This window comes from Salmo trutta, chromosome 14, assembly GCF_901001165.1.
Source record: "Salmo trutta chromosome 14, fSalTru1.1, whole genome shotgun sequence".
In the NCBI taxonomy this organism is placed as follows: domain Eukaryota; kingdom Metazoa; phylum Chordata; class Actinopteri; order Salmoniformes; family Salmonidae; genus Salmo; species Salmo trutta.
In genome coordinates this window covers 39761720-39832415 of record NC_042970.1, presented here as the reverse complement: position 1 = coordinate 39832415, position 70696 = coordinate 39761720, and the positions used below count along the sequence as shown (strand labels likewise).

General features: G+C 40.7%; 3 protein-coding genes and 1 long non-coding RNA gene across 8 annotated transcripts in view; 1 reads left to right on the top strand and 3 right to left on the bottom strand.

Moving 5' to 3' along the window:
* The window catches only part of p4htmb (prolyl 4-hydroxylase, transmembrane b), a 12587-nt gene extending 256 nt beyond the window's left edge, over positions 1 to 12331 (bottom strand). The window contains exons 1-11 of one of the 2 annotated variants that reach the window (XM_029775795.1): positions 12316 to 12331; positions 11865 to 11925; positions 11157 to 11572; positions 9028 to 9109; positions 8475 to 8665; positions 3963 to 4059; positions 3642 to 3804; positions 2693 to 2878; positions 2309 to 2399; positions 1664 to 1787; positions 1 to 797 (exon numbers count right to left, since the gene is read on the bottom strand). The exon at positions 1 to 797 is cut by the window's left edge and continues 256 nt beyond it. In XM_029775795.1, the coding sequence (XP_029631655.1) occupies positions 553 to 797; positions 1664 to 1787; positions 2309 to 2399; positions 2693 to 2878; positions 3642 to 3804; positions 3963 to 4059; positions 8475 to 8665; positions 9028 to 9109; positions 11157 to 11572; positions 11865 to 11877 (1608 nt within the window). In that variant the 5' untranslated portion in view covers positions 11878 to 11925; positions 12316 to 12331 and the 3' untranslated portion in view covers positions 1 to 552. Of the gene's footprint in view, positions 798 to 1663; positions 1788 to 2308; positions 2400 to 2692; positions 2879 to 3641; positions 3805 to 3962; positions 4060 to 8474; positions 8666 to 9027; positions 9110 to 11156; positions 11573 to 11864; positions 11926 to 12040; positions 12274 to 12315 lie in introns of those variants that run through there. The other variant, XM_029775796.1, reaches the window with a different exon arrangement.
* Positions 12332 to 16587: 4256 nt separating this feature from the next.
* LOC115208051 (myosin heavy chain, fast skeletal muscle-like) lies at positions 16588 to 31857 on the bottom strand. 3 transcript variants are annotated; one of them, XM_029775793.1, is made up of 39 exons: positions 31848 to 31857; positions 31567 to 31620; positions 30144 to 30356; positions 29894 to 30037; positions 29648 to 29804; positions 29518 to 29545; positions 29275 to 29395; positions 27374 to 27466; positions 27226 to 27289; positions 27034 to 27132; positions 25396 to 25499; positions 25033 to 25171; positions 24584 to 24852; positions 24327 to 24497; positions 23932 to 24244; positions 23726 to 23796; positions 23437 to 23524; positions 23218 to 23335; positions 22970 to 23093; positions 22457 to 22593; positions 22090 to 22345; positions 21731 to 21973; positions 21470 to 21646; positions 21204 to 21349; positions 21022 to 21112; positions 20527 to 20916; positions 20325 to 20451; positions 20117 to 20235; positions 19813 to 20009; positions 19540 to 19723; positions 19282 to 19447; positions 18761 to 18885; positions 18332 to 18640; positions 17920 to 18249; positions 17644 to 17814; positions 17422 to 17526; positions 17245 to 17340; positions 16889 to 17023; positions 16588 to 16770 (listed from the first exon to the last, which is right to left on the bottom strand). In XM_029775793.1, exons 3-39 carry the CDS (start codon positions 30342 to 30344, stop codon positions 16750 to 16752), a joined length of 5829 nt encoding a protein of 1942 aa, XP_029631653.1. In that variant the 5' UTR covers positions 30345 to 30356; positions 31567 to 31620; positions 31848 to 31857; the 3' UTR covers positions 16588 to 16749. The 3 variants fall into 3 exon arrangements, with proteins under 3 accessions (XP_029631653.1, XP_029631652.1, XP_029631654.1); XM_029775792.1 differs by lacking the exon at positions 31848 to 31857 and having other exon boundaries at positions 31567 to 31701; XM_029775794.1 differs by lacking the exons at positions 31567 to 31620; positions 31848 to 31857 and having other exon boundaries at positions 30144 to 30543.
* Positions 31858 to 43595: 11738 nt separating this feature from the next.
* LOC115208052 (uncharacterized) lies at positions 43596 to 47553 on the bottom strand. The gene is made up of 3 exons (XR_003881090.1): positions 47403 to 47553; positions 46653 to 46732; positions 43596 to 43948 (listed from the first exon to the last, which is right to left on the bottom strand). It is a non-coding gene; the product is annotated as an uncharacterized LOC115208052 (long non-coding RNA).
* A 2161-nt stretch (positions 47554 to 49714) lies between these two features.
* Positions 49715 to 63856, top strand: LOC115208050 (myosin heavy chain, fast skeletal muscle-like). 2 transcript variants are annotated; one of them, XM_029775790.1, is made up of 41 exons: positions 49715 to 49767; positions 50156 to 50214; positions 50535 to 50747; positions 50941 to 51084; positions 51174 to 51330; positions 51422 to 51449; positions 51622 to 51742; positions 51853 to 51945; positions 52033 to 52096; positions 52184 to 52282; positions 52408 to 52511; positions 52801 to 52939; positions 53137 to 53255; positions 53364 to 53513; positions 53689 to 53859; positions 53945 to 54257; positions 54631 to 54701; positions 55012 to 55099; positions 55221 to 55338; positions 55471 to 55594; positions 55712 to 55848; positions 55940 to 56195; positions 56295 to 56537; positions 56631 to 56807; positions 56912 to 57057; positions 57147 to 57237; positions 57350 to 57739; positions 57843 to 57969; positions 58056 to 58174; positions 58282 to 58478; positions 58561 to 58744; positions 58831 to 58996; positions 59106 to 59230; positions 59336 to 59644; positions 59734 to 59937; positions 60032 to 60157; positions 60363 to 60533; positions 60628 to 60732; positions 60833 to 60928; positions 61736 to 61870; positions 63736 to 63856. In XM_029775790.1, exons 3-41 carry the CDS (start codon positions 50544 to 50546, stop codon positions 63754 to 63756), a joined length of 5832 nt encoding a protein of 1943 aa, XP_029631650.1. In that variant the 5' UTR covers positions 49715 to 49767; positions 50156 to 50214; positions 50535 to 50543; the 3' UTR covers positions 63757 to 63856. The 2 variants fall into 2 exon arrangements, with proteins under 2 accessions (XP_029631650.1, XP_029631651.1); XM_029775791.1 differs by lacking the exon at positions 49715 to 49767 and adding an exon at positions 49984 to 50004.
* The last annotated feature ends 6840 nt before the right edge of the window (positions 63857 to 70696 follow it).

Here is a 70696-nt window from a genome sequence, read left to right as displayed (position 1 = left end):
CTGCTCATACGAAGGTACGCACATGCAAGTAGTAGCATGGTCGACCCCCACCCCTCCGCAATGTGTGTATCAGAGCGTCAGTCTCACAAAAAAATCTAACACTAATATTTTGTGACACACAGAAGGTAAAATTGTGCATAAGTATATAATGTAAACAAAGTTTGGAAGTATGCATAAATTCAGCTGAGGAAACACAACTAATAGTGAACAAACAAGGACATCTGAACAACAACATTAGACCCCTTCTCAGTTGCATAAATCCAAAGTGACCACAGTCCCTGAATATCAAATATCTCTCTATGTACTGGCCGCAGAGGTGTCGTCATGGGAGGTTGTGCACAGCATGGCAGAGTCAAGTTAGGTTAGGTTGGGGAGGTGGGTAGTGGGGTATCTTTGTGGTAGCTTTAGGCTGAAGAAGAGGGGTAGGGGAGGTCTAGGCCCACTAACTACATTGTCTGGACCACCCATAACTCTTCTGAGATTGGAACTAGTGTAATTAGTGGACCTAAGGGGGGGTCATTGTTTTTCGGTTTCTAGGCTACAGCAGTACAGCTACAGTTCCTGATGGGAGTCAGCAGTTTGCAGTTGTTCAGGGCTGGGCTGAGACTGAGGCTGCTCCCCCTCTTCCTCGTCCTCTTCCTCGTCCTCTTCCCCCTGCTGTGACACCAGCTGCTGGTAGCGAGCCTGGCGCTGGTAGTCTGGGTCGATGTTGATCCAGTTATTGGCCACCCACTTAGTGCCACGGGTGACCACACAGCCGCCGTGCAGAGAGTACTCATCCTGCTCCCCCACCCAGCCTGTGTGTAACAGAGAGCAGTAAGTACAGTATGTGTATTCAACAGCAGCTCTGATAACAGCAGAACTGATAACTACCATGTGGACTAGTAGGTGGAATCTCTTTCAATGTGTTTCTACAACAGTGGGCCTAACCTTCATCAAAACTAAACAGACTTCAGTTTTTAAATAAGGACCTGAACAGCAGTGAATGAATGAAATGGGGTCAATTGCTATGTGTGCACAATAAGTTGAGTAGCCTGTCTGAGGGGCAGTAATTAAGCTGTATTAGTGTGTTTATATACTGAACTAAAATATGAATGCAACATGCAACAATTTCAATGATTTTACTGAGTTACAGTCAAAAGGAAATCAGTCAATTTAAATAAATTCATTAAGCCTTAATCTATGGATTTCACATGACTGGGCAGGGGCGCATTCAGAGTGAGTTTTCCCCACAAAATAGCTTTATTACAAACAGAAATACTCCTCAGTTTTATAAGCTATCCGGGTGCCTGGTGTCAGACAATCCCGCAGGTAAAGAAGCTGGATGTGGGGAAAACTGCAGATTTTAGAGATGCCTTTTATTGTCCCCAGCACAAGGTGCACCTGTGTAATGATCATGCTGTTTAATCAGCTTCCTGTTATGCCACACCTGTCAGGTGTATGGATTATCTTGGCAAATGAGAAATGTTCACTAACAGAGATGTAAACAAATTTGTGAACAAAATCTGAGAGAAATAAGCTTTTTGTGCGTATGGAACATTTTTAGGATATTTTATTTCAGCTCAAGAAACATAGGACCAACACTTTACATGTTGCGTTTATATTTTTGTTCAGTATAGAAGGGCCGTGCTATGTGTGAGGGAGTACTGTGTACAGTCTGTACCTTGTCCGTCAGAAAGGTAGTTGTACCAGAACACGGCTGTCCCTTTAGTAGGCTTTACCCTCAGGTTGCTCCTATCACAGTTCTTCCTCGTGTCCATTAGATCCACATTGTTCTGGATCAGAGACTGAAAACACAATCACTCATTAATACCGTTGAGAAAAACATATCGGTACACATACCTATACACCGACAAACAAGCAAATGTTTAATATAGATACATCTCTACAATTACATATCGATTTTGTTAACGATATATCGTATTGTTTTGACAATATCGCAATATTATTTTTGCGCTAGTTGGCTATTCCTGAACTAAAACTCCAGGATTTTTCCTTCATAGCTTGTCCTCCATCTTCTTTTTTAAATAGGGAGCCAAATTATTTTCAGCACTTTTATTTCCATGACTGATCAAAACGTGTTTTCTCATGCTCTCTCATCCCTCTGCAGCAGACATATGGTTAACAATATGTTTGGAACGTTCAATCGCAATAAAATCAAAGTATCGGATCGCAATCCAAATAGAATTGCAATACATATCGTATCGGCATGTAAGTATCGTGATAATATCGTATTGTGAGGTCCCTGGCAATTCCCAGCCCTAATATAAACACACAAAAACACACACACACAGAGACCATAACGCACCACTTCCTCATAGGTCCTGTTGTCTGCCACAGGGAACGCGGTCTCCCCGCCCCCCTCAACAGAGTTCAGGTAGAAGAGAACAGTGATGTACCTGGGTGTGCAACACACACATTTAATACGGACACATACTGGAACACACATCCGCACCATGGAAATGTAAGCCTTAGTCACAAACTACCTGATATATTGATATGTGCTAAGTTACACAAAGCCATCCACCACAGTCTATCACATCCACCTAAAGTACACAGACGTTACACTACATTATCTCCCAATCTAACCGTCTTAATCTGAAGGGTGTCTATCCAGACTCTCCCCTATACAGCATTGTCAAAACAAGGCCAAGGACAAGGCGCTGGCTGACTCAACACAGCTCTCTCTCACCTGCAGGAGGTCTCGAAGGGTGTGGAGGTGTTGGCAGCGAGGCGCGTGTGCGTGCAGGCGGTCTCAGGGTAGACAGGGCCGCTGTCGTGGTGGGCGTGGTAGTGGCCCCCCTGCTCATAACGTACCACCTGGAGGGGCTCACTCAGGTCCACCAACGCAGAGGGCAGCCGGGTCAGACGGGCCACCCTATGGAGGACAAAGGGGGGGGGAGAAAGAGGGACAAAAATCCTTAACATCAGATTCTGATAACCTTGGCTATGGTGTTTGACTCCAACCGTTTATTAATGTGTTTGAACATACTTGGCTTTGTCCACATTTGGAGAAAGGATTCCTCTATGCCACTGTTTTTATCAGATAAAACAACACCTCATGGCACAACGCTTCTCCCCTATTTGAGCTAAATATTTTGTGTGTATGTATTGAGAGTGGGGCCAGTGGAGAGAGAGAGGCCAGTGGAGAGCGAAAGAGAGAGAGAGGGGCCAGTGGAGTGTGAGAGACCAGTGGAGAAAGAGAGAGGCCAGTGGAGAGAGAGGCTAGTGGAGAGAGAGAGAGGGGGGGCCAGGAGAGAGAGCGAGGGGCCAGGAGAGAGAGAGAGGGGCCAGGAGAGAGAGAGGGAGAGAGAGAGAGAGAGAGAGTGAGGCCAGGAGAGAGAGAGAGAGAGAGAGAGAGAGAGAGAGAGAGAGAGAGAGGGGCCAGGAGAGAGAGACAGAGAGAGAGAGAGAGAGAGAGAGAGAGGGGCCAGGAGAGAGAGACAGAGAGAGGGGCCAGGAGAGAGAGAGAGAGGGGCCAGGAGAGAGAGACAGAGAGAGGGGGCCAGGAGAGAGAGAGAGAGAGAGAGAGAGAGAGAGAGAGAGAGAGAGAGAGAGAGAGAGAGTGAGAGAGGGGCCAGGAGAGAGAGAGGGGCCAGTGAAGAGGCCAGGGAAACAGTTGACAATGATGTTCTCCTCACCTCTTCTTGAGGTCTCGGAGAACCTGGTGTGCCCCCTGTCCCTGGTACAGCCAGGTGTGTCTGCTGTTCCTGACCAGCTGGCTGCTCTTCACCCCGCGCTGCTGCAAGAAACGCTGGAACGCATCACTGCCCAGACGCCTGAACTCCTCCAGGCTCAGCAAGCCTAACACAGACACAAAGATGTCACTTACAGGCACAACGTGGGTCACATACAAACACAGATATCCAATATGAGCAGCCTGAAAAGATTAGCTCTGTATGCATAGAGACAGAGGGGCCTAACTATCAAAGAGGCCCATGCCGAGAATGACAGTCTCTTACCGTTACCGTCAGGGTCAGCCTTCAGTCCAGCATAGATCTCTTTCAGATTCTCTGGTGTCAGCCAGATCCCATCCCTCACTCGTGAATGTGTCAATATCTGTAGAAGGCCCAGGAACATGCATAAATCACACATAAAGAAGATAATACAATACATGTTTATCGATCCATTATAAAGGAACAAAATAAATTGATACATTTGCTGCCCCAGTACCAACAACACTCTATGATTAATGATATGTGTTCACTCCACTCAGTGGCCTTGTGGTTAGAGTGTCCGCCCTGAGAGCGGAAGGTTCTGGTGTTCGTTCCCTGGCTGAGTCACACCAAAGACTGTTAAAAAATGGGTCTCGATGAGTCTCTGCTTAGCACTCAGCATTAACAGGAGAACCACTGGGCCTCGAGGGACCCCCCTTCAAGCTAATGAGGAGTCATTCTGACTCTAACAGTATAATTAATAAATGTCATATACGCTATTGCAAAAATAAGGTAACATTATGATACTTTTTTTATAACACAATAGCATTTTCATTAGTTTATGTTACTTACTTTTAATGTAAAAACAAAAACATTTGAGTGTTCAATTTTATTTGTGGAGTGCCTTTGTTACAACAATAAAAGAGAAAGCATGTGTTGGAACACAGTAACAGCTTCTTTCAAGAAAGACAAAATAAAAATACCTCAACCACCAAGAAGCGCGATCAGCAAGAGGCGCGGTCAAATGATGAAAACATCAGTAGCCTAAACAGCATTATAAGTGCCAAGTGTGCGTGATAAATTGTGAAAATCAGCACAACAGCAAAAATGGCATTATAATGAATAGAAGTGTGGCTATGACAGCAGTAAAAAAAGAATAAATGATTGTCAGCTCTTGCTCACATGTTGTGCATCTTCTCGCAATGGCATCAGTTGGATTTAATTAACTGTTATCGCTTTTCCTAACAGTCAACACAAATCTTCGGCACTTTCACTTGCTTGACACACTTAGCACAAACACGTCGCTTGCAGGCAAAACAAGTGTCTTGGATTCTGGTCTTAGTGCATCTGGCCACCTGGCACTGTCTCCTCCCCGGGAGTTGTGCAGACAATTGTTAATCAACAGCGATGTCGTCTCCTGGTTTGTAACATGTAATGCGGTTCTGTACAAACTAGTTCCGAAACGTTGGATACCATGGCGAATGTCTGTTTCCCAGGTGTCGCGTTCTTGTTTTTTTGTCATAAAAAAAAACGGAGGTAACGCTGAACCGATCCCGTGACATGGTTTCTCCAAAGAAAGTACTAGTCTTCTTGCCATGGTAAATTACGCTTGCTCTCACTGTGTACTCCAAGTAGGCCAGTCTAGACTGATCCATCTGCTTGGATTTGGAGGACTGATACATGGCACACAACATTTTGAGATTATAATTGGAATTAGAGGTCGACCGATTAATCGGCATGACCAATTAATTAAGGCCGATTTCAAGTTTTCATAACTATCGGTAATCTGCCTTTTTTGGATGCCAATTATGGCCGATTACATTGCAATCCACGAGGAGACTGCGTGGCAGGCTGACCACCTGTTACGCGAGTGCAGCGTCAAAAGGACCTTGTGGCTGCAAGGAGCCAAGGTAAGTTGCTAGCTAGCATTAAACTTATCTTATAAAAAACAATCAATCTTCACATAATCACTAGTTAACTACACATGGCTGATGATATTACTAGGTTAACTAGCTTGTCCTGCGCTGCATATAATCAATGCGGTGCCTGTTAATTTATCATCGAATCACAGCCTACTTCAGCCTACCCAAACGGGTGATGATTTAACAAAAGCGCATTCGTGAAAAAAAGCACATTCGTTGCACAAATGTACCTAACCATAAACATCAATGCCTTTCTTAAAATCAATACACAGAAGTATATTTTTTTAAACCTGCATATTTAGTTAACATAAATGCATGTTAGCAGGCAATATTAATTAGGGAAATTGTGTCACTTCTCTTGCGTTCAGTGCAAGCAGAGTCAGGGTATATGCAACATTTTGGGCCACCTGGCTCGTTGCGAACTGTGTTTCTTCCTAACAAAGACCATAATTCACTTGCCAGGATTTGACATAATTATGACATAACATTGAAGGTTGTGCAATGTAACAGCAATATTTAGGCTTAGGGTTGCCACGGAATGGTTCCGTATTTCACTGAAAGAATAAACGTTTTGTTTTCGAAATGATCATTTCTGGATTTGACCATATTGATGACCAAAGGCTCGTATTTCTGTGTGTTTATTATAATTAAGTCTATGATTTGATATTTGATAGAGCAGTCTGACTGAGCAGTGGTAGGCAGCAGCAGGCTCGTAAGCATTTTTTCAAACAGCACTTTACTGCGTTTGCGAGCAACTCTTAGCAATGCTTGAATGCTGTTTATGACTTCAAGCCTATCAACTCCCGAGATTAGGCTGGCAATACTAAAGTGCCTATAAGAACATCCAATAGTCAAAGGTATATGAAATACAAATGGTATAGAGAGAAATAGTCGAAGCGTTATAATTCCTATAATAACTACAACCTAAAACTTCTTACATTTACATTTTAGTCATTTAGCAGACGCTCTTATCCAGAGCAACTTACAGTAGTGAATGCATACATTTAATTTCAAACATTATTTTTCTGTACTGGCCTCCCGTGGGAATCGAACCCACAACCCTGGCATTGCAAACACCATGCTCTACCAACTGAGCTACAGGGAACAACTGGGAATATTGAACCACCAGCTTTCATATGTTCTCATGTTCTGAGCAAGGAACTTATACATTAGCTTAATTACTTTCTTTTCCAACACTGTGTTTTTGCATTATTTAAACCAAATTGAACATGTTTCATTATTTATTTGAGACTAAATAGATTTTATTTATGTATTATATTAAGTTAAAATAAAAGGGTTCATTCAGTATTGTTGTAATTGTCATTATTACAAATATATATATATATATATATATATATATATATAAAAATCGGCCGATTAATCGGGTTGGTCCTCCAATAATCGGTATCGGCAGTGAAAAATCATAATCGGTCGATCTCTAATTGGAATATACCAATACAATAGAATGGCCCGCCCTGTTCTTCATTCACAATTGGTGATTACCGTAATTTCCGGACTATTAAGCGCACCTGAATATAAGCCGCACCCACTGAATTTAAAAAAATATATTATTTTGAACATAAATAAGCCGCACATGTCTATAAGCCGCAGGTGCCTACCGGTAAATTGAAACAAATTAACTTTACACAGGCTTTAACGAAACACGGCTTGTAACAAAAATAAATAGGCTTTAACGAAACACGGCTTGTAACAAAAATAAATAGGCTTTAACGAAACACGGCTAGTAACAAAAATAAATAGGCTTTAACGAAACACGGCTTGTAACAAAAAATAAAAAATTAGCAGTAAGCTTTAGTTGTCTTTTTGCACTGAGTCAATTCCTCACGCTGCTGTTTCCAACGTCTTATCATCGACTCATTAAGACCAAGCTCCAGTGCAGCAGCTCTATTTCCTTTTCCAACAGCCAGATCAATCGCCTTCAACTTGAAAGCTGCATCATATGCATTTCTCCGTGTCTTTGCCATGATGAGGGTGACAAAATGACTACCGTAATCAGAATGATGGGAAGTTTGAGAGCGCTCGATTTAATCTAAACAGCAAACAAAAAAGTTGTTTGACCTTAACCCGTTCGGCAATTTCATTGGTCTAATGAAAGCTTCATGCCGCCAAAAAACTGAGCACGTCACAGAATGTGTTTTTTTGAAAAAAAAAAAATTGAAAGCGGGAAAAATCCATATATAAGCCGCGTCATTGTTTAAGCCGCGAGGTTCAAAGCCTGGGAAAAAAGTTGCGGCTTATAGTCCGGAATTTACGGTACATAATCATGCATTGTTCGCTTCCCCTCACTCCCCCATCATACTTTACTTCATAAATGTAATCTGTTGTTTGTGTGAAATTCGTTTCGGTATAGTTTAGGTTCAGTTCCGAGGCAATTATCGAGGTGATTATCAACTGGGCACGGCACCTTCCACTGTCGGGAGATGGAGCAGAGCAGGATATACTGTCAGCAGAAGGAGGCAACGGGGGAAAATATTTTTAAAAAATGACATGCCCTCCTAAAACTGGTTATAACTCCAGTTCCATTTGTGATTTGAAGATTTTAACAATGGCAGTGTGTTATATAGACTTATTTAGGAAAAGTCAAAGACGAAGGGGGGAATGACTTTAAAAATGACAGAGTAATATATTTTTTTATTCATGAGCAGTCAAAATGACTGCTTTAGTGGTTCTAGTGTTAAAGAGATAAATTGGGGTTGAGGCCCTACGATAGACTAGCGTCCTGTCCAGGGAGTGTACTACATCAAACAACCTCACGCTACAGAAACAGGATATAGGCTCCTGCTCCTATGAGCCGTTCCGGCTCGCACGTATGCACGACTACTTACTTACTTCATGCTGCTCACAGACACACATCCTCGCTTGCCCACCCACACACCTCCTGGAGTTGTAGCTGTCCGTCCTGGTTGAGGTCTAGCAGGTTGAATATCTCCTCAGGGCTGAGGTTGAGCTGCTCCGTCAGCTCCTCCTGTCCCTCAGGCACCATCACCTGGCTCTCCATCAGGCCCTTCAGCTGGGCCAGCTGCACCACCACACGACACTCCTCTTCAGACAGGAACCCTGGGATCTCTGGAGAGAGAGACACACCATAAACACCCGTTTGAACGCATGCACGCACCCAAACACACGTATGAGTGCATGCACACACTTACACAAACACACGTATGAGTGCACGCACGCACACACTTACACAAACACACGTATGAATGCACACACACACACACACACACACACACACACACACACACACACACACACACACACACACACACACACACACACACACACACACACACACACACACACACACACACACTAGATTTCATACACAATGTAAACACAGGACCTTGGAGAGCAATGACAGCATCAGCCACTAACATGGTGCAGAGGGGTGCAATGCAGAGCAGAAGTTTAGTAGAGAGTGCTCTCACCAAACAGCAGGGGCTTCAGACTCAGGGTCCGCATCTCATGCACATTGCCTGGCACCAGTGACAACTTCTGGACATGGCCCACCTGTGAAAAAAGAACACTGACTATAACTTCACACCATCAAGATGGCACGGAACACACCATTCATATAGAAGCAAAGCACAACAGACACTAGCCCACCGCTGAACCGTATACACTACTACTGTCTGTAAGGTTAAGCTCTGGGCTAAACAGAGACAGAACTACACAGGCATCCTTATGCCTCGATCACACCGATAGCGTCATTTCGCAAAATATTACACACCATCATCTGGATATGTGTGCAAGAAAAGTTCCACATTCACCTTCTGCTACCATTTCTGTCACGCCGTCTTCTTCTACAGTTTGACGCATACGTTCAATAAATCCAATGTATGCACCACACAGAACGCACCACAGCTGCCTCTGCAATGCAATTCTGTTGAAGTCGGAAGTTTTCATACACCTTAGCCAAAAACACGAGTTTAAAATGTATTTCACAATTCCTGACATTGAATCCTTGTAAAAATTCCCTGTCTTAAGTCAGTTATGATCACCACTTTATTTTAAGAATGTGAAATGTCAGAATAATAGTAAAGAGAATTATTTATTTCAGCTTTTATTTCTTTCATCTCATTCCCAGTGGGTCAGAAGTTTACATACACTCAATTAGTATTTGGTAGCATTGCCTTTAAATTGTTTAACTTGGGTTAAACATTTCGCGTAAACTTCCACAAGCTTCCCACAATAAGTTGGGTGAATCTTGGCCCATTCCTCCTTACAGAGCTGGTGTAACTGGGTCAGGTTTGTAGGCCTCCTTGCACACACACGGGATTGAGGTCAGGGCTTTGTGATGGCCACTCCAATACCTTGACTTTGTTGTCCTTAAGCCATTTTGCCACAACTTTGGAAGTATGCTTCGGGGTCATTGTCCACTTTGAAGACCCATTTGCGACCAAACTATAACTTCCTGACTGATGTCTTGAGATGTTGCTTCAATATATCCACATAATTTTCCTGCCTGATGATGCCATCTATTTTGTGAAGTGCACCAGTCCCTCCTGCAGCAAAGCACCCCAACAACATGATGCTGCCACCCCCGTGCTTCACGGGTGGGATGGTTTTCTTCGGCTTACAAGCCTCCCCCTTTTTCCTACAAACATAACGATGGTCATTATTGCCAAACAGTTCTATTTTGCTTCATCAGACCAGAGGACATTTCTCCAAAAAGTATGATATTTGTCCCCATGTGCAGTTGCAAACCGTAGTCTGTCTTTTTTATGGCGGTTCTGGATCAGTGGCTTCTGCCTTGCTGAGCGGCCTTTCAGGTTATGTCGATATAGGACTCGCTTTACTGTGGATATTGATACTTTTGTACCTGTTTCCTCCAGCATCTTCACAAGGTCCTTTGCTGTTGTTCTGGGACTGAGATGCACTTTTCGCACCAATGTACGTTCATCTCTAGGAGACGAAACGCGTCTCCTTCCTGAGCGGTATGACGGCTGTGTGGTCCCATGATGTTTTTCTTGCGTACTATTGTTCGTACAGATGAACGTGGTACTTTCAGGCGTTTGGAAATTGCTCCCAAGGATGAACCAGACTTGTGGAGGTCTCCAATTTTTTTTCTGAGGTCTTGGCTGATTTCTTTTATTTTCCCATGATGTCAAGCAAAGAGGCGCTGAGTTTGAAGGTAGGCCTTGAAATACATCCACAGGTACACCTCCAATTGACTCAAATGATGTCAATTAGCCTATCAGAAGCTTCTAAAGCCATGACATCATTTTCTGGAAGTTCCAAGCTGTTTAAAGGCACAGTCAATTTAGTGTATGTAAACTTCTGACCCACTGGAATTGTGATACAGTGAATTATAAGTGAAATAATCTGTCTGTAAACAATTATTGGAAAAGTTACTTGTGTCATGCACAAAGTAGATGTCCTAACCGACTTGCCAAAACGATAGTTTGTTAACAAGAAATTTGTGGAGTGGTTAAAAAACGAGTTTTAATGACTCCAACCTACATGTATGTAAACTTCGGACTTCAACTGTACTTGAACGTACTTCTGGTGTACCAAAATGTAAAACCTTATCGGTGTGATCAAGGCATTAACTCACCCGTATGCCCTCTAGGCGTGGAAGGTACATGTCCTGCTGAAAGCCAGAATCTGACTGTTGCTGATTGAACTCGGGGGGCTTGTGATGATTGCTTCCACCGCTTGCCTCGTCCCTGTTCGGGCTGGCCAGTACGTCTCCAGGGCTGTTGTTGTAGTGCACGTAGAGGAGTAGCGCAATGACATTGATGATGTATACATGGAAAAAGACCATCACCACCATGAAGTAAGAGCGGGAGCACACGTTGCTCTTCTGCAACGGGACCCGCTCTCGTGGCATAGGGGGTAGGGTAGGTAATGGAACGGCTTCATCATGTTCATCACTGTCGTCGCAGTCCTGTGGTTCAATCATTTTTGACCTGATATGATGATGGACCATAAGCTTATCACTGGTTTGTTGTTCTGAGTACCTTTTTGACCCTGGTACCGAGAAAGACGTCAATTGACGTGTTAAATAATGCAGTCAGTTCTCTCTGGTAGGCTACGTTAAGTCATAAAAGTTACCGCATGAGTGCACAATCCATACTGTCCAGACTCAATCATCATCACTGCATAGTCATACAACCCACATTCTCCGTTACAGTACCTGTCAACTAGCTAGTTAATGTTATTATTTTCTGTAAAATAAATCAATAAGCGACGAAACGTGAAGCATGGTGGTACTTTGGTTGAATTCACAGTAACGTTAGGTAGCTACAGACATCACACTTACAGGAGGACTGCATCCAACGTCTCTTGTTTATGTTGCGGTTTCAGCAGTCCGTGCTGCGTACCTCCAAAAATAGAGGGAAAAGAGCCATATCAAAAGGTGTGCGATTTATACATTCGAAGGTTTTTGGTGCAGTGATCATCTATTAACATTGAAAAAAATAATAATATGCGTCCGACCTCTCATTTCTGCCACAAATATCTTCGTGGCGTTTGTTTTGAGACGGACAACACGCCATTCCCCTGACAACTACTGTACACTACTATTTTGCTAGCAGCACTAACGATAATGTCACCTCTCTATGGTAATACAAAAACCTTAAAAATAAAAGCCTGCATTTCAAAACATTGCAAGGTGGTTAACTCATTCAAAATATACAATATGTAACGGATAATTAATGAATGGAAAATAATGAGCGTTGTGTTCCACAACGCGCTAGCGGAGTGGTACTGACCTTCCGAGGAGTTGCATTATTTTCCAGAGAATGCATCGAGCCCCGAGTTGAATATGACTTTTATACCATGGCTATAATTTAACACATTTGACACTATAAACGTGTTCATTCAAATGTTTTCATATTTAACATAATTTATTTAAATACACATACATATACAGTACCAGTGAAAAGTTTGGACACACCTACTCATTGCAGGGTTTTTCTTTATGTTTTACTATTTTCTACATTGTAGAATAATAGTGAAGAAATCACAACTATGAAATAACACATATGGAATCATGTAGTAACCAAAAAAGTGTTAAACAAATCAAAATATATATTTTATTTTAGATTCTTAAAAGTAGCCACCCTTTGCCTTGATGACAGCTTTGATCACTCTTGGCATTCTCTCAACCAGCTTCACCTAGAATGCTTTACAGACAGTTGACTGCTTTTCCTTCATTCTGCGGTCCAACTCTTCCCTAACCATCTCAATTGGGTTGAAGTTGGGTGATTGTGGAGGCCAGGTCATCTGAAGCAGCACTCCATTACTCTCCTTCTTGATCAAATAGCCCTTACATAGCCTGGAGGTGTGTTGGTTCATTGTCCTGTTGAAAAACAAATCATAGTCCCGCTAAGCACAAACCAGATGGGATGGCGTACTGTATCGCTGCAGAATGCTGTGGTAGCCATCCTGGTTAAGTGTGCCTTGAATTCTAAATAAATCACTGACAGTGTCACCAGCAAACCATCCCCACACCATCACACCTCCTCCTCTACGCTTCATGGTGGGGACCACACATGCAGAGAGTAATGATGTACTGTTTTTTCTCTTTGCTTATTTGAGATGTTCTTGCCATAATATGGACTTGGTCTTTTACCAAATAGGGCTATCTTCTGTATACCACCCCTACCTTGTCACAACACAACTGATTGGCTCAAAGGCAATAAAATGGAAAGAAATTACACAAATGTACTTTTAACAAGACACACCTGTTAATTGAAATACATTCCAGGTGAATACCTCATGAAGCTGGTTGGGAGAATGCCAAGAGTGTGAAAAGCTGTCATGAAGTCAAAGGCTGGCTACTTTGAAGAATCTCAAATCTGAAATAGATTTTGATTTGATTCCAGGCTCTGGCTGGGCCACTCAAGGACAATTCTGTGTTGTCTTGGCAGTGTGCTTAGCGTCATTGTCTTGTTGGAAGGTGAAACTTCACCTCAGTCTGAGGTCCTGAGTGCTCTGGAGCAGGTTTTCATCAAGGATCTCTCTGTACATTGCCCTGTTCATCTTTGCCTCGATCCAGACTACTTTCCTAGTCACTGCCACTGAAAAACATCCCCACAGCATGATGCTGCCACCACCAAGCTTCAGCGTAGGGATGATGCCAGGTTTCCTCCAGACGTGACGCTTGGCATTCAGGCCAAAGAGTTCAATCTTGGTTTCCTCAGACCAGAGAATCTTGTTTCACATGGTCTGAGGGTCCTTTAGGTGCCTTTTGGCAAACCAAGCGGGCTGTCATGTGCCTTTTACTGAGGAGTGGCTACCGTCTGGCCTCTCTACCGTAAAGGCCTGATTGGTGGAGTGCTGCAGAGATGGTTGTCCTTTGTCGTGGAATATTCTAATCAAGTAAGAGAGACTTTGTCATTTCTTCAAACAATCATCTTTATTCAATGTCGATTAATTATTGCAATAATGAGGCTGGTCGACCCCACACCCTTGAGTGTTGGGCTGAGTAACCTAACCTTTACTTAAATGCAGAGTACAATATAGTTGAAGTCGGAAGTTTACGTACACCTCAGCCAAAAACATTTAAACTCAGTTTTTCACAATTCCTGACATTTAATCCTTGTCAAAATTCCCTGTCTTAAGTCAGTTAGGATCACCACTTTATTTTAAGACTGTGAAATGTCAGAATAATAGTAGAGAGAATGATTTATTTTAGCTTTTATTTTTTCCATCACATTCCCAGTGGGTCAGAAGTTTACATACACTCAATTAGTATTTGGTAGCATTGCCTTTAAATTGTTTAACTTGGGTCAAACGTTTTGGGGAGCCTTCCACAAGCTTCCCACAATAAATTGGGTGAATTTTGGCCCATTCCTCCTGACAGAGCTGGTGTAACTGAGTCTGGTTTATAGGCCTGCTTGCTCGCACACACTTTTTCGGTTCTGCCAACACATTTTCTATAGGATTGAGGTCAGGGCTTTGTGATGGCCACTCCAATACCTTGACTTTGTTGTCCTTAAGCCATTTCGCCACAACTTTGGAAGTATGCTTCGGGGTCATCGTCCATTTGGAAGACCCATTTGCAACCAAGCTTTAACTTTCTGACTGATGTCTTGAGATGTTGCTTCAAGATATCCACATAATTTTCCTGCCTCATGATGCCATCTATTTTGTGAAGTGCACCAGTCCCTCCTGCAGCAAAGCACCCCAAAAACATGATGCTGCCACCCCCGTGCTTCACGGTTGGGATGGTGTTCCTCGGCTTGCAGGCCTCCCCCTTTTTCCTCCAAACATAACGATGGTCATTATGGCCCAACAGTTCTATTTTTGTTTCATCAGACCAGAGGACATTTATCCAAAAAGTACGATCTTTGTCCCCATGTACAGTTGCAAACCGTAGTCTGGCTTTTTTATTGTGGTTTTGGAGCAGTGGCTTCTTCCTTGCTGAGCGGCCTTTCAGGTTATGTCGATATAGGACTCGTTTTACTGTGGATATTGATACTTTTGTACCTGTTTCCTCCAGCATCTTCACAAGGTCCTTTGCTGTTGTTGTTCTGGGACTGAGTTGCCTTTAAATACATCCACATGTACACCTCCAATTGACTCAAATTATGTCAATTAGCCTATCAGAAGCTTCTAAAGCCATGACATCTTTTGCTTGAATGTTCCAAGCTGTTTAAAAGCACAGTCAACTTAGTGTATGTAAACTTCTGACCCACTGGAATTGTGATACAGTGAATTATAAGTGAAATAATCTGTCTGTAAACAATTGTTGGAAAAGTTACTTGTGTCATGCACAAAGTAGATGTCCTAACCGACATGCCAAAACTATAGTTTGTTAACAGTACATTTTTGGAGTGGTTGAAAAGCAAGTTTTAATGACCCCAACCGAAGTGTATGTAAACTTCCGACTTCAACTGTATATAGCTGACACTAACAATGCTTAGTCATGGTTGGTTCAACCCCTCCCATTCAGACCAAGGAGCATAATAAGCCACTCTGAGTTCATCCTATCGTTATCTGCACGGGGTTGTTGTCTTAACCCCACCCTGGCTTAGTTTCCCAATTGCAAGGATGATTTTGAGACAGTGACCGTTAGTTTAGGAGTAGAACAATATCTAGTAAAACATATTCTTGTTTATGTAATGCAGTCTTTAACTCATTTGTCAGCTCAAGCCATCTCTAGTGACCATATGCCCAGATTAGCTGCAGGGAACTTGAGTGGAGTCCATAAAAACACAGACACTAGTAGGACAGAAATGTCTTACTATTAGTTAAATATTAATTGTTAACTATTAATATAAAATAAATCAGGTAAATACGTAATTATTCTCTTACACCTTCTAGAAGGTTCTCCCATCTCCACAGAGGAACTCTGGAGCTCTGTCAGTGACCATCGGGTTCTTGGTCATCTCCCTGACCAAGGCCCTTCTCCCCCGATATCTCAGTTTGGCCAGGCGGCCAGCTCGAGGAAGAGTCTTGGTGGTTCCAAACTTCTTCCATTTAAGAAAGATGGAGGCCACTGTGTTTTTGGGAACCTTCAATGCTGCAGACATTTTTTGGTACCCTTCCCCAGACCTCGACACAATCCTGTCTCAGAGCTCTACGGACAATTCCTTCGACCTCATGGCTTGGTTTTGACATGCATTGTCAACTGTGGGACCTTATATAGACATGTTTGTGCCGTTCCAAATCATGTCCAATCAATTGAATTTATCACAGCTGGACTCCAATCAAGTTGTAGAAACATCTCAAGGATGATCAATGGAAAAAGGATGCACCTGAGCTCAATTTCGAGTCTCATAGCAAAGGGTCTGAATATTATGTAAATAATGTATTTCTGTTTTCTATTTTTAATACATTTGCAAAAATGTCTATAAACCTGTTTTCACTTTGTCATTATGGGGTATTGTGTGTAGATGAGGAAAATGTTTTATTTAATCAATTTTAGAATAAGACTGTAACATAACAAAATGTGGAAAAAGTCAAGGGATCTGAATACTTTCCGAATGCACTGTATGACTTGTAACTGAGAACGAAACACACAGGAGGGATGATAACAAGCTATTTTTATTGACTGCTGCCTGCAGTGTTCACACCCAATGTGCCATTGTTCACACATAGGGTAGGCCTACTAGTTACTGTATGTAAACATTTCACAAGAAATTCATATTGTATGGTTGCTTGTGAATGTCTCATTTCCTCCATTCCTCCAAAGCTGGTCACTCCATTGTATCCTTGGACTAAAAGAAACATTTAGGGAACAATAATTAGTAATTAATCACATTAATCTCATTTCTAATCTCAGCCATATTTGTTCAATGGCAACAAAATTACCTATTAATAAAGGGTTGATCATACCTTGCCGCCAATTTCACGGCTCTTGGCTCTCATCTTGCTGACCTGGGACTCAGCAATGTCGGCACGCTCTTGAGCTTCCTCCAGCTCATGCTGCACCTTCCTGTACCTGGACAGGTGAGTGTTTGACTGCTCCTCCTGTAAGACAAACCAACTGGTCAAATGTAACATATATACTGTAAGCCTTATTATAAGACATTATAAAGGCTCAAACCTGCTTATAAGTTAAGTTATGGAGCGTTATATCTGCAGGCCATAGGTAAAGTGAAGTAAATGTTACCAAAGTAAATCTAGAATGCATAGTTGAAACTATGCAGTTTTATGGTATTTCTACGATAATAAGAATTCAATTTACTTACAGCCTCCTCAGACTGTCTCTTGTAGGCTTTCACTTTCAGCTGCAGCTTGTCCACCAGATCCTGGAGCCTATTCACATTCTTCTTATCCTCCTCAGTCTGTATAAATGAAAGGACGATTATGGCTTAGGGGTCAAGATTACACTTTACAGAGTTCTTCTCATCAGATGTTGAAAGTACCTGGTAGCTGAGCTCCTTGACTCGCCTCTCATATTTGCGAACACCTTTAATAGCATCAGCTGAACGTCTCTGTTCAGTATCAACTTCACTCTCCAATTCACGGACCTTGAATGAAATAATTTGATTATAACCAAGTTATTACAGTGTATTTCCTTTGTCATTGGTGGAGTCATTAGTAGTCAGTGTGATAGTTTTCATTAAGATGATGTAGTTAGAGTTTACCCTAGACTCCAGTTTCTGGAGTTGTTTCTTTCCGCCCTTCATGGCCAGGTTCTCAGCCTCATCCAGGCGGTGCTGCAGGTCCTTCACTGTGACCTCCAGGTTCTTCTTCATCCTCTCCAGGTGAGAGCTGGTGTCCTGCTCCTTCTTCAGCTCCTCTGCCATCATGGCAGCCTGCCACCATGGCATTTCATGTAGAAAAGGATAGGGATGTTACTAATCAGCAAGTACATTTTGCTGTAAGAGTTTAGATTTATATTATATGCTATAAGGACTCACATCAGTGATGGCCTTCTTGGCCTTCTCCTCTGCGTTTCTTGCCTCCTGGACAGTGTCTTCCATTTCACCTTGGATCTGAGTAAGGTCAACCTCCAGCTTCTTCTTGGTGTTCATAAGGCTGGTATTCTGAGAATGCAGCAGTCCAACACGCTCACTGGCATCAACCAGCTCCTGTTCGGCCACTTTGCGCCCTCTCTCTGTCTGCTCCAGGGCAGCCCTCAGTTCTTCAATCTCAGCCAGCATCAAGTTATTCCTACGCTCCACTATGGCTACTTGCTCCTTCATATCATCTGAGGCGCGGACAGCATCATCAAGGTGCAATTGGGCATCCTGAGGTCAAAGGAAGAAAACTCAATGATATCATATTTGTTTCACAGCCTTCCCGAGTCAAGTAGATGTTTAAAATCCATACCTTGAGTGCTCCCTGGACGTTCCTCAGCTGTTTTTGGCTTTCAGCAGCCTGGCGGTTGGCATGGCTCAGCTGAATCTCCATCTCATTGAGGTCTCCCTCCATCTTCTTTTTGATTCTCAGGGCATCATTCCTGCTCCTGATCTCAGTGTCCAGAGTGCTCTGCATGGAGTCCATCATCCTCTGGCTGTTCCTCTTGATCTGCTCTATCTCCTCATCCTTCTCTGCCAGCTTCCTGTCAACTTCACTTTTAACCTGGGTTAGCTCTAGCTGAACATGGAGAATCTTGGATTCCTCATGCTCCAGCGTAGCCTTAAAATGTATCAAAATTGCAATTATATATATATAGCTGAGTAATAGACAACATAATATATTGTACCTACTTCTCCTTCCACTTTTAAAAATGGGCATTTTATCTGTATTCTTTTTTACCTCTGCTTCCTCCAGGGCAGTCTGAAATTCTGACTTCTCAATCTCCACTGTCTTCTTTCCTTTCTCCAGCTCATGGATGGTCTTTCCAGATTCACCAATATGTTCAGTCAGGTCAGCGATTTCCTCTTTGAGAAACATGGAAATAGTGGTTATCACACAAGATGGTCAATTAGATTGCTTAAAGAGTATTTACTCTAATAAGAATATTTAAAGAAAATGTTAAACTGCATGTATTGTTTTATTGCATGTAGACATTAAAGTAACTGTCTAGTGTTTCCAGATCTCTATGTAATTTGACCTATAATTAATTACAATATGAGTGAAATAGTTTTCCTTTCAATTTTTTAAAATTAAGTATGTTAAATGACAGCTTTTCCGTGTTAGAATGATGTGGGCGTACCCCAATAACAGAATGGTGTGGGCATATACCGGTCATTAAAAATATGAATGTGAGTTGGCCAGCTTATGAGATGTTCACTGGACAATTACTTTAAGTTTGTTTCAGAATGTTTGGAACATACGTTGCAGGTTCTTGTTCTCCCTCTTAAGTGTCTCCAGGTGGTCCAAACATTCTTCATAGGAGTTCTTCATCTTGAACAGCTCGGTGCTGAGAGAGCGAGCCTCTTTCAGAGACCCCTCCAGCTCTGCCTGGCCCTCTTCGTACTTCTGCTTCCACTCTGTCAGAACCTGGAAGTGTCATTAACAAGTTCATGAATAAATTAGTGACTGAATAGGTGGATTTCATTAATTTTTCCTTGCCATCTTGTCTTTCATGGTACCTTGTCAAAGTTCCTCTGCTTCTTGTCAAGTTGGGCAGCTGAAGCATTAGCTCTCTCCACATCAATCATGAGATCCTCCACTTCACCCAGCAGTCTCTGCTTGGTCTTCTCCAGAGAAGCACACTTGGAGTTTGTTGCCTCAATTGTCTCTTGTGCGTCTTGCAGACGCTGTGCAAGCTTTTTCCTGTAAAGGTATAGAAACATGTTTTTTCTCTGATGTTTGCCATTGTAGGTATTTTGGTCATTATGAACATGTTCAATGTCTTTAATTACTTGGCATCCTCAAGCTCTTCAGTGCGCTGAATGGCATCAGTCTCATATTTGGTTCTCCACTGAGCCACCTCGCCGTTGGCTTTGGACAATCCACGCTGCAGCTCAGCCTTGGCCTCCTGCTCCTCCTCAAACTGCTCCCTGAGCAGGTCACAGTCATGGCGGGCTGATTGAACAGAATGGGCCAAGGCATTCTTGGACTTTCAGTTGATTTGTAGAGAAAGAAACCTTTCTTTAGAATTTGTTCAAAACGATTTGTACACATTTGATGTATTTCTTTGCAAACCTATTATGTGATTTATCCTACTTTCACTTCTTCCTCGATGTGCCTCTTGAGTTCCTCAACCTGCTGTGTGAAAGCTTGCTTGCCCCTGGTCAACTGGGAAACCAGAGCTTCTTTTTCCTCCAGCTGACGCCCGTATTCACCTGATTGAAGATACAATGTAGGAAATATGTTTCTAGCAGATATATTGATGATGTTTGTTTGGGTAAGTAGTGTTTCTTTGCACACTAACCATTCTCTGTCAGCAGTCTTGCCCTTAGCACACCTATGTCATTCAATTGGCGCACATGTTCATCGTTCTTGGATTTGAGCTCACTCATTTGATCCTCAAGAGAGCGGCACATTTTCTCATAGTTTCCCTGAAACAAGTACAGTTTTAGAGTTATTTGATCATGACTTGTTTTTTGACTTCAATATAAATCTGTTGTTTTTACCTTTGATTTGGAAACAGACTCCAGGTTGCTGGAGAGGTCATCAATCTCCATTTTGAATTCACTCTTCTCCTTCTCCAGCTTCTGCTTGACACGCTGGAGGTTGTCTATTTGTTCTCCTAGTTCTGCCACAGTGTCGGCCTGCTTCCTACGGAGAGCAGCAGCGGTGGCCTCATGCTGCAGGGTGGACTCTTCAAGATCACGACGCAGCTTCTGGAACTCAGCCTCACGCTTCTTACTCATCTCAATCTGGACAGATGTTGCACCTCCAGCCTCTTCAAGCCTCTCACTGATCTCCTCAAGTTCCCTGGAGAGATCAGACCTCTGCTTCTCAACCTTGGCCCGAGCAGCACGTTCAGCCTCAATCTCCTCCTCCAGCTCCTCAACCCGAGCCTGAAATACATGGTCGTATATATTCAGCCCTTGCAAAGCCAACTTGGAAATATTATTTCGTATAGATTTGAATCACTTTAGTTAAGTGCTACGTCTTGAATCAACCTGGAGCTCCTTGATCTTCTTCTGGAGCTGAAGACCAAGTGTCTGTTCATCCTCAACCTTGTTAAGAAACTGGCTTAACTCAAAGTCCTTCCTATGTACAGTTGAACACAAGAACAGGGAATGGAGATGAAGTACTTTCGGTAAAATATACTAGCTTGCTTTATTATTGGCCAGCAACTTACTTCTTAATCTTCTCCTCTGACTGCTGCCTGTCATTTTCCAGATCCATTATGGATTCCTGGGACAGTTTCAGATCTCCTTCAAGCTTCCTTTTGGCTCTCTCAAGGTCCATGCGGACTTTCTTCTCTTGCTCCAGAGATCCTTCCAGCTGTTTTAACAGAGAGCAGGCATTAATTGTACTGTGGTTCCACATAAATGTGTATATGGATAATGTACTACTAGTTATAACCTCTTTTTACTCCCTCAATTCAGTTTGTTTTTTGCTCACATCATCCACTTGCTGTTCAAGCTTGGTCTTGGCTTTGGTCAGAGTGTTGACTTTGTCTTCCTCTGCCTGGAGATCATCAAGGACTTGCTGATGCGCCTCTTGGAGGGCTTTCTTCTCCTTGGTCAACTTGGCAATGGTTTCATCTTGGGAGGCCATCTCCTCCACTAGGTTTTTAACCTAAGTAGAATCATGTAATGTTTCATTAACATGGTTGCCTGTATCTATAGAGATGCACAAAGGTTGTATTGAAAAATAGATAACCTTGTTTTCGGTGGCATGTTTCTCCTTCTCTACTTTGGCCAAGGTGAGCTCCAAGTCATCAATGTCTTTCTTTAGCTCAGAGCACTCGTCCTCCAGTTTCCTTTTCTTGGCAGTCACCTCAGCATTGAGCTCCTCCTCATCCTCCAGCCTTTCAGTTGTCTCTTTGAGTTTGGCTTCAAGCTGGATCTTACTCTTAATGAGTCCCTCACACCTTTCCTCGGCATCATTGAGGCTCTCACCTTCCTAGAGTTATGATTATATGATATTTTATTAATTGTTTCACAATTATACTCTCAAATATAAACAAGGGTTGATGCAGATTTTACTAATCCACTCCTTCAGTTACAGATGCTACTTACAGATGCTACTTGTAACGCCAAGGCATTTCTTTCATTCAGTATAGCAACCATCTTCTCTTCAAGCTCTTTCTTCTTGGACAATGCCTTTGTCAGATCCTCCTTTGTTTTTTCAAAGGTCTCCTTCATTTGGGCCATCTCCTTCTCAGTTTCAGCACTCTTTAGAAGAGGCTTGATCTTGAAGTACAGCTTCATCCATGGCCAGGTTTTGACGTTCATGAAGGAGCGGATGTTGTATTGGATGGCGAAAGTAGACTCTCTGTCAAAATCCAAACAAATAAAACAATATTTGGATCAAGTCAATTATAAACGCAACAACTGTGTAAACCAATGAGGATGGATAGACATTTCTTTCCAGCAAAGCCTTTACCTCCTCTCGATCATCTTCATATACTCCCTCCTCATGAGAAAACCTCTGCACAGGGCCTGAGTCATGGTCACCAGAGAAGCCAGTTTCTCATCTCGCATCTCCTCCAGAGTACCCAACAGACCAGCTTTGAAGAACACCTGCAATTTAGTGTTTATTAGAAAAATATTCTAAACTCAGAGGTTCAAAGAGCATTTTAACACCTTTAAAGGAGTAATCTCGGAAACCCAGAACTAAAATATTGTGTAACTGCGTCACATACTCGATTAGGTTCTGGGGGAGATGTATATGAGAAAAGATACTAATGAGAGTAACAGTCTCCACCTCCCTAAATGGAAACTCTCAGCCAAAGCCCCCCCTCCCCCCATTAAGAAAACATTCCACTTGAAATCATTGCTTCAAATTATTGCTTCAAATCGCTGGATCCCACAGTCTTTTGACAGACGTTAACATTACAATACCATTTATGTTATGTAGTCTGTCCACAAGAGATTAGTAAGAGGAATAATGTTTTACCTTGGTGTGCCCAAACTTGTACTGAGTGTGGTCCACATCAATGGACCCCAAGAGCTTCTCTGAAGCCTTCTTGTTGTCCATGAACTGTCCCTCAGGGATGACTTTGGCATTCAATACTTTGTATCTGAACGAAAAGATAGTTCAACTTCATCAATCAATACCACGCAGTATCCACACAGCTGTGTTGGATGTCACAATATCTGCAACCACTGACGATGGCTGACTTTTCAAGCGTACTGTGTATTTACCTCTGCTTGAAGTCACCATATTGGATTCTGCTGGGGAATCCCTTTCTGCAGATTCTTATACCTTCCAGCACACCATTACACCTCAGCTGGTGGATGACCAGGAAGTTTTCCATCAGACCTTGTAGACAAATGTAATGTTTTACTCATTCATTTTCATAAAACTTAAAACAAGTTCTTCTTCACAGGGTTAAAAACAATTTCCAGCTTTTTAGCACTTACCTGGTGTCTTTGATTCATTGGGAATCAAACATCGCACAAAGTGCGGATGAGTGCTCCTCAAGTTGGTCATCAGCTTGCCCAAGTTTTCCTGAAAGTTTAAGCATACTTAAATCAACAATAAACATTTGCCTTGCAAACTCCAAACTCAATTGTTGAATCTCAAACATTTTGAACCAAAGCTATTTCAGATCCACGCACACCTTAAACATATTATGATATGAATAAAATTATAATATTTCCCCTCTCCCATCATAATGGAACATCCTCTCCATTTTTGATGAACACATACCCTGAATAGAGCAGACACTGTCTGGAAGGAGCCACCCTTCTTCTTGGCGCCACCCTTCTTGCTAGCAGCCTCTATTTGTATATTCAAAAGATAAATTCCAGCATGACAGGGATGCAAAATGTGTTAGTATTTACGGAATGCGCTAATGCCATAACTAGACTTTATGTAAATATTTTCGAAAAATCTGTGTAAACAGTGAACACTACCATCAGCTGCAGGAGTTACATAGAGATAAGCCAGCAGTTTGACTGTAGACTTCTGGTAGAGTTGCACAACAGAGTCGTTCAGGGGGTCCTTGTTCTTGTCCAGCCAGCCTGTGATACTGTATTCTACAATGCCAGCATAGTGCACAAGGGCAAAGTGGGCCTCCTTCCCTGCCTCCTTTCCTTTGGTAGGCTTTGGCTTTTGGAAGGCGGCAGTTTTGCCAAGATGCTGTTCATTCAGCTTTGTCTTGAAGGTAGTGTCAGAAGCTTTGGGGAACATGCACTCCTCTTCAAGGATGGAGAAGATGCCCATTGGCTGTTGAGAACAGAATGATTTTAATAGAGACCAGGCTTTTTTACAGTAAAATATTGATTTAAGAAATTGTTATTATGCGTACCTTCTCAATAAGCTCAATGCAGGCAGCCAAGTCCATACCAAAGTCAATGAACGCCCATTCAATTCCCTCTTTCTTGTACTCTTCTTGTTCCAGTACAAACATGTGGTGGTTGAAGAACTGTTGCAGTTTCTCATTGGTGAAGTTGATGCAAAGTTGCTCCAAGCTGTTGTACTGAAGAAAATGAAATGTTTAGGGTAGTGCATTAAGTCAGGTAGTTAGTGTAAATTGGAAGGAAGAGTAATTTGTTTACCACTCACATCAAAGATCTCAAATCCAGCGATGTCCAGCACACCAATGAAGAATTGTCTGGCCTGCTTTGTGTCTAACATCTCGTTGATACGGACGACCATCCACAAGAACATTTTCTCATAGACTGATTTACAGAGGGCCATAACCGAGTTGCCAACCTGTGGTACAGTCTGGCCCTTGGTCACCATCTCATTCCCGACCTTCACTCTGGGGTAGCACAGAGCTTTGAGCAAGTCAGCGGAGTTCAAGCCCATGAGGTAGGAGATTTTATCAGCCACTAAGATGGAAGGTAAAATGGTACTCTTACAAAGATCATACTTTTTACAAAGATCAGATATTTCAATCACCATGTTGAGTAAATATGTACTTCTTGATCTGATTTCATGCATGTAATGTACACCAGTTTGACAACGCCAGAGATTCCTGGTTGCAGTGTCTTCATCATTTTTCAATTTACCTTCAGTGCCATCAGGCTCAGCCTGCTCCTCACGCTGCTTCTGCTTGAACTTCATTGCCCCATGATGCATCACAGAACCAGTCAGCTTGAAGATGCCAATCTTCTCATCAGCAGTGAAGCCCAAAATGTCAATGGCCTCCTGTGATTTAAAGTAGAGGTGGGCTATGATTACACAAAATGGACTTCCTTTGAAAAGCAAGTTGATTTCCCTCCTATCCTGGAAGAACACTACACATCACTTCTTTCAAGTAAGAAAGAAAGACACGATTCTGTGCAACGTCAATCAAAAATATTATCAAAATACGATTCATCATGCTAAGAACAAACAATTATGGCATGAAATAACATATCAATTTGACTTACGTCAGTGGCAATGAACTCGTCCACATCACAGATACTCTTGACCGTGATTTCACCCTGACTGAGCATGGGATAGTCGTAAGGGTTGGTGGTGATCAGAAGAGCATCTGGAATATGGACACATGTTTAGCAGTGACATTATTAACCAGTTCAACTCTGACACGCTCTGGTGGCATTTTCTAAATGACACATAATATTGTATACTACCCTCATACAATACATGTTGGTTACAAAACTATAAGTCTTAAGAACTGTGGGATTCTGATAAAGGTGTCAGAAACAATGTGACTATTACAGAGCCCAAGATATTTCTTGTCAAATGTTGGGGAATAAAATATTTGAAAGTCTAGGTTTGACATAAAATATGTCACCAATTACTGTTCCAAAAGGATAAATATATATTTTATATTTTATTTTTATTAAAAAGTCAGATCTTTTACCTAATGTTGTCACTCAAACATGCTCAATTTCCATCGGAACACAGACATTTAAAATACGCAGGGCAAAGTAATCTTTCGTCTCACAGGAATCCTTTTTTTTGTCTTAGAGGAATGATATACATCATTTATGAGGAGAAAGCTGAAGTCTCTACCTATCCAGTGTGTAAATATACCCCGTCTGATTCCCAGTTCGTCCACTAGATGGCAGCAAGAAATCACATGACGTATCTTGGCCACTGTCTGGTTTCGGTACTGAGTCACAGTGCCAAAATGGCTGAACAGATTTTCAAGCCTGACATCTTACAATGACCCTAGAAATCAGGCCTTTCAAGTGATACTTAAAAAAAAACAAGACACAGACAGGTGAGGAAACTTAAAACTTATTTTCCTAATCACTTTTCCTATTATAAATGAGTGAACTAGATCAACGATCAGTGGTGGAACAAGTACCCAATTGTCATACTTGAGTATAGTAATAGAAAATGACTCAAGTAAAAGTGAAAGTCACCCAGTAAAATACTACTTGAGTAAAAGTCTAAAAGTATTTGGTTTTAATTATACTTACGTATCAAAAGTAAAACTATAAATCATCTCAAATTCCTTATATTAAGCAAATACTTTCACTTTATGGATAGCCAGGGGCACACTCCAACACTCAGACATAATTTACAAGCAAAGAATTTGTGTTTTGTGAGTCCGTTAGTCCACCAGATCAGTGGCAATAGAGATTACCAGGGATGTTCTCTCGATTAGTGCGTGAATTGCACAGTTTTCCTGTCCTGCTGAGCATAAAAAATGTAACGAGTACTTTTGGGTGTCATGAAAAATGTATGGAGTAAAATTTACATAATTTTCTTTAGGAATGTAGTGAAGTAAGAGTAAAAGTTGTCAAAAATATAAACAGTAAAGTAAAGTACAGATACCCCCAATAACTACTTAAGTAGTACTTTAAAGTGTTTTTACTTAAGTACTTTACACCACTGTCAATGGTGCATGTGGAGGATGCATACAAGGTAATGTGGATGGAGAAGGAAATGCATTGCTTTGAAATGACCATCAGGGTGTACCCTATTTGGGGATAACCCCCAAACTCACCAGACCCAGTACAGGGCCCAGAACAACTTCTCAGAGTTTAACAGGCTTTTATGTAGCCCTGTTGGCCTTATGCATTCCATGTCATATTTCTGTATTTGTCTCTCACCGAGCAATTGTGGCTGGTGTCCAGTCATGAGCTGATAGAAGATGTGGTAGCTTCTCTCAGCAGACAGCTGGAATGTCACTCTAGACTTCTCCAGCAGATCTGTAGTTCAAGTATAGCATGGTTAAGATTGTGTTGTATAACATAACATTTTTAGATGTAAATAAAAAGTATGAAAAAAAAGAAGATACTTACAAGTTTCAATATCGGCTGAAGCCAGCTTTCCGGTAGTTCCAAAATGGATTCTGATGAATTTACCCTGAACAGTCGAGACATTGTAAGTATCTCTTCAAGATTTTAACAGGCAGCAAGTAATGTGAAGTTGCATTTTAACATTACTTACAAAACGGGAGGAGTTGTCATTCCTCACAGTCTTGGCATTACCATAAGCCTCCAGCAGAGGGTTAGCTGCAATGATTTGATCCTCCAGCGACCCCTAGAGATGACATGATATAGCAAACTTTATAAATGAAGAGTTTAATTCCAAAATGCTATACAATATATACATTTTCAGAAACATTGGTAAATTCGCTTTTATTGTTTGAAGAAATTATTAAAGAGATTGGTGTGTTTTTTCACTATCTAATCACGGCACGGGGTTGTTCAATGACAGACATGTATTTGTTTAAAATCTATCACTTGGGCCTCCCGAGTGGCGCAGCGGTCATGTCTGTCATTTTAAAAACCCCACGCCATCGCGTCACTACAGAACCGGGTTCGATCCCAGGCTGTGTCACAACCGGCCATGCCCGGGAGTACCGTAGGGCAGCCCACAATTGGTCCAGCTTCGTCCGGGTTAGGGGAGGGTTTGGCCAGGGGGGTTTTACTTGGCTCATTGCGCTCTAGCAACAATTTGTGGCAAGCCAAGCCAAGATCGTAATTGGGTCGCAATTGGATATCACGAAATTGGGGAGAAAAAGGGGGGTAAAATACAATAAAATAATAAATAAAAATCTATCTCTTGATGGTTTCATTTCATAGAGACAAATACGTTTTTTTGCTAAATGCTCTAAATCCGCCTCACTCTTAGAGAAATAAGTAGTACTGCTAGGTTTTACACAGTCAAATGTAACAAATATAAAAAATGTTATAAAAAAAAATCGTGACATAATTTCTTTTTAAAATACAGTAATATACGATCTGTGTGTAAAACATGTACATTTGGTATTTTAGTCATTTAGCAGATTATCTTATCCAGAGCAGCTTACAGTAAGTGCATTCATCTTAAGATACTGTAGCTAGGTAAGCCAACCACATATCACAATCAAATATACAGGATACGAACATTCCATTCCAGCTAAACAATGGATATATAGCATTTTGTAAAAAAAATTACATTTTCATACACATCTAAAATTTCTGATGAAAAAACACAAATGTAAGCTGACAGATTCTGTGAAGTTTTGGAAATAAACTCTTCATATCTACTTCCATGGACTTCCTTAACTGGGGTGTCATAGGCCCCATCTGAAATGTACCCTTAGACCACTGGAGGCTGCTGAGGGAAGGACAGCTCATAATAATGGCCGGAACGGAGCAAATGGAATGGCATCAAACACATGGAAACCACGTGTTTGATGTATTTGATACCATTCTACTCATTCTGCTCCAGCCACTACCACAAACCCGTCCTCCCTAATTAAGGTGCCACCAACCTCCTGTGCCCTAGACCCTACAATGCAATTGTGTAGATCTGAGATGCTATAAGCGACATGGTGAAACGTTCACCTGGCCTATTAGAGAGCAAAATGACGCTATTACCATATGGATTGCTCCTGTCAAAATGCGTAGCGTTTCGTGATCCATTTGGGATTGGGCCATGGCCATTGAAACTGATGGGCATTGTGGAGAGCCGTATCAAGTGTACAAAGCTCAAGTGTGCAAAGCTCCACACTGGAGCCAGGGGTTTAATCCCTGCATCCACCCTTCCCACTACATCTCCCACCTGCCTGTATCCCTCTTTCGTTTCATAACTGTCTAAATAAAGTGTCAAAATACCCTTAAAATATATTTTTAAATGAATAAGGAAGCGCACTACTTTCAGTTTTATGCATTTGTACTGAAAAAAAAATATAGGCCTAAACAATATTATTTATTTTCTGAATAATGAATTTAAAGATAGCAAATTTGGTCATCAGTACCCACACAAAAAAAATAACAATAGCATGATGCCTCTGCCTAAAATCAACATACTTTAATCTCGACATACTGTATTTGCACGGTATATACAATAATGTGTCTCACCTTTATTTTCCCAGAAGCAGCAGCAGCTGCTTGTTCCTTCTTGCCTCCAGCCACTGCGATTGTCGCGAAGTACTGGATGACACGTTTGGTGTTCACAGTCTTTCCTGCACCGGATTCTCCGCTGCGGGGAGGAAACACTCAAAATAAACACTTTACACAGTTGTTTTCTGTTCAAAATGATTGAAGACTAAAGACTTAATGAAGTTGATACATTCATTAGGCTACACAGACACAGGTGCTTACGTAATGAGGATTGACTGGTTTTCACGATCTGCAAGAGGGAAAAATATCAAAGATTAGCCTATGTTGAGGAGACAATAAAGAGGCCTTCTCTTTTTCAGTTAATTTAAATTGCACCAATAAGTGAGCATACCAGTGAGCATGTGCTGATAGGCATTATCAGAGATGGAGAAGATGTGGGGTGGGGCCTCAATTCTCTTTTTGCCTCTGTAAGCATTCACAACCGACTGGTCGTACACTGGGAGCCACTTGTAGGGGTTCACAGTGACGCAGAACAGCCCAGAGTAGGTCTGTAATAGAGGGGAATAATGTTGGTTAACATTTCAACTCTCCATTGATTCATGTCTTGACCGCTAGATTATCTTTCATTTAAACTCACGTAGATCATCCATGCTGCGTAACGCTCTTTGAGGTTATACAACACTGTGGCCTCATTGAGGTGGGTCATCATGGCCATGTCCTCAATTTTGTCGTACTTTGGAGGGTTCATGGGGTGGATATCATCCTCTTTTACAGTGATGGTCTGTGCCAAAAAAATACACATAAAAGAAATTAATTATTCATCTAAAATGTTACTTACCTTGTATGTACTAATCTGTGCTGAGATAGAGATACATTATGTCACTTACTTGCCCACATAGCGTTTTGACAGTGGCTTTGCCACCCTCTCTACTCTGGAGAACCCCTTTGAGGTACATCTCTTTGGGCTCAACCACAAAGAAAGCTGATTTGGCATCAAAGGGGGCGGCCTGGGCCGTAATCCTCTCCCTTTCCGGCTTGCGGAGGTAGATGGCCGCCGCGCCAAAGCACTGCATCTCTGAGTCCCCCATGGTGGCTCTTTACTGTTAGAATGTAATGCAGTGTTGTTAACAAAGATTCAGATACCAACAAAATATAAACAATGGAGAAATACGACTTTAGATTTTGACTTATGATAGGTTAAGTCAGTTGTACTAAGCCCATGCGGCATAAGTTATAGGCTATTCACCGAGAATCACTGGGTAACAAAGGTTGGTGGCACCTTAATTGGGGAGGATGGGCTTGTGGTAATGACTGGAGAGGAATTGTGGAATGGTATCAAATACATCAAAAAGCTGGTTTCCATGTGTTTGATGCCATTCTATTCGCTCCGTTCCAGTCATTATTATGAGCTGTCCTCCCTTCAGCAGCCTACTGTGGTGGGTACATTAGTTGAAATGATCATTGAACAAGATGTTACAGATGATGCCTTTAAGAGTTGGAATCCTTCTCATTATTAACGTCTTAAAAAGAGAAGATAACCCCACTGTAATGTATTGACGTCACTCGGACTAAAGGGAATCATTGAATGGTACTTGAGCGGTGGTTGGACACATTGACAGCATACAACACTATACACTAAGTTAACCTTATGGTATGTTGTCACTTCATGACTACTATGGTAACTATCTCAAGGTCAAGGCCATCAGACTGTTAAATAGCCGTAATCACTAGCACAGAGAGGCTGCTGCCTATATACACGGACTTGAAATCATTTGCCACTTTAATAAATGGAACACTAGTCACTTTAATAATCTAACTTTAATAATGTTTCCATATCTTGCATTACTCGTCTCATATGTATTTACTGTATTCTAAACTATTCTACTGTATCTTAGTCTATGCCGCTCTGACATTGCTCGTTCTAATATTAATATATTCTTAATTCCATTCCTTTACTTAGATTTGTGTATATTGGGTATATGTTGTGAAATTGTTATATATTACTTGTTAGATATTGCTGCACTGTCGGAACTAGAAGCACAAGCATTTCGCTACACCCGCAATAACATCTGCTAAACACGTGTATGTGACCAATAAAATGTGATTTGATTTGAGATTTGATTTGATTTGAACTGCAGATACACAAACTGAAGGTAACTGAAGGTACACAAAACAATTATTAAATTGTAATGACAGGACCTTAGCCAAATTAGCAACTAATAATTAACATTCTTGGTACTGTATATGTGATAACACAAAAATGTAACATTTTATAACTACATGTAATGTTGAAAAAGTAAAGTGTTTTACCTTGTTGGACACCAACAGTGCAGGTAGGTCTCTGGCAGCCTTTGAACAGAATACCTAAAAATACAAAACATTTATTTTGTATTTTACAGCTTCCTCTACATTTTTAAATGTATAATGTTAAATCAGATAATGCAATATAGAGTGACTCTAATAATTAAGATATAGCGATTAAGATTTTAATCAAAGAAATAATCAGAACGTTTGATCATTTCAATGTGCTTGTTATCTATGAGCAAAGCAAGAATAAACTGATGTAGCATCTGTGCTGGAGCATGACTTACCTTAGCTGGGTCCCTGTCTGTCCTGATAGGAGTGGTGTCGCTTCTTATATAGAGGGACGAGTGCTCTCAGGAGATTACTACTTGATCTCATTGGTCATGTATTTTGGCTTTGTTTGGCAGTAACCTCTAGACTGCTAGTTGACAGGTGACTGCATCATGAAATATTCCATGATTTATCTCACATATAATCATGGGCATCAGTGGCGTCATTGTTTTGAATTATTTAAATATTTTATTTTGTTGTGTATATATAGATCTTATTTTAAATGTTTTACAAGATATGTAAATATGTGTTTTGTGGTGTGCAGTAAAAACATTGACTCAACCTATGATGAAATCTCTACAAAATCTCAAATGAGGAGTGAGAGGTTTTTGTCAAGCATTTTTTAACACTCAAGCTTTGTTTCAAGTAGTACACAGAAAATACTTGATTCAAGGTTAGGTCAATCTATGGTTCTTACTCTTCTTTTTTAACGTTCACTGGCACAACAGAATATCCTCATTTAGCCGTGACATCTTGAAATGTCATTGGTATACTGTTGCAGTAGCCTTGCAAGTCCTAAATTGTTATAAAGAAATAAAATGGGTGATGCCAATGAGCTTGAAGTAAAGTAGGGTGGAGGGTTCCAAGAGATTATTGTTCCACACAACAGGGCCAACAGCTGTGGTCATACCAGCTCATCACATGAAGGAAGATGAGACAACCTCCCAATACGAACCCATCTTAAGTCATTGAGTGTTTAATCTCGTTGCGTTTCTGCTCCCTCGAGATTTAAAGGTTTTCCCTTTGCAAGTAAAGTCACATTGCGCATTACGTGTTTGTTTTATTTTTGTAGGTGCTAAATCTTCTACCAAAGAGTGTTACTTTAAGACGGGGCCAGTTGTTTTTCCACACGGGCACACACTGGTTGAATCAACGTTGTTTCCACGTCATTTAAATGAAATTACGTTGAACCAACATGGAATAGACGTTGAACTGACGTCTGTACCCAGTGGGTTGTAGTAGACACTAATATTGTACTCTTGAAAATGTATCCTGTCTTGACAATAGACATTACAATAAATGTAAAACTATTAGAATGGGTTTTATTTTAATTCCATGCTGTAAATACCGTGGAGTACCATTATTATTCTAAGAACACACAGCTCAGAACATTAAGCTAAAATGAGATCTCAATCTGAAGATGTACTGTAGAGAATGACAGTTGTTTAAGAAAGTAACAGGGTGACCTTCCTCCCACAGTTTTGCCAAGAATGTGCCATGCAGTCGCCAAGGGATCTAATACGGCACGATTTAAAACCAAGAGAAGGCTGCCAGAAGGATACTTTTTTTTCCATTGGAAAGGTGATCTGATCTGAACAGTGGATAGGAGGGTTAAGACATTCTCAAGTGGTTACCCACAGGATATAATGGTCTCCTGTGTTCAAGTAAAAATGTGATACTTGATATCTCCTTTGAAACACTCATTTTTTATTAGGACATATTTCATATGGCTGTGTTCTGCCAAATGTTTCGCATGTTTAGAAGGCTTATTGTGTTTTCAGGGACCTTGATGTGCTACTGTCAAATTCAACCACTTGAGCTTCCTTGTTTGCCAAGCAGCAGCAACTGTGCTAAGGGCAGCAGACCACAGTGTCAAGTAAGTAACAACAATAGCATTTTGTTAAGTTATTTAGGGTTTTGTTAATGAATGTGTTATTGATTTGAAGGAGCTTATTATACCTGCTTATTATGATGCACAATTTGAACGTTTGAAATACAGTTGAAGTTGGAAGTTTACATACACCTTAGACAAATACATTTAAACTCAGTTTTTCACAATTCCTGACATTTAATCCTCGTAAAAATGTCCCTGTCTTAGGTCAGTTAGGATCACCACTTTATTTTAAGAATGTGAAATGTCAGAATAATAGTAGAGGGAATGATATAATTCAGCTTTTATTTCTTTCATCACATTTCCAGTGGGTCAGAAGTTTACATACACTCAATTAGTATTTGGTAGCATTACCTTTAAATTGTTTAACTTGGGTCAAACGTTTTGGGTAGCCTTCTACAAGCTTCCCACAATAAGTTGGGTGAATTTTGGCCCATTCATCCTGACAGAGCTGGTGTAACTGAGTCAGGTTTGTAGGCCTTCTTGCTCGCACACCCGTTTTCAGTTCTGCCAACAAATTTTCTACAGGATTGAGGTCAGGGCTTTGTGATGGCCACTCCGATACCTTGACTTTGTTGTCCTTAAGCCATTTTGCCACAACTTTGGAAGTATGCTTGGGGTCATTGTCCATTTGGAAGACCCATTTGCAACCAAGCTTAAACTTCCTGACTGATGTCTTCAAATGTTGCTTCAATATATCCACATAATTTTCCTGCCTCATGATGCCATCTATTTTGTGAAGTGCACCAGTCCCTCCTGCAGCAAAGCACCCCAACAACATGATGCTGCCACCCCCGTGCTTCACGGGTGGGATGGTGTTCTTCGGCTTACAAGCATCTCCCTTTTTCCTACAAACATAACGTTGGTCATTATGGCCAAACAGTTCTATTTTGTTTCATCAGACCAGAGGACATTTCTCCAAAAAGTACAATCTTTGTCCCCATGTGCAGTTGCAAACCGTAGTCTGGCTTTTTTATGGCGGTTTTGGAGCAGTGGCTTCTTCCTTGCTGAGCGGCCTTTCAGGTTATGTCGATATTGAACTCGTTTTACTGTGGATATAGATACTTTTGTACCTGTTTCCTCCAGCATCTTCACAAGGTCCTTTGCTGTTGTTTAAAAAAAGTATGTTCATCTCTAGGAGACAGAACGCGTCTCCTTCCTGAGCGGTATGATGGTTGCTTGGTCCCATGGTGTTTATACTTGCGTACTATTGTTTGTACAGATGAACGTGTTGCCTTCAGGTGTTTGGAAATTGCTCCCAAGGATGAACCAGACTTGTGGAGGTTAAGAATTTGTTTTCTGAGGTCTTGGCTGATTTCTTTAGATTTTCCCACGATGTCAAGCAAAGAGGCACTGAGTTTGAAGGTAGGCCTTGAAATACATCCACAGGTACACCTCCAATTGACTCGAATGATGTCAATTAGCCTATCAGAAGCTTCTAAAGCCATGACATCTTTTTCTGGAATTTTCCAAGCTGTTTAAAGTCACAGTCAACTTAGTGTATGTACACTTCTGACCCACTGGAATTGTGATACAGTGAATTATAAGTGAAATAATCTGTCTGTAAACAATTGTTGGAAAAATTACTTGTGTCATGCACATAGTAGATGTCCTAACCGACTTGCCAAAACTATAGTTTGTTAACAAGAAATTTGTGGAGTGGTTGAAAAACGAGCTTTATTGACTCCAACCTAAGTGTATGTAAACTTCCGACTTCAACTGTATATATGACTGAGTCCAGGGGTGACTTCATTTATAGATACTTACAAACAAATCAACCTGTACAGGATACTCCATCTCTACCTACCTCCTTCAGGTCAAGATATCAGTCTAGTCTCCTCCACTGTAACAATACTTTTATTGTGCAACTGCTTCCTTACAACTATTTGATGTTGATTAGGTCAGGCAGATGAAGAGATGTGCCCCAATTCAAATGGCAAAAGGAGTCGATCCCATTCCCTGACTGTCTTGAGCGCACGGTGAGTCTTGCCAACAGGCCAGTCCGCATGAACATCTCGTAGAGCTGGTGATATCCCCTTAATTTTAAATGGTTTCCCTGTTAGTGGATGGTTGTGGCATTTTATGGCTTATTTACCGTACATAGTTGCTTTCCATCCAGATACTTGCTTATTAATGTTGCACTTTGCTACATACATTTTTTGACTTTTAAATTAATTGATTAATTGATTCTTGAGGAATTCAACTTATTAATGCTTCATGAGCTTAGGTCAACTGTCTAACAATGTAATTTTAAACAAACACTGCATAGCGTCAAAACATGGTTAATCATTGACAAATGGGTTGAACCTGATTGGCCAAAAGTGTTGACCTGGTTGAAAAAAGATCAGAATTGGGCTGCCTGTGTAAACACAGCCTTAACTGTTTACACAAAAAGGTGGTGGGGTGGCCGCTTTGTTATTGTTTGAACTGCAGATCGCCCCTTGAAAGGAGTTTGAAATTGATTTGTATGACTGAGTCCACAGAAAACTTGTTTTAATAATATGCAGCATGTATTGTATTGTAAGTCCACAAACCAACCACTGCATGGTGCTCCAGATCCACCTACCTCCTTGAGCTTCAGTCTCTAGACTGTTCCGCTGTTACACTACAGCCATTCAGAAATTCGTAAAAATGGGAACTCGTTCAAGAAAAATATATTGAATTCCACACCAGCAGGTCATGTATTTCATCAAGTAGTTCATTTTATTTCTTAAAGAACAATTTAGCATTTCAAATAGATTTTCTTGAACCCCAGACCAGGTTTATGTGTGCACCTGATATTTCCACAAGGAACAACTAGATAAAGGATGAAAACATTTATAGTTTAATTTTATCTTAAAGCTGAAATTCGCATTAGGTGAAAAAGCGCCACTCGTCGCCGCTGCGCGTTGTTATTGTTTTTGTTTTGTTGATGAAACGGAGGAGAGTAGCACCCAGTATTGTGGTAAGAAAATCATTGCAGTACATACTATGCTGTTATATCGCACGTGCAATGATGTCCGAGGGATAAAAACAGTGTTCGTTATTTGAAGTAACTTCTTTGTTCTTGTAATATAGCAAATGGACGTGGCAGTTTCATCAAGTACGGATTCCAGCTTTAAGCTCTTCTAAGTTATTTGTGGAGAGACTTTTCAGAGGAAGATCATTCTCAAGTGCAGAGCTGAACTGTAATCTAAGATGCCATTGTCGGCTGCTTTGTGTGTTTGATGACAGGTATTTCTAGGTGCTAAATTCCAGAAAATGTCAGCTTCATCCATCACTGGCATACTGTAAGCATCTATCCTGTACTGTTCTTGTTTTATGAATTCCCAACCCCTTACATGACCACTATCGTAATGATAGGTGACAATTCCTGTCTGCCGTGCACTGTTGTCTATGTGAAATGTAGGAAATTGAAAGAGAGAGATGCTGCTTATGAACAGGGCAACGTGACCGGGGAAAATAGTTTGGTTAAACAGTTCAAATATGACTTATGCAGATTGATCAAGATGGCAAAACACAAGTATAGAGACAAAGTGGAGGACCAATTCAGCGGGTCTGACACAAGGCGTATGTGTAAGGGGTGCTGGAAAACAGAACAATCAAATAATGGGTACATAACCCGACGCACACCAGGACAGACGTGCACAAGCACTTACAAATAAACAATCACCGACAAGGGCATGAGGGGGAACAGAGGGTTAAATACACAACATGTAATTGATGGGATTGGAACCAGGTGTGATGGAAGACAAGACAAAACCAAAGGAAAATGAAAAGAGGGTCAGCGATGGCTAGAAGGTCGGTGACTTCGACCGCCGAACGCCACCCGAACAAGGAGAGTTACCAACTTCGGCGGAAGTCGTGACAGTATGTGGCATCTAACAATCTAACGATCACGGATTACAAAAAGAAAGCCAGCCACATCACGGTCACCAGACGAGCTGAGCTGCCGAGGAGAGCCCCAGATGACAACGTGGGCTACACACTCACAGTCTCTACTGAGGACGTATGGAAGTCAGTCAAACGGGTTAACCCTCGCAAGCCTGCCAGCCCAGATGGCGTCTATACCCGTGCCCTTAGAGCATGTGCAGACCAGCTGACTATTGTGTTCTCTGACATTTTCAATCGCTCCCTAGCTCAGGCCTCTATACCCACCTGCTTCAAGATGTCCGCTATCGTCACTGTGCCCAAGAAAGTAACTGAACTGAATGAATACTGACCAGTAGCACTCACTTCCGTCATCATGAAGTGCTTCGAGAGGCTAGTCAAAGACCACATCACCTCCTCCCTCCCCAACACACTCAATTCTCTCCAATTCGCCTACCGCCCTGACAGATCCATGGACGACACAATCTCCATTGCACTGCACACTGCCCTCACCCACCTGGACAAGAGGAATGCATATGTGAGGATGCTGTTCATCGACAACAGCTCGGCCTTCAATACCATAGTGCCCTATAAGCTCATTATAAAGCTCACAGCGCTGGGTCTGAACTCCTCCGTATGCAACTAGGTCCTGGACTTCCTGACGGGCCGCCCCCAGGTGGTGATAGTATGCAACATTGCCTCCTTGACACTGATCCTCAATACGGGGCCCCCCACAAGGGTGCGTCCTCAGTCCCCTCCTGTATTCTCTGTATACCCACGACTGCGTGGCCTCACACAGTTCTAACTCCATCATCAAGTTCGCTGACTACATGACAGTACTAGGCCTGATCACCAACAACGACGAGACAGCCTACAGGGAGGAGATAGGCACTCTGACGGTGTGGTGCCAGGTCAACAACCTCTCCCTCAACGTTAGCAAAACAAAGGAGCTGATTGTGGACTTCAAGTGCAAACAGGCTGGACACGCCCCCATCCTCATCAACGGGGCCACTGTGGAGATGGCTAATAACTTCATATCTCAGAGAAGCCGAAATGGTCTAACCACACGGACACCGTAGTGAAGAAGGCACGACAGTGACTCTTCAACCACAGGATGCTGAAGAAAGTTGGCCTGTCCCCGTGGGCCCTCACGGTGTTCTACAGGAGCGTCATCGAGAGCATACTGCTGGGCTGCACCACAGCCTGGTTTCGGCAACTTCACCGCAGCTCATCAGAGGGTGATACGTGCAGCCGAACGCACCATTGGGTGCGTGACACATCAGGTGTCACAGGAAGGCCAAGAAGATAATCAGGGACACCAGCCACCCAAGCCATGCCCTGTTCTCCCTGCTTCAATCACTCAGACGTGGGAAGTACAGGACTGGAGAATAGTTTCTACCTTCAGACCATCAGGCTGCTGAATAGCCACCACTAGTCAGCTACCTGCTCCCCCCCAACCTCAACTCACATACCTTACCTGCTACTCCCCCTATCGACATTCTTTCTCCTGCTGCTCCCCCCTTCTACTCCGCCTATGGACATTCTTTCTCCTGCTGCTCCCCCTTCTACTCCCCCTATCGACATTCTTTCTCCTGCTGCTCCCCCTTCTACTCCCCCTATGGACATTCTTTCTCCTGCTGCTCCCCCCTTCTACTCCCCCTATGGACATTCTCTTGCTGCCCCCCCCGCTCCCTTCTACTCCGCCTATGGACATTCTTTCTCCTGCTGCTCCCCCTTCTACTCCCCCTATTGACATTCTTTCTCCTGCTGCTCCCCCTTCTACTCCCCCTATGGACATTCTTTCTCCTGCTGCTCCCCCTTCTACTCCCCCTATCGACATTCGTTCTCCTGCTGCTCCCCCTTCTACTCCCCCTATCGACATTCTTTTTCCTGCTGCTCCCCCTTCTACTCCCCCTATGGACATTCTTTCTCCTGCTGCCCCCCCCCCCTTTACTGCCTCTATGTGTATTCCACCCACACCCCCACACCCCCACCACAACAACATTCATCACTGTAGAAGTTGTTAGTATGTCTAGTATTACTTTCTTGTTTTTATTTCACTAAATTATAATGCTGCTTCTCCCCTTATGACCCCCCCACCCCCTCAACAGTCTTTACACTGCCTCCACCCCAATCGGCATTTATTAATTCCTCACTGCCACAGTTGTTATTATGTATATAGTGCTATATTTATATTGTTTTTATTACCATTTTCATAATTTTATTTCACTAGTCCTGCATGTTGGAGCTCGAAGCCTAAGATTTTCACTGTACCCTGCAATCACGCCTGCAACCCTGCAACCCTGCAACCCTGTACATGTGACTATTAAACAATCTGAATATGAATCTGAAATGGTGCGATTGTTTCTGGTTCTGAAATGTTCTGGTCATTATGCTTGTTTCTCCGTGATTTTACACACTGTATCAGCTGGTTATCAGATAATCACCGGTTATAAAATAAAAAGTCCAACTATGTAGAACCTGCTGAAAATAAAGTCCTGTATAGATTGTATTTCCAGCCAGCAACTATCGTGGAATTACGACGATGATCACACTTTCACACTTTTAGTATTAGTTTAATCAGCTAATGTACAAAAAGGATATAAAACACAAGAGAAACGGACTTGATTTAACTGCATAGTGCCTTTGATGTGGCTCATTGTTTAGAACAATCTGTTTTTGGATTCCACCTTGTCTCCCCCTCTCCTCTTTTAGAATCCTCTGTCCCACACCATTGGTTCCAAACAGGCTATTTACTGTATAGGCTACTCTGGAGACCACATAACAGATCTAAGGCTCTACTCCCACACATAGGGATTAAATGACACACAGGGTTTATATGGTAGATAGATAGGGGATCCTGACACTTGACATGCGACACAGATGGCACTCCTTGTCTTCACATGGAGCTAAGATAATAGATTGTTCTCTGTGGAATTCTCAAAGACGGATTAGGTCAGCTGTCGTGAACATTATTAGGTTGAGATAAACGTAAACATTTTTAAACATATATGCAGGATCATCTTGGATCTTTTCTTGAAGTCCACTTGGGATTCTTTGCAACCAGTGATTACTCAGGCAAACAGCAAGATTTCCATTCAAAAACAGATCAAGATGTGTCACACCGCCTCGCCTCTAAATAGCTGATGTATCTGTGTATATGAATAGTCTGTAAGAAGTGTTACACTTTTACTGACTATGATCCAAACATATCACATGAAACCCTGGGATTCTAGTGGAGAAAGACTTGCATATAATCCCTCGTTGGCATCATATTCAAATACTTGGATGCTAAGACCAGTGAAAGATGCTAGAAGTTTCCAAACTCACTATTGCCACATGCACTGTGCAGCTAGCGTGTCCTTTTCTGCAGTCGACAATACACTCATCATTGTCCTGTAAAACAATACAACATACTGGCACCCAGGCTCCTGGAACAGAAGAGCGGACTGTATTAACAATAAACAAACAATGACACATGAATCAAAATGTGTGTTTATTCTTGACAAACATCACGACACGACATCACAACATCCACTTTCAAAAAGAAATAATACATCATTTCAATTGTAACTTTCAATCTCAATGGATTTTTTTCATGAGTGAACTTTCAGTTAATGTAAGACTCATAACCAATACAATGGATTGATGTATTAGTAGCTCATAGTTTACTCTTGGACAACAGAAAGTTGAAATTTGTGTGATCCCATTAATGCAACCATATATCATGCATGTAAATGAGAAGTGACTACAGTCTGTTCATCGCTGGGTATACTCTATACTCACCAGTGGTCATACTGCAAACTGGAATTTATACTGTCTGGACAATTGTCTTCATGCTGTATTTAGACATGATAACAGACATGTCTATTTGACTGTGGGTATTATGCTACTCACCGTCACCTGATGCTGACAGTCTTCCACACCCCAAATATATTCCTCATTTTAGCACCTGTGGTAGTCTGTGTTATGCTTTCGCTTACCACTATATCAGCTCCAGATGCACACAGCTCTACACAGATGCTTAAATATACAGTGCTGTGAAAAAGTATTTGCCCCCTTCCTAATTTCTTATTTTTTTTATCAAACAAATTGAAATATTACACAAAGATAACCTAAGTAAACACAAAATGCAGTTTAAGTGATGATTTTCTTTATCAAGGGAAAAAAGCTATCCGAACCTTCATGGCCCTATGTGACAAAGTAATTGCCCCCTAAACCTAATAACTGGTTGTGCCACCCTCAGCACCAACAACTGCAATCAAGCGTTTGCGATAACTGGCAATGAGTCTTTCACATCGCTATGGAGGAATTTTGGCCCACTCTTCTTTGCAGAATTGTTGGTATGATGTTCTTTTTCTGAAATGCTGTGTTACTTTTACGCCAGATGTAACGGGACGCACACCTTCCAAAAAGTTCATATTTTGTCTCGTCAGACCACAGAATATTTTCCCAAAAGTTTTGGGGATCATCAAGATGCTTTTTGCCAAAAGTGAGACGAGCCTTTATGTTCTTTTTGGTCAGCAGTGGTTTTCGCCTTGGAACTCTGCCATGGATGGCATTTTTGCCCAGTCTCTTTCTTATGGTTGAGTCATGAACACTGACCTTAACTGGGGCAAGTGAGGCCTGCAGTTCTTTAGATGTTGTTGTGGGTTCTTTTGTGACCTCCTCACCGTGGTTCGCTGGAGTCCCAAAGCTTTAGAAATGGCTGTGTAACCCTTTCCAGACTGATAGATGTCAATTACTTTGTTTCTCATCTGTTCCTGAATTCCTTTGGACCGCGGCATGATGTCTTGCTTTTTGAGATCTTTTGGCCTACTTCACTTTGTCAGACAGGTTCTATTTAAGTGATTTCTTGATTCAACAGGTCTGGCAGTAATCAGGCCTGGGTGTGGCTAGTGAAATTGAACTCAGCTTTCCAAAAAATGTGATTAACTACAGTAAATTCATGATTTAACAAGGGGGGGCAATTACTTTGTCACATATGGCCATGAAGGTTCGGATAGCTTTTTTCCCTTATTAAATACAATTATCACTTAAAACTGCATTTTGTGTTTACTTGGGTTATCTTTGTGTAATATTAAAATTTGTTTGATGATCTGAAACATTTAAGTGTGACAAATGTGCAAAAAAATAAGAAATCAGGAAGGGGGCAAATACTTTTTCACATCACTGTAAATCATATCTCGCTCGCTCTCTCGCTGTCTCTCTCTCAGTCTCTCTCCCTCCTCTCTCACTCCCCCCTCTCTCTCTCTTTCTCTCCCCCCCCCCCCCCCCCCCCCCCCCCCCGCTCTCTAGCTCTCGCTCCTTTGGACCAACAAATATGTACTTCACATTGCAGGGAAGATCAGCTGTTTATGTTCGCTGTCAAGTTGGAACAGAGCTATTAAAGTAAAAAAAAAAAAATAGCTTACAGTTAATATTTTGCTGTGATTCTATTACAAAAATATTACATTTTATTACAACTATATTTCAGTGAAAGAACTGCTCTTTTAGCATTGGTGTTTTTCTTAGCATGTCAAACTGCTTCAAACAGCTCCTCGAATATATAGTTACAGTTCAAAAAACAAAATTACCAGGACAAACAACAATTCACATACTTCCCAACCCAAAATGTGCAGCCATAACTGAGTTTGAGCATAGGGTGTTCTACACCTGGTTAGTGAAAGGTACCTCACACTTACGTTGCAGTGAGGCTCAATGTATTAGGCAATCCCAATCGTGGGTGAGCATGAAAGAGCAAGATGTTTGACTTCTCCTAATAAGAACATAAAGTGAAACTTTTTTTATTGTGACTTTATGCTATGTGGGATGAGTGCGCAATACCTTTTTTAACAATTTTTTAATTTTTTTATTTCACCTTTCTTTAACCAGGTAGGCAAGTTGAGAACAAGTTCTCATTTACAACTGCGACCTGGCCAAGATAAAGCAAAGCAGTTCGACACATATAACAACACAGAGTTACACATGGAGTAAAACAAACATACAGTCAATAATACAGTAGAAAAATAAGTCTATATACAATGTGAGCAAATGAGGTGAGATAAGGGAGGTAAAGGCAAGAAATAAGCCATGGTGGCGAAGTAAATACAATATAGCAATTAAAACACTGGAATGATAGATTTCACAGTAGATGAGTGTGCAAAGTAGAAATACTGGGGTGCAAAGTAGCAAAATAAATAAATAAATACAGTAGGGGAAGAGGTAATTGTTTGGGCTATTTATAGATGGGCTATATACAGGTGCAGTGATCTGTGAGCATGATCCTATTTTGGAAAAAGCTAAAGTGCAACAGTGTTATACATCTTAGCTTAAATTCCCATCAATTGTTCTCTTTTTCAAATACTTGGACTGGAGTTAAGCAGTATCTAAGTGTGTGGAAAAGTTCAGGCCTGGTTAAACATGGGGAAATATATTGAGATAGTATTGTATCAATATTCCAGGTGCATGAGCTTGAGAGTGGCATATCCCAGGAGGAGCAGGCCAACACTCTCCTGTCCAGGAACAGGAAGGTGCCGGATGAGCTGCAGGAAGCTTGGGAGCATGCCGACATAGCTTTGTCTCAGGTCAACAAGCCGAGGGTAAAGAGCCGGGACCCTGGAAATGAGAAGTGTAAGGTTCTCTATTTATTTTCTTAGTCAACCTTGTGTTCTGTTTCGTTGTGTTCTTGAACGTTGCCCTGTTTTTTTGTGTTCTTGAACGTAGCCCTGTTTCTTTGTGTCCTTGAACGTAGCCCTGTCTTTCATTTTTGTTCATTGATTTCACCTGTGTTCGTTACTCACCTGGTCTCATCAGCTCATTATTTAGTTCAGTTCATTTCGTTGGTGCCTTTGAGGTATTGTTCGTTTTGACTCTACTAAGCCTTTTCCTAGCTTGTTTGTGAGAACCAGTTATAGCCTTCAGTCCTAGTTTTGATTGACCTGCCTGTTTGCCTACCTGTGTATGACCATTGCCTGCCTGTGACCACGATTCCTGCCTTCTGCGAAGGTGAAAGAAACACCTGCCGCGCTCTGCGCGTGAATCTACACCTTTTTCTCCCTGAGTATTCATTACAAGAAGACACTTCTCTGGGGCGTCAAAACATATTCCTGTAACTGATTCACTCAATAGAACTAGAATGTAATTTATAATCTTTGATTCATATTTTATTCTAACAGGTTAATCCCATTGATATGAATACTGTATCTATACCTTTAATTGAAATCATTATAGACAAATCACATGTTAGAAGCAAGACAAATTTTATTAGTAAATAGATGTGATATTTGATATTTTATAGGGCAAGGAAGCAGCTGAATAGGAGATGTGCAACAGATGAGACACACTTCCAGGCAGTCTTCTTGTGAAATGTCAAGATTGATCTCTTAAAGTCTGCCTTCAGAAAGTATTCAGACCTCTTGACTTTTTCCACATTTTGTTACGGTACAGACTTATTCTAAAATTGATTAAATTGTTTTTTTCCCTTATCAGTCTACACACAATACCACAGAAAGACACAGCAAAATAGCTTTCCAGAATAAAAACAATTTATTACAAATAAACTGAAATATCACATGTACATAAGTATTCAGACCCATTACTCAGTACTTTGTTGAAGCACCTTTGGTAGCAATTACAACCTTGAGTCTTCTTGGGTATGACGCTACAAGCTTGGCACAACTGTATTTGGGGAGTTTCTCCCATTCTTCTCCGCAGATCCTCTTAAGCTCTGTCAGGTTGGATGGGGAGCATCGCTGCACAGCTATTTTCAGGTCTCTCCAGAGATGTTCAATCTGGGCTCTAGCTGGGGCGCTCAAGGACATTCAGAGACTTGTCCCGAAGCCACTCCTGCGTTGGCTGCGTGTCTTGGCTGTGTGCTTAAGGTCGTTGTCCTGTTGGAAGGTGAACCTTCGCTCCAGTCTGAGGTCCTCAGCGCTCTGGAGCAGGTTTTCATCAAGGATCTCTCTGTACTTTACTCTATTCATCTTTCCCACAATCCTAACTAGTCTCCCAGTCCCTGCCGCTTAAAAACATCCCCACAGCACGATGCTGCCACCACCATGCTTCACTGTAGGAATGGTGCCAGGTATCCTCCAGACGTGGCGCTTGGGATTCATGCCAAAGAGTTCAATCTTGGTTTCATCAGACCAGAGAGTCTTGTTTCTCATGGTCTGTGAGTCTTTAGGTGCCTTTTGGCAAACTCCAAGCAGGCTATCATGTGCCTTTTACTGAGGAGTGGCTTCCGTCTGTCCACTCTACCATAAAGGCCTGATTGGTGGAGTGCTGCAGAGATGGTTGTCCTTCTAGAAGTTTCTCTCACAGAGTAACTCTAGAGCTCTTTCAGTGACCATCCGGTTCTTGGTCACCTCCCTGACCAAGGCCCTTTTCCCCCGATTGCTCATTTTGGCCGCGCAGAAGAGCCTTGGTGGTTCCAAACTTCTTCCATTTAAGAATGATGGAGGCCACTGTGTTCTTGGGGACCTTCAATGCTGCAAAAATGTTTTGGTACACTTCCCCAGATCTGTGCCTTGACACAATCCTGTCTCAGTGCTCTACGGACAATTCCTTTGACCTCATGGCTTGGTCTTTGCTCTGACATGTACTTTCAACTGTAGGACCTTATATAGACAAGTGTGTGCTTTTCCATATCATGTCCAATCAATTGAATTTACCACAGGTGGACTCCAATTAAGTTGTAGAAACAGCTCAAGAATGAATAATGGAAACAGGATGCACCTGAGCTCAATTTCGAGTCTCATAGCAAAGGATCTGAATACTTATGTTAGTAAGGTATTTCTGTTTATTAATTTTAATACATTTACTAAATTGTCAAAAACAACTGTTTTCACTTTGTCATTATGAGGTTTTATGTATAGATTGCTGAGGATTTGTATTTATTTATTTAATCCATTATAGAATAAGGCTGTAACGTAACAAAACGTGGAAAAAGTCAAGGGGTCTGAATACTTTCCGAAAGCACTGTATCACAAGGTGGAAGGTGACAGGTTCTAGGTCTGGGTTAAGCAGGCAGAGCAAAGCAGAGGCAGACAATGAAGGAAGCGTTTCTAACATTTATTTTAAGGCATCATTTTCCATTTCAAACACATTCCAGTTTCTAATTTCCATTCAATTGCTTTGTTTTACATATAGTACATATCATTTATTTTACATTTACTCTAAAACCATGCTAGTTAAAATCATCATACAAACCAAAACAAGGAAAACAAAGTGTCACAGGAACTGGTGCAGCCCGGGAGGCAGGCATCCATTTTGTTAAGACTTCAATTTAATCTTAAATAACCTCCGTTAGCCATGTACTCACCAAACAAAGCCAAACATGCCCTAGAAAAACCTGGGCTCCACCACGCCTCCGGACTGCATTCACCTCCTGTGGGCGGCCACCTAGAACACAAAAACAATCCAAGTCACATGACTCAATTCTTCGTCTAGATTGCATGCAAACACGTGACAGCTGTGACATATGCCTTTGTCAGCATATTGTTGCTATACTATATTGTTGACTTGAACAATATAAAATTATGAAAAGAGAGGTGTCTTGAATGACCAATGACCACTGAAGCAACACCTTAACTATTATGTTTTGTACATCTCACGTCATGAAACACTATAAGCTGGTACTACTATTGCATATGAAGTATTTTAAATTGCTAAATAAAAATAGCACTCCTTGGGGCTCGCAAGGATCTATGAAATCTTCTGGACATTATTAAGTCTTAATCATAATGCCACACCTAATATTACTCAGAAGACAAATTTAGCCCGCCATGAGTCCATGTGATTCCCTGTTGGCTACATATGAAATGATTACAAAGTAGCTAATGTGCAAAGAAATCATGGTTCACCACTTGCTCAAAATAGGTCTTTGACCTGCTAACAGTCCTTGATCTAAATCCACAGAAGTGTCTAAGGCTTATATTGCTGTAATGAACTATTCAAGTCGAATTTGTAAACCCCACTCTGAATTTGCAATGCCCCATGTTCGCTCCCGAGAATCGTTTTACTTTATGTGGCTTGATATCTACAATGTGACCAATATGGTTGATTAACTCACCAGGTCTTAATGTCTTCAGCACCAAAAACCCTTCTCCCCACATGTTAGCGTTTACCTGCAGAAAGAGAAGCAAATAGCATAAACTACCCAACCTTGGAGTCTGTACCGTGCTTTCTCTCTCACTGCCACAACTCCCGCACGCACGCACGCACACACACAGACACACACACTGGCGACTGCAGCTGTGGGCTAAGGCTGCTTTGAGCTGACAGATTTCATAATGTAAGAAATATCAGCTGCTGGCTTTAGCTGCCATATGACCTCTGGCATGTTTGAATAGCTTTGTCATAGAGTCAATATAACAATGGACACACTGTTAACACAGTGTTAGCGAATACTTTTTTCTTCTTATTCTGGTCAGTTATGTGTTTGTAGTAGAAAATGCAAACGCTATATTATGTTTAACATGTTAATAATACATCATGTATTTGATTCATGTTAGGCCTATATTAATAAGCTAATAAATAATGAATATGTTTTATTATTAAATAATTAAGACGTTACATTTTTATCATAATCATTGCTATGCATTAGCAGTATGTAAACTCTGCCCTTTAAAAACTCTGCCCCACATTTTCAAAAGGCATGCACTTTGATTCATGTGCTTGCAGTGCAAATAACATTCAAATGAAATATATAATTGAAATGTGTTCCATAATCACAAATACAGGTTCATCTGCACACCACTATGAACATAAATAAACCAATCATAAACAATCATTGAAATAATTGCCTCCTTCCAAGTGTCAAGGTAAATAAATGAATCTTACACTGAGTATACAAAATATTAGGAATACCTTTCCATGACATAGACTGACCAGGTGAATCCAGGTTAAAGCTATGATCCCTTATTGATGTCACCTGTTAAATCCACTTCAATCAGTGTAGATGAAGGGGAGGAGACAGGTGAAAGAGGGATTTTTAAGCCTTGAAACAATTGAGACGTGGATTGTGTATGTGTGCCATTCAGAGGGTGAATGGGCAAGACAAAAGATTTAAGTGCCTTTGAACGGGGTATGGTAGTAGGTGTTCCTAATGTTTGGTATACTCAGTGTATATTAAAATTCTACAAAAGTGAATTGTTTGAATGACAATATCTATAAAAATATGTATATTTTTCTGAACCTGAAGTGGCTACAGAGCAAATCTGAGTGTGTCAAATCAAACCATATCAAATCACATTTTATTTGTCACATGCACCGAATACAACAGGTGAATACAGTGAAATGCTTACTTACAAGCCCTAACCAACAATGCAGTTTAAAAAATGGTATTAAAAAATACCTAAAAAAAACATGAATAAGAAATAAAAGTACAAAATGATTGAAGAGTGTGAGCCTACATTAGGGTTCTCCACAGTTAAATTGTCAACAATCTCAAAAGTGTCTGCGTGAATGAGCAAGAGGCTATATTTATTTTAAGTCCTAATAAGAACCTAAGGGGAAGCCCAAGATATTGTGTATCACATTTGTATTGCAACTTTATCACACGTGGGACCACTAAAGAATACTTAAGACACTGTCCCCATTTGGAAATAGCGTATCGTATGAGAGCATATTGGCATCAGATGATCTCAGGAGACCTTTGGAACAATGTCTTCCGTAAAGGTCAGTTTGTGATGATTCTTTGGGTATTCCGTTTATACCCAGTGAAAACTACTACTTATTGGAGACGTGTATTTGATTCAAGGTACTTCATACACAATAAACTGGAAAAACAGTCAAGCTTCTTATTTTGTTGTCAGATATGCACAATCCCATCTTTTCAAATACCGTCAACTATTCAATTTAAGTGAACAGACCTCCGGCTGTTACGGCACTTAACATGTGGCACCATTCTTACGTCGGTGAGAGACAAAACAACCACAGCTGAGATGAGACCTTTTGGTATCTATCCTTATCCTATCCATTGTGATGTTTAGCAAACATTTTAACATGATTACAATTCAACACTGTCATATCACTAGAGATGAGGGTCAGACAAATGACAGTCTGCACCAATTTGACAAGTTTTGACATGTGTAAGACCTTCAGATATCCTCCACAACACCCTCTTAGCAAATCCCATTCATCATTACGTGCATTATTAGAGAACAGGCTTACAATTGTAACCAAACTGATTTAGAAATATAATTAGCTTATGTTGCACAGGTTCTAGACAACGCTGTTAACACTATTAGTTCCCGTATAAACAGTGACAGGACAAGTAAGGATGCTGAAGTGAGAAGGGCAGACGTACATGACCAAATAAAGAAACAGTACACGTCCCAAAAGGGAGGACTGCTTCTGCTCAGTGAACACACATCTCCCTATAAAAGAAGCCATCTATGACCACCCTTGGACTGACTGAAGGCCACCCAGCAAAGGTGAGTAAGTGCCACAGCTCTCACAAAGATTTACTAGTGGCCAGAGAGATGCTTATTTGCTCCTTTGGAGATACATTCTTGTCTGGTTTACTTATGGGAAAAAACTCCTGCAGTCACAGATGACAACATTTTGTACTTTTTTCAATTGTGTATATTTACATTTGACATTTTTGTTATTTAGCAGACACTCTTTTGCAGAGTGACTTACAGTTAGTGCATTCATCTAAAGACAGCTAGGTGAGACAACAACACATCACAATCGTATCAGGTACATTTTCCATCAGCAAAGTATTTATCAGCAAAGTCAGTGCTAGAAGGGAAAGACAAGTGCTTTAAAATACATATATAATAACTGTATTGAAAACTGACAAAACTGTTTCTTTTCAAGTATCAACATCTTACCAACTTGGTCCCAGCAATATCCTACGAACTTGGGCAAAAAAAGAGGTACACTGTGTTAACTGTATCTGGCATGTAGAATGTTAGTATGGGGAAACACTGACTGGGGAGCACTTCAAATGCTTAATACAAAATATAGCCTTTACCAAGATCAGTCAAAGGAAGATGCTTAAGCTAGATCTTGTTGATAAAATTGTATAAAGAGTTCATCACATACAGTAAAGGTTTTCAGAGAAATGTAGTGTAAGTAAGAACATGGGACATTACCACCAAGATCTAAAAATCATTCAGATTCTTGTTTGTGGAAGATAAAGATTAGCATTGGCATTTGTCATGGTAGATAAAATAACTCTTTCTTTTCTTGGCAGAGGGTAATCATGAGCACCGATGCAGAGATGGCGGCATTTGGCCCGGCGGCCATCTACCTCCGAAAGCCAGAAAGAGAGAGGATTGCATCCCAGGCTGCTCCCTTTGATGCCAAAACAGCTTTCTTTGTGGTTGAGCCCAAAGAGATGTACCTCAAAGGAGTTCTCCAGAGTAAAGAGGGTGGAAAAGCCACTGTCAAAACACTGTGTAACAAAGTAAGTAGATGTCTACAACAGTGAGAATTCTGTAGGACGGAAAATATGGCAGTGAAAAATATTTTATTGACATATTCTAATGCGGTGATGGCTATGCTGTTTTCTAAGCTCAAACCTGTGATATGAGTTAATTAAAACCATCATCTAATTGTTTGAGTAACCAGTCATTTACAAAATGTTATTCCTGTCACAGGTTCTCACTGTGAAGGAGGATGATATCCACCCCATGAACCCTCCAAAGTACGATAAAATTGAGGACATGGCCATGATGACCCACCTCAATGAGGCCACAGTGTTGTATAACCTCAAAGAGCGTTACGCAGCATGGATGATCTACGTGAGTTTAAATGAAAGATAATCTAGCGTTCAAGACATGAATCAATGGAGAGTTGAAATGTTAACAAACATTATTCTCCTCTATTACAGACCTACTCTGGTCTGTTCTGCGTCACTGTGAACCCCTACAAGTGGCTCCCAGTGTACGACTCTGTCGTTGTGAATGCTTACAGAGGCAAAAAGAGAATTGAAGCCCCACCCCACATCTTCTCCATCTCTGATAATGCCTATCAGTTCATGCTCACTGGTACACAAATACCCATGCTACTAAAATGACTTAATGTACAGAATTGCACAATATGTTTGTAACTTATTCACACATGCCTTTCCGTTTTCAGACCATGAGAACCAGTCAATTCTGATCACGTAAGTCCAAATCAATGAGTAAATGAGGGTAAGATTATGGTTAAAAAACACAATCAACTTGCTCACTGATGGATGTTCAGTAAGTAATATTGCTGTTTAGTAAAAAAAAAAGTAAGTGAGATTATTGAAAAGAAGAATGATAGGAGTTTAACTAATCTCTGTCTACCCCCAGTGGAGAATCCGGTGCAGGAAAGACTGTGAACACCAAACGTGTCATCCAGTACTTTGCGACAATCGCAGTGGCTGGAGGAAAGAAGGAACAAACAGCAGCTGCTACTTCTGGGAAAATAAAGGTCAGAAACATTACTGTAGCCTAACATATCTAGTATAAAGGGGTTGTATGCATCAAAGATCCAGTATGTAGGCATCATCAAAACATGACTAAATGTGATGACATCTCTAGGGGTCGCTGGAGGATCAAATCATTGCAGCCAACCCCCTACTGGAGGCTTATGGTAATGCCAAGACCGTGAGAAATGACAACTCCTCACGCTTTGTAAGTATAAAAAATGCATTTTTGTATTTGTGAGCTTTCTTGGTTTTGAAGGGTTGTATACTGATGGATATCTAATGAACCTTTTAGGGTAAGTTCATCAGAATCCATTTTGGAACAACTGGAAAGTTGGCCTCTGCTGATATTGAAACATGTAAGTGCTTCATGATCAGTGTATCTTTATCCAGTTGTGATTGACAAATGTAAAAGACTCCTGCTCATACTAAAACGTATGCTTCAGATCTGCTGGAGAAGTCTAGAGTGACATTCCAGCTGTCTGCTGAGAGAAGCTACCACATCTTCTATCAGCTCATGACTGGACACCAGCCACAATTGCTGGGTGAGAGACGAATACAGAAATATGACATGGAATGCATAAGGTCAACAGTAAATACATTATACATTAGTAATAGTAACTGTGCGAAATAGTTTTTTCTAATTATTGTATTCATTATTGTATTCCAGAGGCACTTCTGATCACCACCAACCCCTATGACTATCCCATAATCAGTCACGGTGAAATCGCTGTCAAAAGTATTGATGATACAGAAGAGTTCATCGCCACCGATGTAAGTAAAAAAATATCATTGTATGATATAACAGAATATTAGAAGCCAACGTTTCTCTAAAAAACATGAACATGTCTAAAAAGTAATTAAAAAAGCAACTTGTATAATGACAGTATGCCTTCGAAAACACATGTTAACTGATATCGTAGCTCATATTTTAATAAAGCATGACAGTCAGTTACATTGCATTCCATCAAGATTCCATTCAACTTTTCCAGAGAACATTTGAACAATCTGTATCATTGTGTTACTGAAAACATTAATCAAACATTTCTTAAAATCTCCATAGACGGCCATTGACATTTTAGGCTTCACTGCTGAGGAGAAGATTGGCATCTACAAGCTGACTGGTTCTGTGATGCATCATGGGGCAATGAAGTTCAAGCAGAAGCAGCGTGAGGAGCAGGCTGAGCCTGATGGCACTGAGGGTAAATATCAGAATTAAATTATAAAATTCAATGGACAACTAACCTACCTTATCTCTTGCCATATCAACTGTACTCAACTGTTGGAAGCCTTTGAAATGGTCACGGTTCAGCCTAATTTATATAGCCTAACTTACAGGTTTAAGCAATGTATCAAAAAAAGAATGTTTAAAGAGCATAACATTTTCTCTCCTAACCAGAGGCTGATAAAATCTCTTACCTCATGGGCCTGAACTCCGCTGACTTGCTCAAAGCTCTGTGCTACCCCAGAGTGAAGGTCGGGAATGAGATGGTGACCAAGGGCCAGACTGTACCACAGGTAGAATCTTTTAGACTATTTTCAATTATTGTACACAAGGGAGATTTGCAAAAAGTAAAATGAATGTGAATTTTATGCAGGATAAAAAAACATGTTTTTTTTCTGTAGGTGAACAATTCAACCATGGCCCTCTGTAAATCTGTCTATGAGAAAATGTTCTTGTGGATGGTCGTCCGTATCAATGAGATGTTAGACACAAAGCAGTCCAGACAATTCTTCATTGGTGTGCTGGACATCGCTGGATTTGAAATCTTTGATGTGAGTATTTGTATACCGTAAATTCAGCACGTTGCTGTTCAGCTTATCCTGCTGCTTGAAAACAATTTAACCAAGAGTAGACATTATGGCTGTACAGTATCTACTGATCAAAATATGAACTAGCAGTCATGTTGGGTAACTCTTGACTTTCAACGTTTCTGTATTTAAAAATTAGTACAACAGCTTGGAGCAACTTTGCATCAACTTCACCAATGAGAAACTACAACAGTTCTTCAACCACCACATGTTTGTACTGGAACAAGAAGAGTACAAGAAAGAGGGAATTGAATGGGCTTTCATTGACTTTGGTATGGACTTGGCTGCCTGCATTGAGCTTATTGAGAAGGTAGGTGAAATCTTAAGAAAGCAGACAATACAATAACAGACATGTCTGCTTATCAGTTTAATATTTCACATCTTGTCACCCACAGCCAATGGGCATCTTCTCCATCCTTGAAGAGGAGTGCATGTTCCCCAAGGCTTCAGACACTACCTTCAAGAGCAAGCTGTATGACCAGCATATTGGTAAAACCAAAGCGTTTGAGAAGCCTAAACCTGGGAAAGGCAAGGCTGAGGCCCACTTTGCCCTGGTACACTATGCCGGTACTGTGGACTACAATGTCACAGGCTGGCTGGACAAGAACAAGGACCCCCTGAATGACTCCGTTGTGCAACTGTACCAGAAGTCCTCAGTCAAACTGTTGGCTATGCTGTATGTAGGAGCAGCAGCTTCACAAGCAGACGGTACATCCCATAGTATCTAGAATTGCTCATACTACAAGATGAGACTATATCTACCCCTTCCCTTGTTATATAGTTTATGATTATGAATGCATCGAGGTTGAAATGGTCATTTGAGTTAAACTGATGGCATTGGTATTACTGGAATCTCAGTACACTGGATTTATTTATGATTATATATATATATATATATATATATATATATATATATATATATATATATATATATATATATATATACACACAATACAGTATTATTTAATGACCCACTGTATATAATGTACATTTGTGAGTAAATATTAGTGTTCAGGCAGGGAAATCATGTAAAAATCCAATTGGAATAAGAATATAACTGGCCTTACACATTTGTAAACAGATGCAGCAAGAGGAGGAGGAGGCAAGAAGAAGAAGGGTGGTTCCTTCCAGACTGTGTCTGCTCTGTTCAGGGTATCTAAATGTATATTATCCTTTATTACGATGATGCACTACTGTGCATTACTTTGTAAAATGTAAATTGTGGGGGCTAATAGGTCATTATAATTTGTATTTCATGTTTTGGTTATGATAAGGTAAAACAGGTGTACTGTATAACATCTCTTTAAGTTGTTCATAATTTATATTCTTTAAATTCCATAGGTATATTTCATTAATTAAAATGACTGGACATCTTACAGAATGTGGCTTGAAATGTAAAAGTGTCAAACACAACTTTGTTTACTATAGAATCTCACAACTCACACATTTTCCAATCCCACAGGAGAATTTGGGCAAGCTGATGACCAACTTGAGGAGTACCCATCCTCACTTTGTGCGTTGTTTGATTCCCAATGAGTCAAAGACACCAGGTCAGGGCTCATTGTCAATTATTTGAATAATTGTTTATAAAGATTCTGAGAAAATAAGGCTCCTTTATTGTACAGGTTAACTTGAGGAAAGTCGTAGAACATGCTACTTTCTTGTCGTTAGGTCTGATGGAGAACTTCCTGGTCATCCACCAGCTGAGGTGTAATGGTGTACTGGAAGGCATCAGAATCTGCAGAAAGGGCTTCCCCAGCAGAATCCAATATGGTGACTTCAAGCAGAGGTAATTCATGTTCAGTAAGGGAAAATGCCAACAAGATTTTCAAGTACTTCTTTCATAGGCATGATCACATCAAATACACATTTATTTGGTGTTGTATTTTTTTTTTAATATCTCCCTTAATCATAATTTCAGATACAGAGTGTTGAACGCAAGTGTCATCCCTGATGGACAATTTATTGACAACAAGAAGGCTTCAGAGAAGCTCCTGGGATCAATAGATGTGGACAAGAGTCAGTACAAGTTTGGGCACACCAAGGTAGAGCAATAGACAGCACCATCACTTTTCCCACAAAAAAAAACCGTTGAGCTCAATTAAAAAAAAATAGCAGTTCTATATTTTCTATAAATATAATCAAGATACATATTCCTATAGGTGTTCTTCAAAGCTGGTCTGTTGGGTACTCTGGAGGAGATGCGAGATGAGAAACTGGCTACTCTGGTGACAATGACTCAGGCCCTCTGCAGAGGTTACGTCATGAGGAAAGAGTTTGTCAAGATGATGGCGAGACGGTAGCTACACTATTTTAAAGAGTACATGTTATATTGAGCCAGTGAAGAGAATCCCCGCCAAACCTATTTATTTTATGATTATTATTTACAGAGAAGCAATTTACTCCATCCAATACAACATCCGCTCATTTATGAATGTGAAACACTGGCCATGGATGAAGCTGTACTTCAAGATCAAGCCTCTTTTAAAATCAGCAGAAACTGAAAAAGAGATGGCTGCAATGAAGGAAAACTTTGAGAAAATGAAGGAGGATCTGGCCAAGGCATTGGCCAAGATAAAAGGGCTTGAGGAGAAAATTGTTTCTCTGTTGCAGGAAAATAATGATCTGCAGCTACAGATAGCAGCGGTAAGTTAATAAATTGCCTGTTTAATACAATTCTTGTTCACGTCATTTTATTGGCCTTTGATTTCCAGTGTTGCTTCATTTATGTTGTATCTGCTGTAGGAAGAGAATACTCTCTGTGATGCTGAGGAAAGATGTGAGGGACTCATCAAGAGTAAGATCCAGATGGAAGCCAAACTCAAAGAGACATTTGAGCGGCTGGAGGATGAGGAGGAGCTCAATGCTGAACTGACTGCCAAGAAAAGGAAACTGGAGGACGAGTGCTCTGAGCTGAAGAAAGACATTGATGACTTGGAGCTCACCTTGGCCAAAGTGGAAAAGGAGAAACATGCCACTGAAAATAAGGTTTACGATTTATTATAAGCCATGACGTTTTGTATTCATTTTAAATGTAAAAGACAGAGCATTGATGATTTGATATTAAATCATTCAATTTAGGTTAAAAACCTGACAGAGGAGTTGTCTTCTCAAGATGAGAGCCTTATCAAGTTGACGAAGGAGAAGAAAGCCCTCCAAGAGGCGCACCAGCAAGTCCTTGATGATCTCCAGGCTGAGGAAGACAAAGTCAACAATCTGACCAAAGCCAAGACCAAGCTTGAACAGCAAGTTGATGATGTAAGAGATGTGACAACATTAAAACAGCTTAATATTACCATCAAAGTAAATACAATAAATTAACAGTTAACCAAATATTGTGAAACTGTTCTTGTGTGGTCTAGTTGGAGGGTTCCCTTGAGCAAGAAAAGAAAGTCCGCATGGACCTTGAGCGAGCCAAGAGGAAGCTTGAAGGAGATCTGAAACTGGCCCTGGAGTCCTTGATGGACCTGGAGAATGACAAGCAACAGTCTGATGAGAAGATCAAGAAGTACTTTTAAAATCTAAACAGTTGTTGAACCATTCTCTCAGAACTGATTGCCTGATATATCTTTTAATATATACATTTTATTTCAACAGGAAGGACTTTGAGACAAGCCAACTTCTCAGCAAAATTGAAGATGAACAGGCATTGGGTGCTCAGCTTCAGAAGAAAATCAAAGAACTCCAGGTGAACTGTCGGTTCAATATACCACACTGAATAAGATTCATGAGATAGATTCACTATCTTCCGAATTGCATGTTTTAAGCAAATAAACATTTAAATCCATTATATATTTCAGGCCCGTATTGAAGAGCTGGAAGAGGAGATTGAGGCTGAACGTGCTGCTCGGGCCAAGGTTGAGAAGCAGAGGTCTGATCTCTCCAGGGAACTTGAGGAGATCAGTGAAAGGCTTGAAGAAGCTGGAGGTGCAACATCTGTCCAGATTGAGATGAGTAAGAAGCGTGAGGCTGAGTTCCAGAAGCTGCGTCGTGATCTTGAAGAGTCCACCCTGCAGCATGAGGCCACCGCTGCTGCACTCCGTAGGAAGCAGGCCGACACTGTGGCAGAACTAGGAGAACAAATAGACAACCTCCAGCGTGTCAAGCAGAAGCTGGAGAAGGAGAAGAGTGAATACAAAATGGAGATTGATGACCTCTCCAGCAACATGGAAGCTATCGCCAAGGCAAAGGTGGGAGATGATGTGGTTGACAGAATATATATAAAAAAATGATAAATACACTTATCAAAAAGCATGAAAAATTGCTCGATAACCTGTTGAACATTGTTGATAGGGTAATCTAGAGAAAATGTGCCGAAGCCTTGAGGATCAACTGAGTGAATTGAAGACAAAGAATGATGAGCATGTCCGCCAACTTAATGACATAAATGTTCAGAGAGCAAGGCTTCTGACTGAGAATGGTGAGTTTAAAATGAAAAGTTTGTATTTCTGTTTGTTTTCCATAATACCAAAAAAGCTAACTTCCAACTTTCTCTGTCTCAATCAGGTGAACTTGGTCGTCAGATGGAGGAGAAAGAATCTCTTGTTTCCCAGTTGACCAGGGCCAAGCAGACTTTCACACAGCAGATTGAGGATCTCAAAAGGCAGATTGAAGAGGAAGTGAAGGTTCAATGCCATCTTCTACTATACTGCATCTTTGTGATTCATATAAATGTTATATTTGGCTTAAGTGCTTAATTTGACTTTTTTTCCACCATACTGTTGACCATTAGGCCAAAAATGCCCTAGCCCATGGTCTGCAGTCAGCCCGCCATGACTGTGATCTGCTTCGGGAGCAGTATGAGGAGGAGCAGGAGGCCAAGGCTGAACTGCAGCGGGCATTGTCCAAGGCCAACAGTGAGGTGGCTCAGTGGAGATCCAGATATGAAACTGATGCCATTCAGCGCACTGAGGAGCTTGAGGATGCCAAGTAATTGAAAAACATTCTACCACTCTTCATACTCACCAAAGTACCTACAATAGCTAAAATCTGAGTTTTTTTCTTTTGACAGGAAAAAGCTTACCCAGCGTCTGCAAGATGCACAGGAGGCTGTTGAAGCAACAAACGCCAAGTGTGCTTCTCTGGAGAAGACCAAGCAGAGACTCCTGGGTGAAGTGGAGGATCTCATGATTGATGTGGAGAGAGCTAATGCTTCAGCTGCCCAGCTTGACAAGAAGCAGAGGAACTTTGACAAGGTAATGTTTTGACAAAGATGTGAATGAAATACAGTAAAATCTATGCATTTAATCTTGTGTATTAATTTACTTACCTGTGCTCCCAGGTTCTGAGCGATTGGAAGCAGAAGTACGAGGAGGGCCAGGCAGAGCTAGAGGGGTCTCTGAAAGAGGCTCGCTCTCTAAGCACTGAGCTGTTCAAGATGAAGAACTCCTATGAAGAAGCTTTGGACCACCTGGAGACACTGAAGAGAGAGAACAAGAACCTGCAACGTATGGGAAAATAAAAATGACGACAACAAAAAATGTCAGTGCACGGTATATGCTGTGTGGATACAAATCTACAATGTTGTTAATTTCTCTCCCCTTTTCATTTCAATAGATGAGATCTCTGACCTGACTGAACTGGTCGGTGAGTCTGGGAAGAGCATCCATGAGCTGGATAAGGCAAAGAAGACCGTGGAGAATGAGAAGGCAGAAATCCAGGCTGCGCTAGAGGAAGCAGAGGTATACCCCACAAGAGTTTTTATGTCAAAAAAGTGATCATGATGATATACATGTCATACCTTGATCCCTACATTACTTTGGTCATTGCTCAATTCTATTATTTAGGGCACACTGGAACATGAGGAGTCCAAGATTCTTCGTGTGCAGCTGGAGCTCAACCAGATCAAAGGCGAAGTTGACAGGAAGCTGGCAGAGAAGGATGAGGAGACGGAGCAGATCAAGAGGAACAGCCAGAGGATGATGGACTCCATGCAGAGCACTCTGGACTCTGAGATCAGGAGCAGGAATGATGCCATGAGAGTCAAGAAGAAGATGGAGGGAGACCTCAATGAGATGGAGATTCAGCTGAGCCATGCCAACCGGCAGGCTGCTGAAGCCCAGAAACAGCTGAGGAACGTCCAGGGAGCCCTCAAGGTATATATACTTGATTTTTGTATGGAGTCCCAAATGAATTGTTCTTTCTCTTTAGATGACGTTAGAATACATTTTCCTCTAAACCTCAGGATGCCCAACTGCAACTTGACGACGCCATCCGCGTCGCAGATGACATGAAGGAACAAGTAGCCATGGTGGAGCGCAGGAATAATCTGATGATGGCTGAGATTGAAGAACTGAGGGCTGCCCTGGAGCAGACAGAGAGAGGCCGCAAAGTGGCCGAGCAGGAGCTGGTTGATGCCAGTGAGCGTGTTGGACTGTTGCACTCTCAGGTACTTATAAAATATTAACTTTCTCTCAGTTACAAATCGGGAGAAGTACAATCAAGTTTTGGCATGCGTTTATAAATGCCCCCCATTCATTCAGAATATCAGCCTCATCAACACTAAGAAGAAGCTGGAGGTTGACCTTACTCAGGTCCAAGGTGAAATGGAAGACACTGTCCAGGAGGCAAGAAACGCAGAAGAGAAGGCCAAGAAGGCCATCACTGATGTGAGTTTCATCTTCTGCCTTCTGTATCTATTTTGTTCATATCCATTAGAATTTTCTTGAGTAATAATGACAATATCTTAGAATGAACGCAAAAATAGTTTGGACATTTCATTTACATACCCAATCTGCAAGTATTACATACTTTACCCTTTACAAGTACTGCAGAAGTGTTCATATAATCAATGTATACAACATATTACTCCAGGCTGCCATGATGGCAGAGGAGCTGAAGAAAGAGCAGGACACCAGCTCTCACCTGGAGAGGATGAAGAAGAACCTGGAGGTTACAGTCAAGGACCTGCAGCACCGCCTGGATGAGGCTGAGAATCTGGCCATGAAGGGCGGAAAAAAACAACTCCAGAAACTGGAGGCTAGGGTATGGACTATACATTATAGCATATAGGGATGTAGAGCAAGCTACATTATATATGAAACCTTAACTGATAAAAAATGGAACTCCTATATGTAAGGTTCGTGAACTGGAGAGTGAAGTTGATGCTGAACAGAAACGTGGAGCTGAAGCTATTAAAGGTGTTCGTAAATATGAGAGGAGAGTCAAGGAGCTCACCTACCAGGTACAACCATGAATCTTGATAATAAAAAACCAAATATTGTATACTGCAGTGGACCATTTGACAGGAAATGTTAAATGTCAATCTCTTGTAAACTGTGCAGACCGAAGAGGACAATAAAAATGTGAGCAGGCTGCAGGATCTGGTGGACAGGCTTCAGTTAAAAATGAAGGCCTACAAGAGAGCGGCTGAGGATGCTGTGAGTATGATACTCAATGACAGATTTTTAAAGTAATGGTGACATAATAAAAACAGAATTTTGCTACTTATTTAAAAATATTCAAACAAATGAATAACTAACTATATGTTAGGTACTTATATGTACTTGTTTCAAGGAATCCTTAATAAATCAAATTTGTTATTAGGTAATAATAATGTAACAGAGGAAGTTGTTACTAAGTAAAGCAGACTGTAGATAAAGTAAAGTAGTGATCCTGTGTGGCTCAGTCGGTAGACCATGTCGCTCGCAACGCGAAGGGTCGTGGGTTTGAACCTGCTGGGGCCACCCATACGTAAAATGTGGCCCCAGAAGATTCAATCCCACGACCCTTTGTGTTGCAAGCACCATGGTCTATTACCTAATAACAAACTTCATTTATAGATTGACTGTTAATTGCTTTGGATTAAAGCATCTGCTCAAAGGCATATATTATTATATTATAAATAGGCCTAGTAAATAATGATGGTTATTGGAAAAGATGGAAATATATTTTGTATATATAAAATCGTATCTAAGGTACAGCTTGCAGAAAAAATAAGCACAATATGAAATGGGATATGTAATACAACCCAAATTATATGAAACCTGAATAAAGTCAAAATAATCAAGTTTACTGAGACCTTTTACCCTGCAGTTGGTTTCTGTTGTACTTTTGGTATGATCATTACTTCTTTATTTATAAGAGTTTGATGATGATAAGGTAAACAATTCATCAGAAGTTTGAACTTTGCATGTTTTGCCAAATATGCAGCATCATTGTTGAAATGTGTATTTGCAATCCTACAGGAGGAGCAGTCCAACATTCACCTGTCCAGGTACAGGAAGGTGCAGCATGAACTGGAGGAAGCTCAGGAGCGTGCAGACATCTCTGAGTCCCAGGTCAACAAGTTGAGAGCCAAGAGCCGTGAAATTGGTAGCAAGGTACGATTACATTTAACGTTTATAAAAAATTGTGACGAAAAAATCGAATCACACAAAACAAGCATTTGTTGCTAAATCTTTATTACATTGTGCCAGTCCCGTAGTACACTTCAAGAAAAAAATATACAGTTGAAGTCGGAAGTTTACATACACCTTAGCCAATTACATTTAAACTCAGTTTTTCACAATTCCTGACATTTAATCCTTGTAAAAAAAATCCCTGTCTTAGGTCAGTTAGGATCACCACTTTATTTTAAGAATTTGAAATGTCAGAATAATAGCAGAGAGAATGATTTATTTCAGCTTTAATTTTTTTCATCACATTCCCAGTGGGTCAGACGTTTACATACACTCAATTAGTATTTGGTAGCATTGCCTTTAAATTGTTTAACTGGGTCAAATGTTTTGGGTAGCCTTCCGGAAGCTTCCCACAATAAGTTGGGTGAATTTTGGCACGTTCCTTCTGACAGTGCTGGTGTAACTGAGTCAGGTTTGTAAACCTCCTTGCTCGCACACGCTTTTTCAGTTCTGCCCACAAATTTTGAGTTCAGGTCTTTGTTATGGCCACTCCGATACCTTGACTTTGTTGTCCTTAAGCCATTTTGCCACAACTTTGGAAGTATGCTTGGGTCATTGTCCATTTGGAAGACCCATTTGCGACCAAGTTGTAACTTCCTGACTGATGTCTTGAGATGTTGCTTCAATATATCCACATAATTTTCCTGCCTCATGATGCCATCTATTTTGTGAAGTGCACCAGTCCCTCCTGTAGCAAAGCACCCCCACAACATGATGCTGCCACCCCGTGCTTCACAGTTGGGATGGGGTTCTTCGGCATGCAAGCCTCGCCCTTTTTCCTCCAAACATAACGATGGTCATTATGGCCAAACAGTTCTATTTTGTTTCATCAGACCAGAGGACATTTCTCCAAAAAGTATAATCTTTGTCTCCGTGTGCAGTTGCAAACCGTAGTCTGGACTTTTTATGGCGGTTTTGGAGCAGTGGCTTCTTCCTTGCTGAACGGCCTTTCAGGTAATGTCGATATAGGACTCGTTTTACTGTGGATATAGATACCTTTGTACCTGTTTCCTCCAGCATCTTCACAAGGTCCTTTACTGTTGTTCTGGGACTGAGATGCACTTTTCGCACCAAAGTACGTTAATCTCTAGGAGACAGAACTCGTCTTCTTCCTGATGGGTATGACGGCTGCGTGGACCCATGGTGTTTATACTTGCATACTATTGTTTGTACAGATGAACGTGGTACCTTCAGGTGTTTGGAAATTACTCCCAAGGATGAACCAGACTTGTGGAGGTCTCCAATTTTTTTTACTGAGGTCTTGGTTGATTTCTTTTGATTTTCCTGTGATGTCAAGCAAAGAGGCACTGAGTTTGAAGGTAGGCCTTCAAATACATCCACAGGTACACCTCCAATTGACTCAAATGATGTCAATTAGCCTATCCGAAGCTTCTAAAACCATGACATCATTTTCTGGAATTTTCCAAGCTGTTTAAAGGCACAATCAACTTAGTGTATGTAAACTTCTGACTCACTGGAATTGGGGTACAGTGAATTATAAATGAAATAATCTGTCTGTAAACAATTGTTGGAAAAATTTGTTGTGTCATGCACAAAGTAGATGTCCTAACCGACTTGCCAAAACTATAGTTTGTTAACAAGAAATTTGTGGAGTGGTTGAAAAACGAGTTTTAATGACTCCAACCTAAGTGTATGTAAACTTCCAACTTCAACTGTATACTGTAATACATTGCAATGCAGCAAATGGTAATATATAAGCTATAAAAATCCCATTATAGTAAAGTATAAGCAAGACGTTTTTTTATTCTTTTCACATTCTTTTCCAGGGGAATATGGCTGAAGAGTGAGGGACGAAGTCCAGATGAGACACATTATCAACAGGTCATACAATATGATTTTTGGTCAAATGTTCTCATGAATCAAAAATAAATCTGCAAACCATATCCATACCTTGTCAATTGTTTTCTTAATTTATCATTGAAATGAATTGAGTCATACAAACACCTTCTTCCTCGGATATCACTGGTTGAACCAGTAATACATGCCTGATGATGTCGTATTCCTCCTAAACATCATCACACAGTTACATTAGTCAATGCATTATCACTGTTCCTGCTGCTGTATTGACATTTAATGAATAAAACTGTAGCTATCATTGTTTTTACTTCTTGTTTTCATATACAGTATAACAGCATGTGAACAACAGACCACCTGGTGTCCCTTTCAGCGTATAGCTGAGCTATGCCAATATGGGGTCCATATCAGTCCTTTGATAAAACTGGTATTCCTGTGTTTTTCCACGAATATTCTGTCAACGTATCATCTGTAGGTCTGGGGGGTCATTTCTCCTCTAAAACATAAAGATATTTCAGATGTATTTTACTGCCCCCTTTTTTTAATGGCACAACATATCATTCAGGACAATATGCTCACATGAGGTTCATTGAAGTGGCTATTGCACCTATCTGATGGTGAAAACTACAGGGAGGAAGAAAGACACTGAAGAAAGGCACTGATAGATTCTCATCATACCACAACTTGCACTACAGTCTCATCTTCCACACCACATTCTTAGTGTTATACAGTATGCATGCCTATATGAGGCCAAGTGCAGATACTACAACAAATAAGTGTTTCTGAAAGGAACTAACTTTGCCAACTTCGTCCTATTGTTCTACCGAGAGTGTCATGTAAATTCCTTGGCCATGTTAAAACAATAGTTTGATAAGATGTTTTACCAATTAATCATGCAAGCATTTTACCAAATGTTAGTCATACTGTACTCAGCGATCAAGGACGTGCACTCTTTTTGTCATTTAATTAATTAACTGGGAAGAATTTGTCCAACACATAAATCCATTTACTTACCACAAACCAGTATTGCAAAAGAGTGTAGGCTACCTGCAAAACTTAAACTGGTAGTTTTAATATATATTTACTTGAGACAAAATACAAAAATGAAAGAGGTACAACATAAAAATGAACATGTGTTTGCTCAAATGTGGACTTATAGTACCGTTGCCAAGGAGGGGCTAAATCACCACTGAAGAGAGTGAGCGAGACAGTTTTATGCAAAAGGTTGTAGCAAAATAAGGCTTAAAACACTTGGTGACAAATAGCTAGGCTGTGAGAGCATTGCTGAGCAGGGAGCTATGTTTGTATTCCATCCTAATAAGAACACAGGGGAGGGTACGAGATCAATTATCACATTTTGATTGAAAATATTACCTATTTTATACTGTGAACTCCTCAGATGTGTTCATCTTGACGCCATCTCTCGGTCTTTGCCTGTTTAATATCATCTTTCCACAAGGAAAGAATGACACCATATCATCTGATCCAATCCTTGCTTCATATGGGGAACAAACTCTTAAGGAAGGGTCAGCCGGCAAGGTTAGCCTTGTCTCCAATTCATGTATCAGGACAAAGTAGAGCAAAGGGGGGTCATTAACTACCTACAGTGCCTTCAGAAAGTATTCAGACCCCTTGACTTTGTCTACATTTCATTGTGTTACAGTTTGAATTGAACATTTATTACATTGAGATTGTTTGTCACTGGCCTACACACAATGTCCAAGTGGAATGATGTTTTTGAAATGTTTACAAAACAATAAAAAATGTAAAGCTGAAATGTCTTGAGTCAATAAGCATTCAACCCCTTTATTAAGTTAATGAGTAAAATGTGTTTAACAAGTCACATAATAAGTTGCATGGACTCTCTGTATGCAATAATAGTGTTTAAAATGATTGTTGAATGACATCTTTATACCACAAACATACAATTATCTGTAAGGTCCCTCAGTCGAGCAGTGAATTTCAAACACAGATTCAACTACAAAGACCAGGGAGGTTTTCCAATGCCTCACAAAGAAGGGCACTTATTGGTAGATGGGTAAAAAAAGAAGAAGCAGATATTGAATATCCCTTAGCATGGCGAAGTTATTAATTACACTTTGGATGGTGTATCAATACACCCAGTCACTACAAAGACACAAGTGTCCTTTCTAACTCAGTTGCCAGAGAGAAAGGAAACCGCTCAGGGATGTCAGCATGAGGCCAATGGGGACTTTAAAACAGTTACAAAGTTTAATGGCTGTGATAGGTGAAAACTGAGGATGGATAAACAATATTTTAGTTACTCCACAATACTAACCTAATTGTGTGAAAAGAAGGAAGCCTGTACAGAATAAAACTATTCCAAAACATGCATCTTGTTCGCAACAATGTACTAAAGTAATATTGCAAAAATGTGGTAAAGCAATAAATATTTGTCCTGAGTACAAAGTGTTATGTTTGGGGCAAATTCAATACAACGCATTACTGAGTAACACTCATATTTTCAAGCATAGTGGTGCCTGCATCACGTTATGGGTATGCTTGTAATTGTTAAGGACTGGGGAGTTTTTCAGGATAAAAAAGAAACAGAATGGAGCTAAGCACAGGCAAAATCATAGAAGAAAACCTGGTTCTGTCTGCTTTCCACCAGACACTCTGAGATAAATTCACCTTTCAGCAGGACAATAACCTAAAACAAAAGGCAGAATCTACACTGGAGTTGCTTACCAAGAAGACAGTAAATGTTCCTGAGTGGCCAAGTTATAGTTTTGACTTAACCTTTTACTGCAGCTGGCCAAATCATTGTCACACAGAGTGTTTTTTGGTACTCTTAACAAATCTACTTTGAAACAAAAATATACACCTCACTGTCACGCTCTGACCTAGGAGAGCTGTGTTTTCTCTGTTTAGTTAGGTCAGGGTGTGATAGGTGGGTGGGCATTCTATGTTGTGTGTTCTATGTTTTGGCCGGGTATGGTTTCCAATCAGAGGCAGCTGTCTATCGTTGTCTCTGATTGGAAGCCATACTTATGCAGCCTGTTTTTCCCTTTGTTTTTGTGGGATCTTGTTTTTGTGCAGCTGTGTGTGAGCAGCCCCAGAACGTCACGTTTGTTTCAGTTTTCTTGTTTTGTTCGAGGTAACAAATAAAAGATGTGGAACTACCGGCACGCTGCGCCTTGGCTAATTTATGACAGGGAATTTGAAGATAGCACTCGTGACACTCACACACATCTGCTTGAAAATCTATGGCAAGACCTGAAAATGGTTGTCAAGCAATTGTTTATTGTATTGCGGTCCGTATGTGTGGCCTTGTATTTATACGACGTGTATTGTGAATTATTTGAGTAAATTGCTTTCATTACTCATATCTGCTGTCCTGCGCCTGACTCATCTCACCAGCTACACATAGACGCATAACAAAAGGTGATTCTAACATGTATAGACTACGTATCTAATCAAGATATATTAGTGTTTTATTTTTCATAAATGTTTTACAAATGAAAAATAAATCTTCCACTTTGATATTACAGAGTATTTTGTGTAGATCGTTGACCAAATATTACAATTAAATCCGTTTTACTCCCACTTTGTAACAGAACAAAATGTGGAAAAAGTCAAGGGTTTGTAAAAACATTCTGAAGGCACTGTAAATATGTACCTCTTTAAATGCTGGTTTACTACCAGGAAACATCTTGCCACGTATTATACAGATGGAGAACACAATGCCAAATATGTGGAGTGATTGATTGACTTACAGATGCATAAATCAGCTGCATATTATGCATTATCTGAGTTTTTTCTTTAGCAGTTACCTCAGAAAGTGTCACTCAAACATACACTGTGTAGTAGCCTACAGCCTTTCATTCAGTCTGGCACACTGCCTACAGTCTTACAAAAAAGGTTTCCAAAAGGGTTGTCCAGCTGTCGCCATAGGATAACCCTTTTTGGTACCAGGCATTAACCTTTCTCTCAGCAAGTATTTAAGTTGTCAACAAATGATCATATGGGCAGTCTGACTGTTCTTCACATTGTTACATTTGAAATGCCAAATTGCAGGCATTGAGAAAGTGTCACACCCAGATCTGTTTCACCTATCTTTATGCTTTCCACCCCCTCCAGGTGTCACCCATCTTCCCCATTATCCCACCATTTTTCACGTACTCCTGTTTTTTCTCTAGTCCCTGTTTTCCAGTTCTCCCGGTTTTTCCCATTCTGACTGCCCTGACCCTGCCTGCCGATCTGTACCTTTAGGGCTCTGCTGTGGACTACTGACCTCTGCCTGCCCTTGACCTGTCGTTTTCCTGTCCCCTGTTTTTGTAATTGTTACTTCGAACTGTCTGCATCTGGGTCTTCACCTGATCCGTGATAGAAAGTTGTATTCTTCTTTGGGTTAAAGATAAATATAGAAGCTTTGTATTTTCCTTGGGAAGCTTTCATCTTCATTGTGAAAGAGTTGTTGGATAACTTTTTTATTTTACCTTTATTTAACTAGGCAAGTCACTTAAGAACAAATTCTTGTTTCAATGACAGCCTAGGAACAGTAGGTTAACTGCCTTGTTCATAGGCAGAACAACAGATTTTTACCTTGTCAGCTCATGGATTTGCTCTTGCAACCTTTCAGTTACTAATCCAACGCTCTAACCACCAGGCTACATGACACCCCAACTTGCGTTACTGTGATTATCTTCTTGGCTTTCATCCCTTTTAAAAGTTGCAAACACAAGTGATACACATAATTGGTACATTGTAGTGTTTTAATTGTTTAGTTATCTTTTGATATTTCTACAAAATAACTTTAGCATATGTAAAATGTATTTTGCCTTTGTTGTATTTATAGGCTACTGCAGGCAAATCACCACTTGTGCTACCAGACTCATTATGATTGCTAAATTCTGCACAATTTAAACACTTGCCCCCAATCCCCCATTCCCCAAAACAATAAATATTATCATTGCTAAATGCTGCACAATTTAAACACTTTCCCCCAATCCCCAAAACAATAATATATAAATTGTGCCTTTCTGTATTATACTTATGCTAACAAGTTTATTTTATTCTACTGAGCCATTTACTTAATGTTCATATGCGTATCTTATAATTTTTTATTGTTGTTGCATTGTCGAGAAGGAACCTCCAAGTAAGCATTTCATTGGACGGTGTATACCGTATCTGATACATACGACGAATAAAAAAGAAACTTGAACTTGAGGATCCCCAATTAACTTCCTAAAACCATCTAGGACGGAGAAAGGCCCATACTTCAGTTAATGTGACAAGGATTAAGTAGATCAGTGTTCATACACTTAGCACCTTTTTTTCTATCTAGAACTTCAAATGGTTATTTGGCTGTCCCCATAGGAGGACCCTTTGTAAAACCCTTTTTGGTACTAGGTAGAACCTTTTTGGTTCCATGTAGAACCCTTTCCACAGAGGGTTCTACATGGAACCCAAAAGGGTTAACCTCTACGGGATGGGTGTCCCTAAACCGGGACGTGTGTTGCTAACGTGAGCTAATGTGACTAGAATGACGTTGTATAAAACAGCCAACTTTCCGGGACATAGATATGTCTTATATGGGCAGAAAACTACAATTCTTGTTAATCTAACTGCAGTGTCCAATTAACAGTAGCTATTACAGTAAAAAAAATATCATGTATTGTTTGAGTAGAGTGCACAACAACCAACAACTTTTATCACAGCAACTGGTTTGATATATTCACCTCTGAAGGTAAATAATGTACTTACATTCAGTAATATTGCTCTGATTTGTCATCCTGAGGTTCCAAGAGATAAAATGTAGCATAGTTTTGTTTGATAAAATCAATTTGTATGTTCAAATGTAGGAACTGGGGTCTACAGTTTGACCCCACTGCTGTCTCTGGCTCCACACCCACCCCACCCGGCCATCTAGATGCATGGAAATTAGTGTATAAGCTAATGATCCATCATGTATGACATTCCTGGGAGTGTGGCTCAGTTGGTAGAGCATGGTGTTTGCAACGCCAGGGTTGTGGGTTCGATTCCCACGGGGGACCAGTACGGAGAAAAAAGAATAAAGAAAATGTTTTTATGAAATGTAGGCATTCACTACTGTAAGTCGCTCTGGATAAGAGTGTCTGCTAAAATGTAATCTATAATTTTTTATTACCATAGCATTTTTGTATGTTCTCAATAGTTATGTACTTGAAAATGTATCAATTGACCAATTCGGAATATTTGGGCAAAGTCCTGGCAGACTTCATACAAAATATTGTGCAGTAGTGTAATTCTTTACTGGATCAGTCTGAAACTTTGCACACACACTGCTGCCATCTGGTGGCCAAAATATAAATGACACCTAGACTCCTATCTGAAAGTATAGCCTTTCTCTTGCACTTCAAAGACGATGGAACAAAACAAAATAAATATGCATGTTTTTTTGTTTGTATTATCTTTTACCAGATCTAATGTGTTCTATTCTTCTACATTAATTTCAAATTTCCACAAACGTCAAAGTGTTTCCTTTCAAATGGTATTAAGAATATGCCTATCCTTGCTTCAGGGCCTGAGCTACAGGCAGTTAGATTTGGGTATGTCATTTTAGGTGAACATTTTTTAAAAAAAGGGTACGATCCTTAGGTTAGGTCAAAGCTACATCACTTCCTATTAGGTTATGTAATCTTGACCACGAAAAAAAAACACCTATTGATAAGAAGCTATTTAGAAGCAAACTACAATTTTAGTTTTTGATCAATTAAGTTTGGTTTCCCAACTAAATAATATGTAATTTCTTAGAATGATAGGCATTTTACAAAGGAAAAGCTAGTTACAGAACATTGGGTTTTAAACTAGAGTACGCTACACTATTTTGTTAAATACATGTATTACAAAGAGTACTGCCTGCACAAACTATAACTTTAAACTATAGAGATTTCCCAGAAAATAAAAAATATATACTGTATATACACTGTA

What these genes read in the sequence shown, in the direction of transcription:
- LOC115208050 (XM_029775790.1), top strand. Translation starts at nt 50,544, where the DNA reads ATGAGCACCGATGCAGAGATGGCGGCATTTGGCCCGGCGGCCATCTAC. An exon ending in TTGAACAGCAAGTTGATGAT is followed by an intron (nt 56,808 to 56,911) that starts GTAAGAGATGTG and finishes TGTGTGGTCTAG; the next exon opens with TTGGAGGGTTCCCTTGAGCA. An exon ending in AGATTGAAGAGGAAGTGAAG is followed by an intron (nt 58,175 to 58,281) that starts GTTCAATGCCAT and finishes GTTGACCATTAG; the next exon opens with GCCAAAAATGCCCTAGCCCA.
- LOC115208051 (XM_029775793.1), bottom strand. Translation starts at nt 30,344, where the DNA reads ATGGGGGACTCAGAGATGCAGTGCTTTGGCGCGGCGGCCATCTACCTC. An exon ending in AGCAGAGGAACTTTGACAAG is followed by an intron (nt 19,448 to 19,539) that starts GTACCATGAAAG and finishes TGACACTTCCAG; the next exon opens with GTTCTGACAGAGTGGAAGCA. An exon ending in ACGTCCAGGGAGCACTCAAG is followed by an intron (nt 18,250 to 18,331) that starts GTATGGATTTTA and finishes CTTTGACCTCAG; the next exon opens with GATGCCCAATTGCACCTTGA.